The sequence below is a fragment of the Zea mays genome, chromosome 7 (assembly GCF_902167145.1).
Source record: "Zea mays cultivar B73 chromosome 7, Zm-B73-REFERENCE-NAM-5.0, whole genome shotgun sequence".
Lineage (NCBI taxonomy): Eukaryota > Viridiplantae > Streptophyta > Magnoliopsida > Poales > Poaceae > Zea > Zea mays.
Genome location: NC_050102.1, coordinates 167,176,112 through 167,245,682, shown reverse-complemented (window position 1 = coordinate 167,245,682; position 69,571 = coordinate 167,176,112). Strand labels below are relative to the sequence as shown.

The window sequence follows — 69,571 nt, the reverse complement described above, 5'->3', positions numbered from 1 at the left end:
CACCTGCCCCGTCGCATTAACTCCGCGGCAGGACAGGCGGCGTTTCTGGCAGGAGAAGCGGGCAACGCTTCGCCTTCGCCGAAATAACCGCGCCGAAAAAGGTACGCCGCGTCGTTTCGATTCCGTATCCCTTTTCGTTTTTTCCTCTTTCTCTATCTCTTGCAACAGGGACCGGGAAAGGGGGATACCCCGAAAAGGATCCTTCCCCATGAAGGAACCAGGCTCCGAGCCTCCTTACTGATCAGAGGTTCGAAGGCTGGCCCCCCGAAGGGTTCAACAGCCGCCTCAGATCGCGTGGGCCCTACACCCACTACTGGTCAGAGGTTCGAAGGCCGGCCCACCGAAGGGTTCCACGGCCGCCTCAGGCTACCCGGGCTCCGCGCCCATTACTGATCAGGGGTTCGAAGGCTGGCCCCCGAAGGGTTCACAGTCGCCTCAGACACCGAGCGAGGGATGACCAGGGGTACGTTCGATACATAACCGAGGCTCGGGCTGCGCTCCCGAGGTACCCTAGGACATTTCCGAGACCAGCGGGAGCGATCTTGTAACAGAATCCCATCGGAGGGAGGCATCGAGCCCTCGGACCCCGTCGCCAGGGGACCGGGTCCGGCAGATCACCCGCAGGTACTTTTGGGCGTGCCTCTGGGCCCCTAGCCGACCCCTAATGAACGGGGCACGGACGTCCACTCGGATTACCCGCTTGCAGCTCACCGGAGACACCATGTTCGGTGCCCATCGAGGGTAACATGGCGCTTTCCCCCCCCCCCCCCTCCTCCTTGCGGAAAGGCGACGTAGGGGCGTATGTAAAAAAGTCGAGTCTGTCCCTGATCGCCCTCTCGCCCTGTTGAGAGCACCTAGAGGGGGGGGGTGAATAAGTGATCCTGTAAAACTTAAACTTATAGCCACAAAAACTTGTTAAGTGTTAGCACAATAAATGCGAAGTGGCTAGAAAGGAGTCTCAACAAAACACAATACCACAAGAGATCAATCACAGAGATGACACAGTGGTTTATCCCGTGGTTCGGCCAAGACCAACGCTTGCCTACTCCACGTTGTGGCGTCCCAACGGACGAGGGTTGCAATCAACCCCTCTCAAGCGGTCCAAAGACCCACTTGAATACCACGGTGTTTTGCTTGCTTTTTCTCAATCCCGTTTGCGAGGAATATCCACAACTTGGAGCCTCTCGCCCTTACAATTGAAGTTCACAAAGAACACAGAGCAAAGGGGGAATGAGCAACGCACACAAGACTTCAAAAGATCAGAGCAACAACACGCACACAAGTCGCAACAAGAGCTCGCAACACAACTCAAAGAGTTCGCAACTCAACAAGAGCTCTAGATGCTATCACAATGAAACGAATGCGTGAGATCGATGTCTTGGTGCTTAGGAATGTTGTAGGAATGCTTGGTGTTCTCCTCCATGCGCCTAGGGGTCCCTTTTATAGCCCCAAGGCAGCTAGGAGCCGTTGAGAACAAATCTGGAAGGCCATCCTTGCCTTCTGTCATCGGGCGCACCGGACAGTCCGGTGCACACCGGACAGTGTCCGGTGCCCGATTCCTTTCTTTAAATGGCGAAGCCGACCGTTGCAGATCTGGGAGCCGTTGGCGCACCGGACATGTCCGGTGCACACCGGACAGTCCGGTGCCCCCTTCCGACCGTTGGCTCGGCCACGTGTCGCGCACGGATTCCGCGGCCGACCGTTGGCCCGGCCGACCGTTGGCTCACCGGACAGTCCGGTGCACACCGGACAGTCCGGTGAATTTTAGCCGTACGCCGTCAGCAAATTCCCGAGAGCGGCTTCTTCGGCCGAGGCAGCCTGGCGCACCGGACACTGTCCGGTGCACCACCGGACAGTCCGGTGCTCCAGACCGAAACAGCCTCTTGGCTGAACACAGCCAACTCCCCTCTTTTCTTCTTCTTCCTGTTTCTGATACTTAGACAAGTATATTAGTACACAAAACCAATGTACTAAGACATGGAAACATACCTTTGCTCCTGATTTGCACTTTGTCCATTCATGGGCATAGATTTACATTTAAGCACTTGTGTTGGCACTCAATCACCAAAATACTTAGAAATGGCCCAAGGGCACATTTCCCTTTCAATCTCCCCCTTTTTGGTGATTTATGCCAACACAACATAAAGCAACTAGAACAAGTGCAATATCACTTCAAATAAAAACTCAATTTTATTTTGATTCAGTTTTGGCATATATGGATCATCCTTTGCCACCACTTGGTTTGTTTTTGCAAATCAAACTCAAAATCCTATCTCTAAGTCAAATCCACTTGTAGAGACATAAAGAGAGGTTTTCCAAAGAAAATTGATTCAATATTCCAAAAACTCCCCCTATTTTCCCATAATCAATACTTCTCCCCACAAGAGGCCAACTTTTGACAAAAGAGACAACAAAAGAGATTTGACAAACCAAAAGCTCTATTCTACTGTTTTCAAAATCTCTCAAGTGGTAGCTGATCCATTTATCACTTTGGCCTTTATTTTCTCCCCCTTTGGCATCAAGCACCAAAACGGGATCAATCTTGGCCCTTTAATCCCATTGCCTCACCAAAATCTTCAATTAAGAGTACAAAGGCAATAAGATCATAGAGATGAACTTGGAATAAGTTACCCTCTCATCGGAGTGCAGTGGAAGTCTTGCATGGTCCAAGTTCACCTCACCTTCGAGACTAAATCAAGCAGACTCAAGCAAATGGTTAGTCTCAAAGGGTCAAGTTGTAACACATCTCCCCCTAAACATGTGCATCACTTTGCAACGGACTTGTGAGGTCCAGGGAGTGTTTGTACAACTTGAGCACCAATATTAAGCAACAAAATGCATAAGGAATATGATCAAAGGCATAAACACATGTATGCTACAAATCAATCCAAGTTCCGCGAATCTAAGACATTTAGCTCACTACGCAACCTGCAAAAGGTCTTCTCATCTAGAGGCTTAGTAAAGATATCGGCTAGCTGGTTCTCGGTGCTAACATGAAACACTTCGATATCTCCCTTTTGCTGGTGGTCTCTCAAAAAGTGATGCCGGATGTCTATGTGCTTTGTGCGGCTGTGTTCAACAGGATTTTCCGCCATGCGGATAACACTCTCATTGTCACATAGGAGTGGGACTTTGATCAGATTGTAGCCAATGTCCCGGAGGGTTTGCCTCATCCAAAGTAGTTGCGCGCAACACTGTCCTGCGGCAACATACTCGGCCTCAGCGGTGGATAGGGCAACGGAGGTTTGTTTCTTAGAGTTCCACGACACCAGGGACCTTCCTAAGAATTGGCACGTCCCCGATGTACTCTTCCTATCGACCTTACATCCAGCATAGTCGGAATCTGAGTATCCAACCAAGTCAAAGGTAGACCCTTTTGGATACCAGAGCCCGAAGCAAGGCGTAGCAACCAAATATCTTAGAATTCGCTTCACCGCTACTAAGTGATACTCCTTAGGATCGGATTGAAATCTAGCACACATGCATACGCTAAGCATAATATCCGGTCTACTAGCACATAAATAAAGTAAAGACCCTATCATTGACCGGTATGCTTTTTGATCAACGGACTTACCTCCTTTGTTGAGGTCGGTGTGTCCGTTGGTTCCCATCGGCGTCTTTGCGGGCTTGGCGTCCTTCATCCCAAACCTCTTTAGCAAATCTTGCGTGTACTTCGTTTGGGAGATGAAGGTGCCGTCCTTGAGTTGCTTCACTTGGAACCCAAGGAAGTAGTTCAACTCGCCCATCATCGACATCTCGAATTTCTGCGTCATCACCCTGCTAAACTCTTCACAAGACTTTTGGTTAGTAGAACCAAATATTATGTCATCGACATAAATTTGGCACACAAACAAATCACCATCACATGTCTTAGTAAAGAGAGTTGGATCGGCTTTCCCAATCTTGAAAGCATTAACAATTAGAAAGTCTCTAAGGCATTCATACCATGCTCTTGGGGCTTGCTTAAGTCCATAGAGCGCCTTAGAGAGCTTACACACGTGGTCGGGGTACCGTTCATCCTCGAAGCCAGGGGGTTGCTCCACGTACACCTCCTCCTTGATCGGCCCGTTGAGGAACGCGCTCTTCACATCCATTTGGTACAACCTGAAAGAATGGTGAGCGGCATATGCTAGCAAGATACGAATTGATTTTAGCCTAGCCACAGGAGCAAAAGTCTCCTCATAGTCCAAACCTGTGACTTGGGCATAACCTTTTGCCACAAGTCGAGCCTTGTTCCTCGTCACCACCCCGTGCTCGTCCTGTTTGTTGCGGAACACCCACTTGGTTCCCACAACATTTTGCTTAGGACGAGGCACCAATGTCCAAACTTCATTGCGCTTGAAATTGTTGAGTTCCTCCTGCATGGCCAACACCCAGTCCGGATCTAGCAAGGCCTCTTCTACCCTGAAAGGCTCAATAGAAGAGACAAAAGAGTAATGCTCACAAAAATTAACTAATCGAGATCGAGTAGTTACTCCCTTGCTAATATCACCCAGAATTTGATCGACGGGATGATCCCTTTGAATCATCGCTCGAACTTGGGTTGGAGGTGCCGGTTGCGCTTCTTCCTCCATCACGTGATCATCTTGTGCTCCCCCTTGATCACACGCCTCCTTTTGATGAACCTGTTCATCATCTTGAGTTGGGGGATGCACCGTTGTTGAGGAAGAAGGTCCATCTTGTTCCTGTGGCCGCACTTCTCCAATCGCCATGGTTCGTATAGCGGCCGTTGGAACATCTTCTTCATCTACATCATCACAATCAACAACTTGCTCTCTTGGAGAGCCATTAGTCTCATCAAATACAACGTCGCTAGAGACTTCAACCAAACCCGATGATTTGTTGAAGACTCTATACGCCTTTGTATTTGAGTCATAACCTAACAAAAACCCTTCTACAGCTTTGGGAGCAAACTTAGAATTTCTACCCTTCTTTACTAGAATGTAGCACTTGCTCCCAAATACACGAAAGTAAGATACATTGGGTTTGTTACCGGTTAGTAGCTCATACGAAGTCTTTTTGAGAAGGCGATGAAGGTAGACCCTGTTGATGGCGTGGCAAGCCGTGTTCACAGCTTCCGACCAAAAGCACTCGGGGGTCTTGAACTCTCCAAGCATCGTCCTCGCCATATCGATTAGCGTCCTGTTCTTCCTCTCTACCACACCATTTTGCTGAGGTGTGTAGGGAGCGGAGAACTCGTGCTTGATCCCTTCCTCCTCAAGGAACTCCTCTACTTGAAGGTTCTTGAACTCGGACCCGTTGTCGCTCCTTATCTTTTTCACCTTGAGCTCAAACTCATTTTGAGCTCTCCTGAGGAAGCGCTTGAGGGTCCCTTGGGTTTCAGACTTATCCTGCAAAAAGAACACCCAAGTGAAGCGGGAAAAGTCATCAACAATAACTAGACCATACTTACTTCCTCCTATGCTCAGATAGGCGACGGGTCCGAAGAGGTCCATATGCAGCAGCCCCAGGGGTCTTGAAGTGGTCATCACATTCTTGCTGTGATGCGCTCCTCCCACTTGTTTACCTGCTTGACAAGCTGCACAAGGTCTATCTTTTTCGAATTGCACATTAGTCAAACCTATCACGTGTTCTCCCTTTAGAAGCTTGTGAAGGTTCTTCATCCCCACATGTGCTAAGCGGCGATGCCACAGCCAGCCCATGCTAGTCTTAGCTATTAAGCATGCATCTAGACCGGCCTCTTCTTTTGCAAAATCAACTAAATAAAGTTTGTCGTCTAATACACCCTTAAAAGCTAGTGAACCATCACTTCTTCTAAAGACAGACACATCTACATTTGTAAATAGACAGTTATACCCCATGTTGCATAATTGACTAACAGATAGCAAATTATATCCGAGAGACTCTACTAAAAACACATTAGATATGGAGTGCTCATTAGAAATTGCAATTTTACCTAACCCTTTTACCTTGCCTTGATTCCCATCACCGAATATAATTGAATCTTGGGAATCCTTATTCTTGACGTAGGAGGTGAACATCTTCTTCTCCCCCGTCATATGGTTTGTGCATCCGCTATCAATAATCCAGCTTGAACCCCCGGATGCATAAACCTGTAAGACAAATTTAGGCTTGGGACTTAGGTACCCAACTCTTGTTGGGTCCTACAAGGTTAGTGCAAATATCCTTAGGGACCCAAATGCAGGTTTTGTCTCCCTTGCATTTTGCCCCTAACTTCCTAGCAACTATCTTCCTATCCTTTCTACAAATAGCAAAGGAAGAATTTAGGGCATGATAAATTGTAGAAGGTCCATGAACTTTCCTATGAGCATTAACAACATTTCTCCTAGGCATATTGTGAATAACATTTCTTCTACCAACCTTTCTATCATGCACAACATGAGAACTAGAAGCAGTCATAGCATAAGAATCATAAGCATGTGAATCAAAAGCATCATAACTTCTAGAAGCATTTCTAGAATTTTTTCTATCATGATACAAAAAGGCATGGTTCTTTTTAGCACTAGTAGCCATAGGGGCCTTCCCTTTCTCCTTAGCGGGAATGGGAGCCTTATGGCTTGTTAAGTTCTTGGCTTCCCTTTTGAAGCCAAGTCCATCCTTAATTGAGGGGTGTCTACCAATCGTGTAGGCATCCCTTGCAAATTTTAGCTTATCAAATTCGCTTTTGCTAGCCTTAAGTTGAGCATTAAGACTAGCCACTTCATCATTCAATTTAGAAATTGAAACTAGATGTTTACTACAAGCATCAACATTAAGATCTTTACACCTAGTGCATGTTTCAACAATTTCTACACAAGATGTTGATTTACTAGCTACTTCTAGTTTAGCATTTAAGTCATCATTAACACTCTTTAAAGTAGCAATGTTCTCATGACAAGAAGATAATTCACTAGAAAGCACTTAATTTCTTTTAACTTCTAAAGCATAGGATTTTTGTGCCTCTATAAACTTATCATGTTCATCATACAACAAATCCTCTTGCTTTTCTAAAAGTCTATCCTTTTCATTCAAGGCATCAATCAATTCATTGATTTTATCAATTTTATTTCTATCTAATCCCTTGAACAAACTAGAGTAATCTATTTCATCATCACTAGACTCATCGTCACTAGAAGAATCATAAGTGATATCATTACGAGTGATTACCTTCTTCTCTCTTGCCATGAGGCAAGTGTGACGCTCGTTGGGGAAGAGGGATGACTTGTTGAATGCAGTGGCGGCGAGTCCCTCATTGTCGGAGTCAGACGAGGAGCAGTCCGAATCCCACTCCTTGCCAAGATGAGCCTCGCCCTTTGCCTTCTTATAATTCTTCTTCTTCTCCCTCTTGTTCCCTTGGTCCTGATCACTATCATTGTCGGGACAGTTAGCAATAAAATGACCAAGCTTACCACATTTGAAGCACGAACGCTTCCCCTTGGCTTTGGTCTTGCTTGGCTGTCCCTTGCGACCTTTAAGCGTCGTCTTGAATCTTTTGATGATGAGGGCCATCTCTTCATCATTAAGTCCGGCCGCCTCAATTTGTGCCACCCTGCTAGGTAGCGCCTCCTTGCTTCTTGTTGCCTTGAGAGCAAGGGGTTGAGGCTCGTTGATCGGTCCATTCAAGGCGTCGTCCACGTATCTTGCCTCCTTGATCATCATCCGCCCGCTTACGAATTTTCCGAGTACCTCTTCGGGCGTCATCTTCGTGTACCTGGGATTCTCACGAATATTGTTCACGAGATGAGGATCAAGAACGGTAAATGACCTTAGCATTAGGCGGACGATGTCGTGATCCGTCCATCGCGTGCTTCCGTAGCTCCTTATTTTGTTGATAAGGATCTTGAGTCGGTTGTATGTTTGCGTCGGCTCCTCGCCCCTTATCATCGCGAATCGTCCGAGCTCGCCCTCCACCAACTCCATCTTGGTGAGTAAGGTGACATCATTCCCCTCATGAGAGATCTTGAGGGTGTCCCAAATTTGCTTGGCATTGTCCAAGCCGCTCACCTTGTGATACTCGTCCCTGCACAAAGAGGCTAGCAACACAGTAGTAGCTTGTGCATTTTTATGGATCTGTTCATTAATAAACGAAGGACTATCCGAGCTATCAAATTTCATTCCACTTTCCACAACCTCCCAAATGCTTGGATGGAGAGAAAATAGGTGTGTACGCATTTTGTGACTCCAAAATCCGTAGTCCTCTCCATCAAAGTGAGGAGGCTTGTCAAGTGGAACGGGGAGCAAATGAGCATTTGAGCTGTGCGGAATGCGCGAATAATCAAAAGAAAAGTTTGAGTTAACCGTCTTTTGTTTGTCGTAGTCGTCGTCCTTGTGGGAAGAAGTAGACTCATCGCTATCGTAGTAGACGATCTCCTTGATACGTCTTGTCTTCTTCTTCTTCCAATCTTTACGTCTGTGGCCCGAGCCAGAGTCGTTGGATTTGTCATCTTTTGGCTCATTGACGAAGGACTCCTTTTCCTTGTCGTTGATCACGATTCCCTTCCCCTTAGGATCCATCTCTTCGGGCGGTTAGTCCCTTTCTTGAAGAAAACGGCTCTGATACCAATTGAGAGCACCTAGAGGGGGGGTGAATAGGTGATCCTGTAAAACTTAAACTTATAGCCACAAAAACTTGTTAAGTGTTAGCACAATAAATGCGAAGTGGCTAGAAAGGAGTCTCAACAAAACACAATACCACAAGAGATCAATCACAGAGATGACACAGTGGTTTATCCCGTGGTTCGGCCAAGACCAACGCTTGCCTACTCCACGTTGTGGCGTCCCAACGGACGAGGGTTGCAATCAACCCCTCTCAAGCGGTCCAAAGACCCACTTGAATACCACGGTGTTTTGCTTGCTTTTTCTCAATCCCGTTTGCGAGGAATCTCCACAACTTGGAGCCTCTCGCCCTTACAATTGAAGTTCACAAAGAACACAGAGCAAAGGGGGAATGAGCAACGCACACAAGACTTCAAAAGATCAGAGCAACAACACGCACACAAGTCGCAACAAGAGCTCGCAACACAACTCAAAGAGTTCGCAACTCAACAAGAGCTCTAGATGCTATCATAATGAAACGAATGCGTGAGATCGATGTCTTGGTGCTTAGGAATGTTGTAGGAATGCTTGGTATTCTCCTCCATGCGCCTAGGGGTCCCTTTTATAGCCCGAAGGCAGCTAGGAGCCGTTGAGAACAAATCTGGAAGGCCATCCTTGCCTTTTGTCATCGGGCGCACCGAACAGTCCGGTGCACACCGGACAGTGTCCGTTGCCTGATTCCTTTCCTTAAATGGCGAAGCCGACCGTTGCAGATCTGGGAGCCGTTGGCGCACCAGACATATCCGGTGCACACCGGACAGTCCGGTGCCCCCTTCCGACCGTTGGCTCGGCCACGTGTCGCGCACGGATTCCGCGGCCGACCGTTGGCCCGGCCGACCGTTGGCTCACCGGACAGTCCGGTGCACACCGGACAGTCCGGTGAATTTTAGCCGTACGCCGTCAGCAAATTCCCGAGAGCGGCTTCTTCGGCCGAGGCAGCCTGGCGCACCGGACACTGTCCGGTGCACCACCGGACACTGTCCGGTACACCACCGGACAGTCCGGTGCTCCAGACCGAAACAGCCTCTTGGCTGAACACAGCCAACTCCCCTCTTTTCTTCTTCTTCCTGTTTCTGATACTTAGACAAGTATATTAGTACACAAAACCAATGTACTAAGACATGGAAACATACCTTTGCTCCTGATTTGCACTTTGTCCATTCATGGGCATAGATTTACATTTAAGCACTTGTGTTGGCACTCAATCACCAAAATACTTAGAAATGGCCCAAGGGCACATTTCCCTTTCACCTGTGCAGAGGCTCGGGGGCTGCTCTCGCTGATAGTCGCCTAGAGGGGGGTGAATAGGGCGAAACTGAAATTTACAAATATAAACACAACTACAAGCCGGGTTAGCGTTAGAAATATAATAGAGTCCGCGAGAGAGGGCGCAAAACAAATCGCAAGCGAATAATGAAGTGAGACACGCGGATTTGTTATACCGAGGTTCGGTTCTCTCAAACCTACTCCCCGTTGAGGAGGCCACAAAGGTCGGGTCTCTTTCAACCCTTCCCTCTCTCAAACGGTCCCTCGGACCGAGTGAGCTTCTCTTTCTCAAATCACTTGGGAATCAAACTTCCCACAAGGACCACCACACGATTGGTGTCTCTTGCCTCAATTACAAGTGAGTGTTTGATCACAAGAAAGAATGCCAAAGAAAAAGAAGCGATCCAAGCGCAAGAGCTCAAATGAACACTACAAATCACTCTCTCTAGTCACTAGGGCTTTGTATGGAGTTGGGAGAGGATTTGATCTCTTTTGGTGTGCTTTGCAATGAATGCTAGCTCTTGTATAGTGGTTGGAAGCTGGAAAACTTGGATACCATGAATGGTGGGGTGGTTGGGGTATTTATAGCCCCAACCACCAAGATGACCGTTGGTGGAGGCTGTCTGTTCGATGGCGCACCGGACAGTCCGGTGCACACCGGACATGTCCGGTGCCCCTGCCATGTCACTAGTGCCGTTGGAATCTGACCGTTGGAGTTCTGACTTCTGGGCCCGCCTTGATGTCCGGTGGCACACCGGACATGAACTGTTCACTGTCCGGTGCGCCAGCATGGGTGTCTCTGACTTCTGCGCGCAGTGGCGCGCATTGAATGCCGTCGCAGGTAGCCGTTGGCGCGAAGTAGCCGTTGCTCCGAGGATGCACCGGACAGTCCGGTGCACACCGGACATGTCCGGTGAATTATAGCGGAGCAGCCTTCGTGAATTTCCCGAGACTGGCGAGTTCTTGAGCCGCGCCTCTGTGGAGCACCGGACACTGTCCGGTGTACACCGGACAGTCCGGTGAATTATAGCGCGCCGGCTCTGGATTTTCCCGAAGGTGAAGAGTTGGAGTGGGAGTCCTCTGGTGCACCGGACACTGTCCGGTGGCACACCGGACAGTCCGGTGCGCCAGACCAGAGGAGCCTTCGGTTGCCTCTTTGCCCTTTGTTTGAACTCAACACTTGGTCTTTTTATTGGCTATGTGTGTACCTTTTACACCTGTATAACTTATACACTAGAACAAACTAGTTAGTCCAAAGATTTGTGTTGGGCAATTCAACCACCAAAATTATATAGGAACTAGGTGTAAGCCTAATTCCTTTTCAATCTCCCCCTTTTTGGTGATTGATGCCAACACAAACCAAAGCAAATATAAAAATGCATAATTGAACTAGTTTGCATAATATAAGTGCAAAGGTTGCTTGGAATTGAGCCAATATAAATACTTACAAGATATGCATGGATTGTTTCTTCATTTTCAACATTTTGGACCACGCTTGCACCACATGTTTTGTTTTTGCAAAATCTTTTGTAAATCTTTTCAAAGTTCTTTTGCAAATAGTCAAAGATAAATGAATAAGAGTTTGCAAAGCATTTTCAAGATTTGAAATTTTCTCCCCCTGTTTCAAATGCTTTTCCTTTGACTAAACAAAACTCCCCCTAAAAGAGATCCTCCTCTTAGTGTTCAAGAGGGTTTTGATATATCATTTTTGAAATACTACTTTCTCCCCCTTTTGAACACAATAGGATGCCAATTGATAAATACTCTTGGAAAACACTAAGTTTTTGAAGTTGGTTGTGGTGCGGTCCTTTTGCTTTGGGCTCTTACTTTCTCCCCCTTTGGCATGAATCGCCAAAAACGGAATCATTAGAGCCCTCGAAGTAATTTCTTCCCCTTTGGTCATAAACAAATGAGTTAAGATTATACCAAAGATGAAATCCTTTTGCTTTCTCCCCCAAAGATGGAGAGTGACTTGGAGTGACAGCGAAGGATGAGTTACGGAGTGGAAGCCTTTGTCTTCGCCGAAGACTCCAATTCCCTTTCAATATACCTATGACTTGGTTTGAAATAGACTTGAAAACATATTAGTCATAGCATATAAAAGAGATATGATCAAAAGTATATAACTGAGCTATGTGTGCAATCTAGCAAAAGAAGTTGCGTGAATCAAGAATATTGAGCTCATGCCTAAGTTTGGTAAAAGTTTGTTCATCAAGAGGCTTGGTAAAAATATCGGCTAGTTGATCTTTAGTGTTAATGTAAGAAATCTCGATATCCCCCTTTTGTTGGTGATCCCTAAGAAAATGATACCGGATGGCTATGTGCTTAGTGCGGCTATGCTCGACGGGATTGTCGGCCATTTTGATTGCACTCTCATTATCACATAGCAAAGGGACTTTGGTCAATTTGTAACCGTAGTCCCGCAGGGTTTGCCTCATCCAAAGCAATTGCGCGCAACAATGACCCGCGGCAATGTACTCGGCTTCGGCGGTTGAAAGAGCGACTGAATTTTGCTTCTTTGAAGCCCAAGACACCAAGGATCTTCCCAAGAACTGGCAAGTCCCCGATGTGCTCTTTCTATTAATCTTACACCCCGCCCAATCGGCATCCGAATAACCAATCAAATCAAATGTGGATCCCCGAGGGTACCAAAGCCCAAACTTAGGAGTATAAGCCAAATATCTCAAGATTCGTTTCACGGCCGTAAGGTGAACTTCCTTAGGGTCGGCTTGGAATCTTGCACACATGCATACGGAAAGCATAATATCCGGTCGAGATGCACATAAATAGAGTAAAGAACCTATCATCGACCGGTATACCTTTTGATCCACGGACTTACCTCCCGTGTCGAGGTCGAGATGCCCATTTGTTCTCATGGGAGTCTTGATGGGCTTGGCATCCTTCATTCCAAACTTGCTTAGAATATCTTGAGTGTATTTTGTTTGGCTGATGAAGGTGCCTTCTTGGAGTTGTTTGACTTGGAATCCTAGAAAATACTTCAACTCCCCCATCATCGACATCTCGAATTTCTGTGTCATGATCCTACTAAATTCCTCACAGGTAGATTCGTTAGTAGACCCAAATATGATATCATCAACATAAATTTGGCATACAAACAAATCATTGTCAAGAGTTTTAGTGAATAGAGTAGGATCGGCTTTTCCGACTTTGAAGCTATTAGCGATAAGGAAATCTCTAAGGCATTCATACCATGCTCTTGGGGCTTGCTTGAGCCCATAAAACGCCTTAGAGAGCTTATAGACATGGTTAGGGTACTCACTGTCTTCAAAGCCGGGAGGTTGCTCAACATAGACCTCTTCCTTGATTGGTCCATTGAGGAAGGCACTTTTCACGTCCATTTGATAAAGCTTAAAGCCATGATAAGTAGCATAGGCCAATAATATGCGAATTGACTCAAGCCTAGCTACGGGTGCATAGGTTTCACCGAAATCCAAACCTTCGACTTGGGAGTATCCCTTGGCCACAAGTCGGGCTTTGTTCCTTGTCACCACACCATGCTCATCTTGTTTGTTGCGGAAGACCCATTTGGTTCCTACAACATTTTGGTTAGGACGTGGAACTAAATGCCATACCTCATTCCTAGTGAAGTTGTTGAGCTCCTCTTGCATCGCCACCACCCAATCCGAATCTTGAAGTGCTTCCTCTATCCTGTGTGGCTCTATAGAGGAAACAAAAGAGTAATGTTCACAAAAATGTGCAACACGAGATCTAGTAGTTACCCCTTTATGAATGTCGCCGAGGATGGTGTCGACGGGGTGATCTCGTTGGATTGCTTGGTGGACTCTTGGGTGTGGCTGCTTTTGCTCTTCATCCTCCTTGTCTTGATCATTTGCATCTCCCCCTTGATCATTGCCGTCATCTTGAGGTGGCTCATTTGCTTGATCTTCTACTTCATCAACTTGAGCTTCATCCTCATTTTGAGTTGGTGGAGATGCTTGAGTGGAGGAGGATGGATGATCTTGCGCATTTGGAGGCTCTTCGGATTCCTTAGGACACACATCCCCAATGGACATGTTTCTTAGCGCGATGCGCGGAGCCTCTTCAATACCTATCTCATCAAGATCAACTTGCTCTACTTGAGAGCCGTTAGTTTCATCAAACACAGCGTCACATGAGACTTCAACTAGTCCAGTGGACTTGTTAAAGACCCTATATGCCCTTGTGTTTGAGTCATAACCAAGTAAAAAACCTTCTACAGTCTTAGGAGCAAATTTTGATTTTCTACCTCTTTTAACAAGAATAAAACATTTGCTACCAAAGACTCTAAAATAAGAAATATTGGGCTTTTTACCGGTTAGGAGTTCATATGATGTCTTCTTGAGGATTCGGTGAAGATATAACCGGTTGATGGCGTAGCAAGCGGTGTTGACTGCCTCGGCCCAAAACTGATTCGAAGTCTTGTACTCATCAAGCATGGTCCTTGCCATGTCCAATAGAGTTCGATTCTTCCTCTCCACTACACCATTTTGTTGAGGGGTGTAGGGAGAAGAGAACTCATGCTTGATGCCCTCCTCCTCAAGAAAGCCTTCAATTTGAGAGTTCTTGAACTCCGTTCCGTTGTCGCTTCTTATTTTCTTGATCCTTAAGCCGAACTCATTTTGAGCCCGTCTCAAGAATCCTTTTAAGGTCTCTTGGGTTTGAGATTTTTCCTGTAAAAAGAATACCCAAGTGAAGCGAGAATAATCATCCACTATTACAAGACAATACTTACTCCTGCCGATGCTTATGTAAGCAATCGGGCCGAATAGATCCATGTGGAGTAGCTCAAGCGGCCTATCGGTCGTCATGATGTTCTTGTGTGGATGGTGAGCTCCAACTTGCTTTCCTGCTTGGCATGCGCTACAAATCCTGTCTTTCTCAAAATGAACATTTGTTAGTCCTAAAATGTGTTCTCCCTTTAGAAGCTTATGAAGATTCTTCATCCCAACATGTGCTAGTCGGCGATGCCATAGCCAGCCCATGTTAGTCTTAGCAATTAAGCAAGTGTCGAGTTCAGCTCTATCAAAATCTACCAAGTATAGCTGACCCTCTAACACTCCCTTAAATGCTATTGAATCATCACTTCTTCTAAAGACAGTGACACCTATATCAGTGAAAAGACAGTTGTAGCCCATTTTGCATAATTGAGATATAGAAAGCAAATTGTAATCTAAAGAATCTACAAGAAAAACATTGGAAATAGAATGGTCAGGAGATATAGCTATTTTACCAAGACCTTTGACCAAACCTTGATTTCCATCCCCGAATGTGATAGCTTGTTGGGGATCTTGGTTTTTCTCGTAGGAGGAGAACATCTTCTTCTCCCCTGTCATGTGGTTTGTGCACCCGCTGTCGAGTATCCAACTTGAGCCCCCGGATGCATAAACCTACAAAACAAGTTTAGTTCTTGACTTTAGGTACCCAAATGGTTTTGGGTCCTTTGGCATTAGACACAAGAACTTTGGGTACCCAAACACAAGTCTTGGAGCCCTTGTGTTTGCCCCCAACAAACTTGGCAACTACCTTGCCGGATTTGTTAGTCAAAACATAAGATGCATCAAAAGTTTTGAATGAAATAGCATGATCATTTGATGCATTAGAAGTCTTCTTTCTAGGCAACTTGGCACGGGTTGGTTGCCTAGAGCTAGATGTCTCACCCTTATACATAAAAGCATGATTGGGGCCAGAGTGAGACTTCCTAGAATGAATTTTCCTAATTTTGCTCTCAGGATAACCGGCAGGGTATAAAATGTAACCCTCGTTATCTTGAGGCATGGGAGCCTTGCCCTTAACAAAGTTAGACAAGTTTTTAGGAGGGGCATTAAGTTTGACATTGTCTCCCCTTTGGAAGCCAATGCCATCCTTGATGCCAGGGCGTCTCCCATTATAGAGCATACTTCTAGCAAATTTAAACTTTTCATTCTCTAAGTTATGCTCGGAAATTTTAGCATCTAATTTTGCTATATGATCATTTTGTTGTTTAATCAAAGTCATGTGATCATGAATAGCATTAATATCAACATCTCTACATCTAGTACAAATGGAAACATGCTCAACACTAGATGTAGAGAGTTTGCATGAATTAAGTTCAACGATCTTAGCACGCAAGATATCATTATTATCTCTAAGATCGGAAATTGTAACATTGCAAACATCTAGTTCTTTAGCCTTAGCAATCAAATTTTCATTTTCTACTCTAAGGCTAGCAAGAGAATCATTTAATTCTTTAATCTTAGCAAGCAAATCATCATTATTATTTCTAAGATTGGGAATTGAAGCATTACAAACATGGGAATCAATCTTAGCTAACAAGTTAGCATTTTCATTTCTAAGGTTGTCTATTGTCTCATGGCAAGTGCTTAGCTCACTAGATAATTTTTCACATTTTTCTACCTCTAGAGCATAAGCATTTTTAACCTTAACATGCTTTTTATTTTCCTTGATTAGGAAGTTCTCTTGGGAGTCCAAGAGGTCATCCTTTTCATGGATGGCACTAATTAGCTCATTTAGTTTTTCCTTTTGTTCCATGTTAAGGTTGGCAAAAAGAACGCGCAAGTTATCCTCCTCATTGCTAGCATCATCCTCATCACTAGAGGTTTCATATTTAGTGGAGGATCTTGATTTTACCTTCTTCCTTTTGCCGTCCTTTGCCATGAGGCACTTGTGGCCGACGTTGGGGAAGAGAAGTCCCTTGGTGACGGCGATGTTGGCGGCGTCCTCGTCGGAGGAGGAGTCGCTTGAGCTTTCGTCGGAGTCCCACTCACGACAAACATGGGCATCGCCGCCCTTCTTCTTGTAGTACCTCTTCTTCTCCTTTCTTCTCCCCTTCTTGTCGTCGCCCCTGTCACTATCACTTGATAATGGACATTTAGCTATAAAGTGACCGGGTTTACCACATTTGTAGCAAACCTTCTTGGAGCGGGACTTGTAGTCTTTCCCTCTCCTTTGCTTGAGGATTTGGCGGAAGCTCTTGATGACTAGCGTCATTTCCTCATTGTCGAGCTTGGAGGCGTCGATTGGTTGCCAACTTGGTGTGGACTCCTCCTTCTTTTCCTCCGTCGCCTTGAATGCGACGGGTTGAGCTTCGGATGTGGAGGGATCATCAAGCTCGTTGATCTTCCTTGAGCCTTCGATCATGCACTCAAAACTTACAAAATTCCCGATTACTTCCTCGGGGGTCATTTGTGTATATCTTGGGTTGCCACGGATTAATTGAACTTGAGTAGGGTTAAGGAAAATGAGAGATCTTAGAATAACCTTAACCACCTCGTGGTCATCCCACTTTTTGCTCCCGAGGTTGCGCACTTGATTTACCAAGGTCTTGAGCCGGTTGTACATGTTTTGTGGCTCCTCCCCTTTGCAAAGTCGGAACCGACCGAGCTCCCCCTCGATCGTCTCCCGCTTGGTGATCTTTGTAAGCTCATCTCCCTCGTGAGCAGTTTTGAGCACATCCCAAACCTCCTTGGCGCTCTTCAACCCTTGCACTTTGTTATACTCCTCTCTACTTAAAGAGGCGAGGAGTATTGTTGTCGCTTGAGAGTTGAAGTGCTCGATTTGGGCCACCTCATCCTCATCATAATCTTTATCCCCTATGGATGGTACCTGTGCACCAAACTCAACAACATCCCATATACTTTTGTGGAGTGAGGTTAGATGAAATCGCATTAAATCACTCCACCTAGCATAATCTTCACCATCAAAAGTTGGTGGTTTGCCTAATGGGACGGAAAGCAAAGGTGCATGTTTAGAAATGCGAGGGTAGTGTAGGGGGATCTTACTATACTTCTTGCGCTCTTGGCGCTTAGAAGTGACGGATGCCGCGTCGGAGCCGGAGGTGGATGTTGATGAAGTGTCGGTCTCGTAATAGACGACTTTCCTCATTCTCTTGTGCTTGTCCCCACTCCGATGCGGCTTGTGAGAAGAAGATTTCTCCTTCTTCTCTTAGTGGTGAGAAGAAGATTTCTTCTCCTTCCCTTTGTTGGAGGAGCTCTTCTTCTTCTCCTTCCTCTTGGTGCGGGACTCTTCCGATGAAGTGCTCCCGTGGCTTGTAGTGGGCTTTTCGCCGGTCTCCATCTCCTTCTTGGCGTGGTCTCCCGACATCACTTCGAGCGGTTAGGCTCTAATGAAGAACCTGAGCTCCGATACCAATTGATAGTCGCCTAGAGGGGGGGTGAATAGGGCGAAACTGAAATTTACAAATATAAACACAACTACAAGCCGGGTTAGCGTTAGAAATATAATAGAGTCCGCGAGAGAGGGCGCAAAACAAATCGCAAGCGAATAATGAAGTGAGACACGCGGATTTGTTATACCGAGGTTCGGTTCTCTCAAACCTACTCCCCGTTGAGGAGGCCACAAAGGCCGGGTCTCTTTCAACCCTTCCCTCTCTCAAACGGTCCCTCGGACCGAGTGAGCTTCTCTTTCTCAAATCACTTGGGAATCAAACTTCCCACAAGGACCACCACACGATTGGTGTCTCTTGCCTCAATTACAAGTGAGTGTTTGATCACAAGAAAGAATGCCAAAGAAAAAGAAGCGATCCAAGCGCAAGAGCTCAAATGAACACTACAAATCACTCTCTCTAGTCACTAGGGCTTTGTATGGAGTTAGGAGAGGATTTGATCTCTTTTGGTGTGCTTTGCAATGAACGCTAGCTCTTGTATAGTGGTTGGAAGCTGGAAAACTTGGATACCATGAATGGTGGGGTGGTTGGGGTATTTATAGCCCCAACCACCAAGATGACCGTTGGTGGAGGCTGTCTGTTCGATGGCGCACCGGACAGTCCGGTGCACACTGGACATGTCCGGTGCCCCTGCCATGTCACCAGTGCCGTTGGAATCTGACCGTTGGAGTTCTGACTTCTGGGCCCGCCTTGATGTCCGGTGGCACACCGGACATGAACTGTTCACTGTCCGGTGCGCCAGCATGGGTGTCTCTGACTTCTGCGCGCACTGGCGCGCATTGAATGCCGTCGCAGGTAGCCGTTGGCGCGAAGTAGCCGTTGCTCCGAGGATGCACCGGACAGTCCGGTGCACACCGGACATGTCCGGTGAATTATAGCGGAGCAGCCTTCGTGAATTTCCCGAGACTGGCGAGTTCTTGAGCCGCGCCTCTGTGGAGCACCGGACACTGTCCGGTGTACACCGGACAGTCCGGTGAATTATAGCGCGCCGGCTCTGGATTTTCCCGAAGGTGAAGAGTTGGAGTGGGAGTCCTCTGGTGCACCGGACACTGTCCGGTGGCACACCGGACAGTCCGGTGCGCCAGACCAGAGGAGCCTTCGGTTGCCTCTTTGCCCTTTGTTTGAACTCAACACTTGGTCTTTTTATTGGCTATGTGTGTACCTTTTACACCTGTATAACTTATACACTAGAACAAACTAGTTAGTCCAAAGATTTATGTTGGGCAATTCAACCACCAAAATTATATAGGAACTAGGTGTAAGCCTAATTCCCTTTCACTCGCAAACCCGGCTCCGGCCAAACCGTTGACAGCGTCAACATACCAGCCCGAGAGCTTGGGCCCCGACCGTACACCCGGGCTACGGCCAGTTCGCATGAGGGAACAACCAGACCAGCCGAAGCGTTACGCAAGGCATTAAGACCTCGAAGGAGTGAAACCACTCCTCCGAGGCCTCGGGGGCTACACCCGGCGGGTGCACTCGCGCGCACCCACCGGAACAAAATGCAACCGAGAAAGGCTGGTCCCCTTGCAAAAAAGTGCGATGAAAGCCTCCAAGCGAGTGTTAACACTCCCTTCGAGGCTCGGGGGCTATTGTCGGGGACCATAATTAGGGGTACCCTCAAGACTCCTAATTCTCAGCTAGTAACCCCCATCAGCATAAAGCTGCAAAGGCCTGATGGGTGCGATTAAGTCATGGATCGGTCCATTCGAGCGACTCGATCACGCCTCGCCCGAGCCTAGCCTCGGACAAGGGCAGCCGACCCCAGAGGGTTTCCGTCTCGCCCGAGGCCCCCCTCCAACGGCAGACACATCTCCGGCTCGCCCGAGGCCCTGCCTTCGCTAAGAAGCAACCCTGACTAAATCGCCGCACCGACCGACCAAGTCGCAGGAGCATTTAATGCAAAGGTGGCCTGACATCTTTATCCTGACGCGCGCCCTCCGGCAGAGCCAAAGTGACCGCCGTCACTTCGCCGCTCCACTGACCGGTCTGACAGAAGGACAGCGCCGCCTGTGCCACTCCGACTACAGTGCCACTCGACAGAGTGAGACTGACAGGCAGTCAGGCCCTGCCGAAGGCACCATAGGAAGCTCCGCTCCGCCCGACCCAGAGCTCGGACTCGGGCTAAGGCCCGGAAGACGGTGAACTCTGCTCCGCCCGACCCAGGGCTCGGACTCGGGCTAAGACCCGGAAGACGGCGAACTCCGCTCCGCCCGACCCAGGGCTCGGACTCGGGCTAAGGCCCGGAAGACGGCGAACTCTGCTCCGCCCGACCCAGGGCTCGGACTCGGGCTCAGCCCCAGAAGACGACGAACTTCGCTCCGCCCGACCCTAGGGCTCGGACTCCGCCCTGGCCTCTGCCGACGACCTCCGCCTCGCCCGACCCAGGGGCTCGGACTCGGCCTCGGCCATGGGAGACAGCCTCGACCTCGGCTTCGGAGGAGCCTCCACATCGCCCAGCCTAGGGCGCAGGCCAGCCACGTCAACGGGAAGCGCCATCATCACCCTACCCCAAGCTGACTCGGGCCGCAGGGAACAAGACCGGTGTCCCATCTGGCCAGCTCCGCCAGACAGGCAATGATGGCGCCCCGCACGCTCTGTGACGACGGCGGCTCCCAGCTCTCTTACGGAAGCAGGTGGACGTCAGCAAGGACTCGACTGCTCCAACAGCTGTCCCTCCGCCAGGCACCGTCGCTCCTCCGACGGCCACGACATCACACCAGCAGGGTGCCAAGATCTCTCCGGCTGCCACATTGGCATGTACTTAGGGCGTCAGCTCTCCCCCGCTAGACACGTAGCACTCTGCTACACCCCCATTGTACACATGGATCCTCTCCTTACGCCTATAAAAGGAAGGACCAGGGCCCTCCTAGAGAGGGTTGGCCGCGCGGGGACGAGGACGGGACAGGCGCTCTCTTGGGGCCGCTCGCTTCCCTCTCCCGCGTGGACGCTTGTAACCCCCTACTGCAAGCGCACCCGACCTGGGCGCGGGACGAACACGAAGGCCGCGGGATTCCCACCTCTCTCGCGCCGGACTCCGGCCGCCTCGCTCTCTCCCCCCTTTGTGCTCGCCCATGCGCTCGACCCATCTGGGCTGGGGCACGCGGCACTCACTCGTCGGCCTGAGGGACCCCCGGTCTCGAAACGCCGACAGAAAGGGTTGAAAGAGACCCGGTCTTTGTGACCACCTCAACGGGGAGTAGGTTCGCAAGAACCGAACCTCGGTAAAACAAATCCGCGTGTCACACTCTTTATTCGCTTGCGATTTGTCTTACGCTCTCTCTCTCGGACTCGTTTCTATTTCTAACGCTAACCCGGCTTGTAGTTGTGATTAAGTTTGTAAATTTCAGATTCGCCCTATTCACCCCCCCTCTAGGCGACTTTCACCCACAACAGAAAGGCGATCAAGTCCGACTCGGCTGCGACTCCATCTCGGGTTCCAGGACCAGTCTGCACTAAAATGGACGCCCAAGATGCATCCGATCTCTGATTGCGACAGACTTGATATGGTTGGAATGATAAAGAGATTATCTAACCAACCCAACTGGTTCCACCCTAAAATTCATCCGGAGTCAACGAGAATCGTCGAAACAATTCAACGTTCAGATTCTGTTTTGGTGCTGCGACACCGTCTGTTGGGTCGTTGGGCCGTGTATTGCGTCTGAGCCCATTAGGGGCGAGTCCAGGGGTCACACACGCCCTAATACTCTATTTTTTCAGCAGCCGCCGCCACATTAGGTTTGTGTTTTGCTTAGATCAATTCTGTCATCGAACAGTGTCGCTGTCATCGGTTTGTGAGACCCCATCCCGTAATCAATACAATTTTGGTTGCATTTCTTTCCTGTTCTTGCTTGTGTTCTTGATTGCGCTTGCAGGGATAAGCCTTCGTGGTGAGGTCACTCGGGTGTCACGGGTGATAACCAACGGAGCTGTGGTGTAGTGATTACGAGGAACCGTTCGCTCGAAGCCTTAGATCATCAATGTCGAGATCTCGAGTGAATCAAGTTATCGTATCTCACGAAAGATCGGGTCGCGTCTTCTATCAGGCGCGACCCATCATTTAGCGCCCTACCAGAAGTTCGCGCACTCAGGTCAAGGGGCACGTGTGTCGTAAATGCATCGTAGTTCGTGGGGGCTCGTAGGTCATGAGTGTTATGCGACCCGAGGGGTCCGTAGGTCATGAGTGGAAAGTGACCGACATCCGCGTTGTGGCTCGGTGCGAGGCGTGGTTAAATGTGGTCGACTATTTATGGCGGGTCAGTCTGGGGCCGTACGCGAGATCCACTCGATTGGTTCTGTTTCGACACGCCTAACCCCCATCAGGTTGCGCCACGTCCGACCCTGGGCTCGGTGTCGCGAAGTTCGACCGGGGTGGGTTCTTTTAAGGTTAACGTATCCACCTCTTACAATTGACTATCGGGTCCCAGCGACCGGGACTCTTTCCCTTTCGCGCTCTCTAACCGGCAGGTCTCAAGGACACGTGATCATTTCCTAGGCAGTTGTAGTCAAATTCTATCATGTTCTACAAATTTTCATGAGATCCCTTCAGAAGCGACAAGGGGACATAATTGAGCGATTAACAGAAAAATGATGAAAAAGGTTATTAAAAAGAATGAGGTCATGAAAAATAGCTTTATGCTTCCAAGTATTCAAAAATATTCTTAAGGCCCTGTTCGGTTGTTCCAGATTGGAGCCCCGGATTAATTCCTAGCCGGATTACTTCTCTAATTTATATAAATTTTGATGAGCTGAAATGAATCCTGACTTATTCCGGTACAACCGAATGAGCCCTAAAGGGTCCGATAGATAAAAACAAAAGGTTAAATTCACACCATAAAATCACCCAAACACAGGTAGTTGCATCATTTTCACTTCAAGTAGGCTCAACGTAAGCTTGAGAGGAGCGTAAGCCGCCCGTTGTGCTCCTCCCCGCTCTGACCGCTGCCGCCACGTCCGCGCCCCGTCGCCCCTGCTCGCCGCTTGTTTATTCCTCGCAGTGCGTGACCCGGCAGCTGGTATATGTGCTGCTGCACAAGTAAACAAGTCACTCGTAGCCAACCGCACAATTAATCAATCCGGAGTCACAGTAATCCAGCAACGCCGACGACCGGTCAGCAGCATCAGCACCAGCGACAAGCAACGGCGGCACGGGCAGCGCGTCGAGCGCTGAGCCCCTCGCCTCCAACTCTTCCCAGTCCCACGCCCGCCGTCCCCGTCCCCGACTCCCCGAGAGCCGCTGTGCCTCTTCTTTCTCCGTGAATGGGAAAAGCTGTCTGACTCACCCTCACTGCCTCTGCGTGCGTGCGTCACTGCCGCGCCGCTCGCCCGATCACGCGATAAATAACTCGCCTCTCTCTCTCCTCCTCAAGCAGTCAGGCTCATCCAGGGATCAGGGGACCCGCCCGCCTTGACTTTTCACGTTGCGTTTGAGCGGTGCTGCTGATCTGCGATTCCTCCTCTCTCTCTCTCTCTCCACTCCACACCTGAGAGGGAATCCTGCTCCCTCTTGCTCCGCGCCCGCGGCGGCGGCGGCGGCTTTGGTATCCGTGCGGGTGTTTCTGTCCGGCGTTTACTTGCCGGGCCAGCGCGGCATTGGAGGAGGGAGATCGGAGGCGTGATCGATGGGGAACTGCGTGGCGAGCGGGGGCACGACGACGGTCACGGCGGCAGGTGCTGCAGGGGAGGACGGGAGGCGGCGGGGGAGGAGGTGGAAGGCGCCGCGGGAGGAGCAGCTCGGTTCGGTCCCCGGCCGGATCTTCTCCAACGACGGCCGCAGCCGCACCGCCGCCGTGTTCACGCAGCAGGGGCGGAAGGGGATCAATCAGGACGCCATGCTCGTCTGGGATGTAGGCCACCGAATCTCTCCCTCCCTCCCTCTCTCTCCCTCCCGTCCTTCCCGCCGCGTAAACGGCTGGGTTCTCGTTGTCAATTTGTTCCACCGAGGATGGTGGTAACGGTGCTGGAGTGTCTGTCGCCTTGGCAGGGGTTCGGCGGGGAGGAAGACGTCGTGCTTTGTGGGGTGTTCGACGGGCACGGCCCGCATGGCCACCTGGTGGCGCGCAGAGTCCGCGATGCGATGCCGCTGAAGCTCATGTCCGCGGTGCGCGCGTCCAAGGCTGGCTTGGATATGCCCGCCGCCGCGTGGAGGAAGGCCTTCGCGCGCGCCTACAAGACCATGGACAAGGACCTTCGCTCCCACGCCACCCTAGATTGCTTCTGCAGTGGCAGCACCGCCGTCACCGTACTCAAGCTCGTAAGTGCCACCGGACTTGACACGAGTTTGCTATCCATCGATTCCATCTTGCCTCGCAGAAACATATGTCAATTCTGTTGGATGTATGCGTTCAGCTGCGCACCGTCCACTGACGCGCGGTTTCTGCACGCAGGGCTCGGATCTCTACATGGCCAACATTGGTGACTCACGCGCCGTCCTTGGCTCGAGGGATGGTGGCGACGGCGGCATGGTGGCCTTGCAACTGACTATTGACCTCAAACCGGATGTTCCCAGTACGCAGCTATATTCTCCCTCCGCCATTATTTCTGATTTATGGATGCGGTGCCGTGTTAGGAATTTGAGTGTTAATGCTACCGTATGTCATTTCAGGCGAGGCAGAACGGATCAAGAAGTGCAGGGGCAGAGTATTTGCTCTGCAGGACGAACCGGAGGTGCCGCGGGTCTGGCTGCCGTTCGATGACGCGCCAGGCCTGGCAATGGCCCGGGCCTTTGGGGACTTCTGCCTCAAGGATTATGGTGTCATTTCGGTTCCAGAGTTCTTCCACTGGTCGCTCACAGAGAAGGATCAGTTTGTCATCCTTGCATCAGATGGGGTAATTTTCTCTACCAAGTGCTCCACTTTATTGTTCTCTGTTCATGGATATTTGCACTTGCAAAGATATGAAGTTGAGGGTATCTCTTCCCCCAGCAAATCTTGCCCTTATCTTTCATCATAACATGATTAGTTGCAATGTAATGTCAATCTGCGGCACTTTCGCAGTCGTGATCTAAGTAGCCGCACATGGTGGGCCTTCAGGGTCCAGGATGTCCCGTGTATTTCATAGAAGCTAAAAGAGAATCCGTGATCATACCTACAAGTGATCCAGTGTTTTGACTTCAAAATGTTTTAGCTTTTAGGGGTTGGTTGATAAACTGTCATCATGGCTGGTGCAAGGATAATAATTTCTGGCATAGGTCCCTTTCCTGCCTAGTGCACAGATAATGATTAGCCAGCTTAACACCCTTCCCTGTTGCACCGTCACCACCTGTTGTTATCTGCTGTCCTTCAGCTGTTAAATCTCCTCCATGCTCAACTCGAGAGGACCACTTGAGTTAGTGATTTATGAATTGTCATGAGATCAGGTGCACCTTCCTACTTGAACAATTTGGAGATTAAGCCTGTGGCTAGGGACTATTCGTTGCATTAGATAATTAAAATTATCAAGCGCTCCTCAACTAGGGAAAATTAAGATTCTCACTGTCTAGTAACTTGCTTCCCCATTGATTCCCTGTTTATGATATTTGCATCTGAACGATGTGGATTTCATAGTAAGGGCCGGTCCTCGCACAATTTGCTGTCATTGAAAGATTTATAATCTTCCTTTAGACAACTTATTTATTGCAGGTCATTATATATGTCACTGTTGTTAAAGTTCAGGGACCAATCAAAATAAGAGTGAAATTTAACCATACCAGTTGTCGTAGTGAAACTGATAATCACTTGCCAGTAATGTACTGGTTCAAAATTCCTACATCCTCGCTTGAACGCTCTTTAGATTAGTGCGCCCACACTACATTGGCCTAACTAATGTATACTATCGAAAGTAAGATTTTGTCCTGGTAGAACTTTGAAACCTTTGTTGAAATGATTGTGGTTGGTGAAGATAGTTTATTTTTTCATAAATGATGGACTTCTCTATCACGTTTGAAGCATTCGTTTAATGTAAGAGCAGTTGGGTCGATTCTTAAGTCACTGTCTGCGTTGTTGGTTTTAACTTTTGACGCTGTTTATTATTGCAATATTCAAAGCATGATACTTTAGCCCCTTTCAGCATCTATGTTTTTTAAAAAGAACAAAAAGGTAAAGAGCATTCGTGTGGGATCAGCAAGAGATCCGGTTTTTAATCTTATATTTGTCCTTCTGCCTTCTCTTGTTTGGCTGCCACTTGGCAGAATTATACTTCTATATATCTATTGCTAACGCAAATCATGCAGGTGTGGGATGTCCTCAGCAACCAGGAGGCCGTTGACATAGTGTCGTCGTCCCCAAGCCGATCAAAGGCCGCAAGATCCCTCGTCGAGGCCGCGACCCGTGAATGGAAAACCAAGTACCCGACATCGAAGATCGATGACTGCGCAGTGGTCTGCCTATATCTGGACGGCAAAATGGACCACGAACGTGACTCGACGGCCTCCATGGACAACATGAGCCTCGACGAAGGTTCAGCCGCGGACCCAAACGAAGCCCAGGAGCAGGAGCCAGCGCTGACCCGCAACTTCACGGTCAGGACGGTCGCCGGAAGCGCCCACGAGAAGGCGCTGTCGGGGGCGGTGGATGTGGTCGTTGCCGGCGCAGCCCACGACCAGAGTTGGTCAGGCCTCGACGGGGTGACGCGGGTGAACTCGCTCGTCCAGCTTCCGAGGTTCTCCGACGAGAAGGCGATCGGCTGACGAGCTGTGCAATTCTTTGGTTTTCAGTTAACTTATTATCTTTTCCTGCTTGAAAATTTAGTTTAGTTTGCCCGTTGTTTGAGAGCAAAGATGGAAACGGAATACTGTATGGTCTTTGTGATTTGCATCGGCGCGTAGGTATAGTGTGTTTTTTGAGCCACTGTGGTCTTAGGGTGTGAGCCGCGACTTTTAACACGGCGGAATTGTGCTTTGCTGGAGCACAAAGGGTTCGTCCTATGCTGTGTTCTATCTTCAGGTATGATAAGCATTCCTGAAAGGTGAAACAGCAAGGGGCGCCTTTTGTTCAGAGCTTGCGATTTTGCTGTGTTTAAACGAACAGCTCGTGCTCCTAAGCACACTGGGGCGCAAACGCATGCTAGGCGCCAGTCATCTGGGGGTGAGGTGATGACGCTGTCGGGTGGCCTGTAAATTCGAGCACCGTCCATCGGCACAGCACTTGGCTTTGTAAAAAGAGAAGCGTGTGTCTGGGCTTTTCCCGGGCGTAGCTTTTGTTGACAGGGCCCGGGACGCTTTGTGTTGTGTGTCGGCTTTACCGACCGACGTCTGATCGATCCGCATCTGCAGTTCTGCATGGTGCTTTGCCATGGCACCCTGACCTTGGTTCCTTGCCATAGTGCGGGTAGTGGTAGTACGCCTTGCATGCTGTATCTTGTCTGGAATGTATGTATGTAACCTGCCGAAATGTGCTGTAGAGCTGTACGGCAGCACAAGTTGTAAGGTAATCCGTGCGAGGCCTCATGGATCCAATCGCTTGCACGTGATTTGTCAGTTTCTTAGTACCATTTCTGCACTCTCCTACTGCTACTGTTTTAAATTAAACTATAGAGAGAATTATAAAGATCTGTGACAACAAATATGTGTAATCAAAAAATATAATTGATAATTTATTAAACTTCCATGGTGCCCACTGCCCAGGACCGGCACTCGTGAGGCACCGTACCGGTACCAACGGCTACCCGTCACATGATCTGGATCTCGCATCCGTTCTGTCGCTGACCAGCGACGTGGCAACACATTCACCGCAGCAGTCATCAGTACAATCTACAGGTATCGATACTGTGCATGTCGACCACTCCGGGACCAGGATGAAGAGAGAACGGCATACATACCTCCAAAGAATTTTAGCTAGCTAAAATCATGTTCCACAAAATAGCTCCAATTCACCAATGCAGCTTTGCCAGCAGCACTACTATGGATCTCAATCGAACAACAGTAGATCTCTTTCAGGACACGCCCTGTCCTGTTGCCTGCACGGTTGGACCACGGAGAAATGTCGCGTTCAGAGTTGCAGGCACGGGTACCCGTACAGGCGTGACCAGGACAGGAACGATCGGTCAATTCCCGAACCGATGCCGACGCTCAAGACACCGAGGAATGGTCAAAATCTGAAAAGGCACCACTCGCACCTGCCTCTGCCTCCTGCCTATTCCAAATTCCAATAGTTTGCACCCAGCTGTCTGCAGCTTGACGAGCGAACGCGACAGGCAGCGGCAGGCAGGTCCGCAGGTGCCTTCCAGCCAGCGCGCACTCGGCCGCCACTCCACGACGCGGCTCCAAGTCCTCGGGCCACTGCCCACTGGGGGGCTCATGCCTCTGGTGTCTGATCAGGACAGCGTCCGCTTGCGACCAGCCAATCGCCGATGCCAAAGGCCCGCGAAAGGGTCAGCAGAATCCGGGAAACGCGACTGGTCGGGCTCGCCTAGTTGTGTGTGGTCAAAAACACGATCGAGTCGTGGAGCACGCGCGAAAGCTGTAAAGCTTTCACATTCCCAGCTCGGCTCCGGCTCGCGGCTGCGGCACTAGCTAGCGCGTTCGTGTGCCTGTCCTGTCCGTGTGGGTGTGGCATATATATAAAGAGGAAACGGCGAGTCGACGACTAGGAGAACTGGGACGACAGCAGCGGCGGGCGACGGGGAACGGGGAACCCCTGTACTGTATTTCGTCGACCTTTGCCATGGCGTCGTCGATGATGAGTTCTCGCGCGGGCGCGGCGGCGGCCGGAGGAGGAGAACACCGCCGTCAGCACGTCACCGTGGCGTGCGGTGGGCTGACGCGGCCGAGTACCAGGCCCGTGCCGGGCGCAGCTGGCCCACGGCCCGGGACGCCGAGGCCGCGGGGACCTGCTGCAGCTGCGGGCGGCTCTTCGTCTTCGTCGCCGACGGGGCGCGCGGGGCCGGAGTGCAACTGGTGGGGCGCTGCCGCGCGGCAGCAGGCGACGCCGAGGCGGACGAGGAGCGCCAGGGCCGCGGGCGCGCGCGTGCCCACGGGCAAGGGGAACCGCGAGCTGGTGAGACGGGCGCTCACGCCGCCCGCCGCGCGCGGCCGTGGCCGTGGCCGCGCCGGAGGAGCCGTCCTCCTGAGGAGGTGGAGCTTCCGGCCCGCGCCCAGCCGCCTGCGCAACGCGTCGTCGCTCTCCTCGCAGTCCCCTGACTCGCCGCGGCCACGTCCGTCGTGATCGACCGTCGCGACCGGATTCTTTGATTCGTTGTTTTGTGGGAAAGAAATCTTTGGTCTGCACTGCAGTTTGTAAAATGTTTTGTTTAAACGCAGTTTAGAATTTTGACCAGCTGTACGTAGTGAAAATGGTCGATTGTATGACATGTAACAATCGCTTCATGCAAATGCTTCCATCCGGATCCGACCCACGTTTTGTGCCATTGTGGCATGTCATCGTGCAACTAGCGTGCCAGGTAGGCAGAATAACTAAAGCTATTGTGATCCAAATCTCACTTTGTAAGTTTAGTAATCAAAATGTTCATTTTAAAAGCTTCAAAAGCTAGTTGACACCCGAGCCAAATTCAAAAATTGAATACCTCCTCTCGTCGGAAAATAATAATCGTTATTCAAGTAGATCAAATTTTACTATGTTTATACAAAATATCAGTAACATTTGTATATTTAAATAAGTTTTTTTATAAAAAATATATTTAAAGAACTATTTAATAATTATAATTATGTATTATAAATGTTAATATTTATTTTATTATAATGGTGAAAATTATGTCATATGAAATGGGTTGTTGTCTCCTAAATGGATCGTAAAAAAACATTCAGGCTCATCACACTGATTTGCCACTGGGCCATCGCGGGTCGTACCGCTATACAATATACTATCAAATATGATTAGTATATCGTCGCAAAGTACGAATAGTGTACTAGTAAACAGTCTATATAGCTCTTCAAGGCTATTACAGCTCACAACTTTTTTCACAACGGACAACACTACTTTTGTGATGAAGTCAAATTTATCTAGCTTGATCAAGTGCTTAGACTAATATATAAAAAATAAATGCCCTATCAAGATATATTTAATGGAAAAATAAACTAATTAGAAGTTATAGAAGTTGATGCGTTTTCCCATGAACTTAACTAAAGTTTTAAACAAAGTTAAATTAATAATACAGGGCAACCCTACTATCCGCAACGATGCACGCTATTTGGTCCTCTACTACAGGGCAACCCTACTATCCGCAATGACGCACGCTATTTGGTCCTCTACGTGTAACGGTACAAGGGGCGTGGGCAGTAGTTCGCTAGATGTGGGGGGAACTGTGCAACCCGTTATTTGGTCCTCTACGCACAACAGTATAAGGCTATCCGCAAGCGTTCCCCCTAAATTTTTCCCCCTATATCACTTTTTTGGGTCACATCATCAACATTTCACCCTCTATTTTTTTATCTCCCGCAGCGGTTCCCCCTAAATAGTCCCCCTATATCCCACTACACTATAAAATATCATTTTCTATACATACTTTTCATCTATTATAAATTTTTTATCTACTAACAAATGGAATTGGGCCCACGTGAACAGTGTTTAGAGGGGGGAGAGAGACAAGGCCAGAACGAGGGGGAGAGAGAAGGTTACCTCTGCGTAGAGCGCTGGCTAGGGTGAGCCGCTGCCGCGTTGGGGGGCGCCCTGTAGCCGAGGGAGGGGGCGTCGCGCCGTCCGTTGCGGCCAGTCTAAACTGCGTGATCACTAGTTCGCTCGATGTGGGGAACTGTGCAGCCCCCTTGTTCCCTATCCGTGGAATGCAGGTGTTTTTTGTTGAGAAAAAGTAGGTAGTAAATGATGAATATAGTTAGAAAATAATATTTTATGGTTATAGTTTTGTACAGAGAGAATATAGAGAAAACCAATGCAAGAAAAAAATAGAGAATAGAACCTGAATAAGGTGGCTGTATAGTGCGCTATAGGAGGGAAATTTAGAGAGTTGCAGACAGTCTTATATATACAGGCATACAGCCACTTCTTGAGGCACAAACCATATGAAGGCAAGTCTAAATTTTGGTGCGAAAGAAGAAATTGGCAAATGCTGATCCATATGCCGTACTCATAATGTTCACAATACTGGTTTCCGACCTGGTAATGTTCACAGGAATCATAATGCAAACGGCCTCCAAAATTGAACGAAACAAAATAAAATTAGAGTGACCCAGGACTTTGGATCTGCAGTAACGCAGGGACAGGACTAACAACAAACTCATTTTTTTTTCTCTTTTGCACACAACTTCAGCTCACGTCTGAGTATGACGCTTTACACCGGGCACGCTGGTACTTCAAGTGTTGTACCTGCCTGGATCTGGCCCCATCCGATGAGGCGCCAATGCTTCTCAACGCGACGGCTCAGAGCAACCTTCTCTCCTCGGCTCGTGCAGACAGGCGCGGTGAGCTGTAGCTTGGCAAGATCGTTCTTAACAGCGAGCACACGGGCGCCTGTGGACATGGACCCTATGTTAAGCATGAGGATCTCACCCTTGGTGAGCTTCGACACCTTCCCTGCCTTCTCTGTACCTTTCGTCCTCACACCCAACAGCCTCCGGAGTAGGAAGAAATTGATCTGCAAAGCAAATGTTCAATGACATACTTAAGTTTAACAACTATTTCTGCCAATCTAAAATCATGAGCGAGCAAAGATTTTACAAACCTCAAGCTCTACGTAAACATCAGGTAGTGAACCTACTTCACCAAGAACCTGGCCAACCAGTCTGTCAGCACGTGTTAGAGTTGGGTCCATGGTTGTTCCCACACCAATAAGCCCTCCTGGGACAGCAAATTGGAGTTCATTCTGCTCAGCGTACAGTGAGACAATCCTTGAGTAGATTGGGGTGCACTTGATGTTTCCAGTCTCATCTTTCATGACAATGCCAGGGCGAACTTCAATCTTCTGGTTCACCCTCAGGACTCCCTGTAAAAAAATACCATTGATGTTTTGTTCACATTAAACACAGTGGAAAACAGATTGTAGCGCCATGCCATGACTAAGATGTACATACCCTGAGAATACTACCACCAGCTACACCACCCCTGATTTCATCGACCTCTGAACCAGGCTTGTTAACATCAAAGGAGCGAATAACAATCATGTTGGGAGGTGAGGTAAAGTTCCTTTCAGGGATGGGGATTTTCTTCACAAGGTATTCACAGATAACATCAATGTTGTATTTCAGCTGGGCGGATATAGGCACCACAGGTGCACCTTCAGCTATTGTTCCCTGGTCAAATGAGCATAAAAAGAATCAGACCATGAAAAAGAAGACAATATAACAAGAGAGATGCTGATAAGTATTGAATAGTGCCACGAAGGCACACTGAGTATTGACCTGGATGAATTTTTGGATTGCTTCATGCTGATTCATCGCTGCGCTTTCCTGGATAAGATCGATCTTGTTCTGCAGAATGATGATATGTTGAAGACGCATGATTTCAACAGCAGCAAGATGCTCTGATGTCTGGGGCTGTGGACAACTTTCATTTGCTGCGATCAAAAGAAGAGCTCCATCCATGATAGCAGCTCCATTAAGCATTGTAGCCATGAGAATGTCGTGTCCCTATTCAAGGAATAGGTATTGTTAAACATACAATTATTTCCTGTTAGACAAATTCATCTCTATTCAAGGAGATAGGTGTTGTTGAAACATACAATTATTCATGTTAGACAAAGGGTGTGGTAGCCCTTTGCAGGGTCTGCACGCCTCTATTTGGGCCTAGTGCCTATATGGCTAGGACAGATAGATTGATCTCTATTAGGAAAGGATCTCTGTTGAACGGTTTTGTTTCTATAAACCCTCGGCCATATTTGCCTATATATGTGTAATATCATATCTCCTATAATCAATCTACTATTCCTTGTGCTTAATCTTACATGGTATCATTCACCCGGGTTTCTTCCGGCCCTTCTTCCGCTGCCTAGGTGCGCCACCGAGCTGTGTTGTCTTCTCTCCTCCAGTCACCGCCATGCCGACCAACCCTACTCCCCCCTCCACTCCTCACTGGGAGCAAGCAATCCACACTGCTAAATGTGCGGCTGCAGCCGAGCACAAGCACAAGCGTGTGTTGACACCCTTGAGCACGCTGCCGCCGAACAAGAGGCCAAGGTCGCCGCTGCAGAGCGGCTCACGACTGAGAAACACGAGCGGGCCGTTTGCGGCCGCGCGAAGGCTGCACGCGCGCCCACCAACCTCAGCCCCTCCACACTTCCTCCACAACGTGGTCCTCATCAACCTCCACTCTCAAGCCGTCGACGTCCAGAACATCCACACTCTTGTGCCAATCAACCTCGAGCTCTCCAACCAGTGGACCAGGTGGTGCAAGTTGTTCCTCCTTCGCCTTGGGGAAGTTCACCCTCGAGGAGCATGTTCTCCAAGACGACCCTGACCCAACCTTCTCGGACTAGGTGCGCATGAGATACATGTAAAGTCTTGGATCTATGTGAAAGGGAAATGTGCCCTTGGGCCATTTCTAAGTATTTTGGTGATTAAGTGCAAACACAGGTGCCAAAATGTGAAAATATGCCCATGGATGGACAAAGTGCAAATCACAAGTTAAGGTATGTTTCTAAGCCTTAGTACATTGGTTTTGTGTACTAATATATTTGTCTAAGTGTTAGAAACAGATAGAAGAAGAGAAGAGAAGACTTGGCTGTGTACAGCCAAGGGGCTGCTTCGGTCTGGGGCACCGGACTGTCCGGTGGTGCACCGGACAGTGTCCGGTGGTGCACCGGACAGTGTCCGGTGCGCCAGGCTGCCTCGGCCGAAGAGGCCGCTCTCGGGTTTTTCTCCGGCGACTTCGGCTAAAATTCACCGGACTGTCCGGTGTGCACCGGACTGTCCGGTGAGCCAACGGTCGGCCGGGCCAACGGTCGGCCGCGCGATCGGCGCGCGACACGTGGCCGAGCCAACGGTCGGAAGGAAGCACCGGACTGTCCGGTGTGCACCGGACTGTCCGGTGCGCCAGATCTGCAACGGTCGGCAACGGTTGGCTTCGCTTTTTATGGAAACAAATCGGGCACCGGACAGTGTCCGGTGTGCACCGGACTGTCCGGTGCGCCACGAGACAGAAGGCAAAGATGGCCTTCCAGATTTGTTCCCAACGGCTCCTAGCTGCCTTGGGGCTATAAAAGGGACCCCTTGGCGCATGGAGGAGTACACCAAGCATTCCTTGAGCACTCTTGATCACTCACACATCAATCTCGCGCACTTGTTCGACATTCTAGTGATTTGAGCTCCGTTCTAGTGTGCTAGTCTTTTGAGCTCAAGTCTGGGTCTTGTGTGTGCGTATTCGCTGTGATCTTTGTGTCGTGTGTGAGTTGCTAATCCCTCCCTTGCTCCGTGATTCTCTGTGGACATCTTTTGTAAGGGCGAGAGGCTCCAAGTTGTGGAGATTCCTCGCAAACGGGATTGAGAAAAGAAAAGTAAGAACATCGTGGTATTCAAGTTGATCATTGGATCACTTGAGAGGAGTTGAGTGCAACTCTCGTCCGTTGGGACGCCACAACGTGGAGTAGGCAAGTTTTTGTACTTGGCCGAACCACGGGATAACCACCGTGTCTCCTCTGTGATTGATTTCTTGTGATTATTGTGTTTTGACTCCTCTCTAGCCACTTGGCCATAATTGTGCTAACACTTAACAAGTTTTTGTGGCTTAAGTTTTGAAGTTTTACAGGATCACCTATTCACCCCCCCCCCTCTAGGTGCTCTCAATTGGTATCGGAGCCGTTCTCTTCAAGAAAGGGACTAACCGCCCGAAGAGATGGATCCTAAGGGGAAGGGAATTGTGATCAACGACAAGGAGAAGGAGTCCTTCGTCAACGAGCCAAGGGATGACAAGTCCAATGACTCGGGCTCGGGCCACAAGCGAAGAGATGGGAAGAAGAAGAAGACAAGACGCATCAAAGAGATCGTCTACTACGACAGCGATGAGTCCTCTTCTTCCCAAAAGGACGACGACTACGACAAACAAAGGAAACCGGTTAATTCTAACTTTTCTTTTGACTACTCTCGTATTCCGCATAGTTCAAATTCACATTTGCTTTCCATTCCACTCGGCAAGCCCCCACACTTTGATGGGGAGGACTACGGATTTTGGAGCCACAAAATGCGTAGTCACCTATTCTCTCTCCATCCTAGCATATGGGAGATTGTAGATAGTGGAATGCACTTTAATAGTTCGGATAGTCCTATATTCATTAATGAGCAAATCCATAAGAATGCACAAGCTACTACTGTTCTTCTAGCCTCATTGTGCAGGGATGAATATAATAAAGTGAGTGGCTTGGATAACGCCAAGCAAATCTGGGATACCCTCAAGATCTCTCATGAGGGAAATGACGCTACCTTGCTCACCAAAATGGAGTTGGTGGAGGGCGAGCTTGGACGGTTCGCGATGATAAGGGGCGAGGAGCCAACTCAAACATACAACCGGCTCAAGACCCTTGTCAACAAAATAAGGAGCTACGGAAGCACGCGATGGACGGACCACGACGTCGTCCGACTAATGCTCAGGTCCTTTACCGTTCTTGATCCTCATTTGGTGAATAATATTCGTGAGAATCCCAGGTACACCAAGATGTCGCCCGAAGAAGTACTAGGAAAATTCGTCAGCGGGCGAATGATGATCAAGGAGGCAAGGTATGTGGACGACGCCTTGAATGGACCGATCAACGAGCCGCAACCTTTTGCTCTCAAAGCCACAGGGAACAAGGAGGCGCTATCCAGCAAGGTGGCGCAAATTGAGGCGGCCGGTCTTAATGAAGAAGAAATGGCCCTCATTATCAAGAGATTCAAGACGGTGCTAAAGGGTCGCAATGGACAGCCGAGCAAGACTAAGACCAAGGGGAAGCGATCATGCTTCAAATGCGGTAAGCTTGGTCATTTTATTGCTAACTGTCCTGATAATGATAGTGACCAGGAAAAGGGGAACAAGAGGGAAAAGAAGAAGCATTACAAGAAGGCAAAGGGCGAGGCGCATCTAGGCAAGGAGTGGGACTCGGATTGCTCCTCGTCCGACTCCGACAATGAAGGACTCGCCGCCACCGCCTTCAACAAATCAACCCTCTTCCCCAACGAGCGTCACACATGCCTTATGGCAAGAGAGAAGAAGGTATGTACTCGCAACTCTACCTATGCTTCTTCAAGTGAGGACGAATCTAGTGATGAGGATGAAGTAGATTATTCATGTTTGTTCAAGGGCTTAGATAGATCTAAGATAGACAAAATTAATGAATTAATTGATGCCTTGAATGAAAAGAATATACTTTTAGAAAAGCAAGAGGATTTGTTGTATGAAGAGCATGATAAATTTGTTGAGGCACAAAAATCCTATACTTTAGAAGTTAAAAGAAATGAAATGCTTTCTTTTGAACTATCTACTTGTCATGAAACCATTTCTACTTTGAAAGGTGTCAACAATGATTTAAATGCTAAATTAGAAGTAGCAAATAAATCCAATTCTTGTGTAGAACATGTTGAAATTTGTACTAGGTGTAAAGATTTTGACATTGATGCTTGTAGTGAACACCTAGTTTCAATTTCCAAGCTTAATGATGAACTGGCTAGTCTTAATGCTCAACTTAAGACTAGCAAGAATGATTTTGATAAGCTAAAATTTGCAAGGGATGCCTACACAATCGGTAGACACCCCTCAATTAAGGATGGACTTGGCTTCAAGAGAGAAGCTAAGAACTTAACAAGCCATAAGGCTCCCATTCCCGCCAAGGAGAAAGGGAAGGCCCCTATGGCTAGTAATGTGCAAAAGAACCATGCTTTTATGTACTATGATAGGAGATATTCTAGAAATGCTTTTAGAGGTCATGATGTGTTTGATTCACATGCTTATGACTCTTATGCTATGACTGCTTCTAGTTCTCATGTTATGCATGGTAGAAATATGTCTAGGAGAAATGCTATTCATCATGTGCCTAGAAAGAATGTTATTCATGCTCCTAGGAAAGTAGTGAATGAACCTTCTACAATTTATTGTGCTTTAAATGCTTCCTTTGCTATTTGTAGAAAGGATAAGAAAATTGTTGCTAGGAAGTTAGGGGCAAAATGCAAAGGTGATAAAACTTGCATTTGGGTCCCTAAGGATATATGTGCTAACCTTGTAGGACCCAACATGAGTTGGGTACCTAAGACCCAAGCCTAAATTTGCCTTGCAGGTTTATGCATCCGGGGGTTCAAGCTGGATTATCGACAGCGGATGCACAAACCATATGACGGGGGAGAAGAAGATGTTCACCTCCTACGTCAAAAATAAGGATTCCCAAGATTCAATTGTATTCGGTGATGGGAATCAAGGCAAGGTAAAAGGGTTAGGTAAAATTGCAATTTCTAATGAGCACTCTATCTCTAATGTGTTTTTAGTAGAGTCACTAGGATATAATTTACTATCTGTTAGTCAATTGTGCAATATGGGATATAACTGTCTGTTTACAAATGTAGATGTGTCTGTTTTTAGAAGAAGTGATGGTTCACTAGCTTTTAAGGGTGTATTAGACGGCAAACTTTATTTAGTTGATTTTGCAAAAGAAGAGGTCGGTCTAGATGCATGCTTAATGGCTAAGACTTGCATGGGCTGGCTGTGGCATCGCCGCTTAGCACATGTGGGGATGAAGAACCTCCACAAGCTTCTAAAGGGAGAACATGTGATAGGTCTAACCAATGTTCATTTCGAAAAAGATAGACCTTGTGCAGCTTGTCAAGCAGGGAAACAGGTGGGAGGAGCGCATCACAGCAAGAATGTGATGACCACTTCAAGACCCCTGGAGCTGCTGCATATGGATCTCTTCGGACCCGTCGCCTATCTAAGCATAGGGGGAAGTAAGTATGGTCTAGTTATTGTTGATGACTTTTCCCGCTTCACTTGGGTGTTCTTTTTGCAGGATAAGTCTGAAACCCAAAGGACCCTCAAGCGCTTCCTCAGGAGGGCTCAAAATGAGTTTGAGCTCAAAGTGAAAAAGATAAGAAGCGACAACGGGACCGAGTTCAAGAACCTTCAAGTGGAGGAGTTCCTTGAAGAGGAAGGGATCAAGCACGAGTTCTCCGCTCCCTACACACCACAGCAAAATGGTGTGGTAGAGAGGAAGAACAGGACGCTCATCGACATGGCGAGGACGATGCTAGGAGAATTCAAGACCCCCGAGTGCTTTTGGACGGAAGCCGTGAACACGGCGTGCCACGCCATCAACAGGGTCTACCTTCATCGCCTCCTCAAGAAGACGTCGTATGAGCTACTAACCGGTAACAAACCCAATGTATCGTACTTTCGTGTATTTGGGAGTAAATGCTACATTCTAGTGAAGAAGGGTAGAAATTCTAAGTTTGCTCCCAAAGCTGTAGAAGGGTTTTTGTTAGGTTATGACTCAAATACAAAGGCGTATAGAGTCTTCAACAAATCATCGGGTTTGGTTGAAGTCTCTAGCGACGTTGTATTTGATGAGACTAATGGCTCTCCAAGAGAGCAAGTTGTTGATTGTGATGATGTAGATGAAGAAGATGTTCCGACGGCCGCTATACGAACCATGGCGATTGGAGAAGTGCGGCCACAGGAACAAGATGAGCAAGATCAACCCTCTTCCTCAATTATGGTGCATCCCCCGACTCAAGACGATGAACAGGTTCATCATAAGGAGGCGTGTGATCAAGGGGGAGCACAAGATGATAACGTAATGGAGGAAGAAGTGCAACCGGCACCTCCAACCCAAGTTCGAGCGATGATTCAAAGGGATCATCCCGTCGACCAAATTCTGGGTGACATTAGCAAGGGAGTAACTACTCGATCTCGATTAGTTAATTTTTGTGAGCATTACTCTTTTGTCTCTTCTATTGAGCCTTTCAGGGTAGAAGAGGCCTTGCTAGATCCAGACTGGGTGTTGGCCATGCAAGAGGAGTTAAACAACTTCAAGCGCAATGAAGTTTGGACACTGGTGCCTCGTCCGAGGCAAAATGTTGTGGGAACCAAGTGGGTGTTCCGCAACAAACAGGACGAGCACGGGGTGGTGACGAGGAACAAGGCTCGACTTGTGGCAAAAGGTTATGCCCAAGTCGCAGGTTTGGATTTCGAGGAGACCTTTGCTCCTGTGGCTAGGCTAGAGTCAATTCGAATCTTGCTAGCATATGCCGCTCACCATTCTTTCAGGTTGTTTCAAATGGATGTGAAAAGCGCTTTCCTCAACGGGCCAATCAAGGAGGAGGTGTACGTGGAGCAACCCCCTGGCTTCGAGGATGAACGGTACCCCGACCATGTGTGTAAGCTCTCTAAGGCGCTCTATGGACTTAAGCAAGCCCCAAGAGCATGGTATGAATGCCTTAGAGACTTTTTACTTGCTAATGCTTTCAAGGTTGGGAAGGCCGATCCAACTCTTTTTACAAAGACATGTGATGGTGATTTGTTTGTGTGCCAAATTTATGTCGATGACATAATATTTGGTTCAACTAACCAAAAGTCTTGTGAAGAGTTTAGCAGGGTGATGACGCAGAAATTCGAGATGTCGATGATGGGCGAGTTGAACTACTTCCTTGGGTTCCAAGTGAAGCAACTCAAGGACGGCACCTTCATCTCCCAAACGAAGTACACGCAAGATCTACTAAAGCGGTTTGGGATGAAGGACGCCAAGCCCGCAAAGACACCGATGGGAACCGACGGACACACAGACCTCAACAAAGGAGGTAAGTCCGTTGATCAAAAAGCATACCGGTCAATGATAGGTTCTTTGCTTTATTTATGTGCTAGTAGACCGGACATTATGCTTAGCGTATGCATGTGTGCTAGATTTCAATCCAATCCTAAGGAATGTCACCTAGTGGCGGTGAAGCGAATTCTTAGATATTTGGTTGCTACGCCTTGCTTCGGGCTCTGGTATCCAAAGGGGTCTACCTTTGACTTAGTTGGATACTCAGATTCCGACTATGCTGGATGTAAGGTCGATAGGAAGAGCACATCGGGGACGTGCCAATTCTTAGGAAGGTCCCTGGTGTCGTGGAACTCTAAGAAACAAACTTCTGTTGCCCTATCCACCGCTGAGGCCGAGTATGTTGCCGCAGGACAGTGTTGCGCGCAACTACTTTGGATGAGGCAAACCCTCAGGGACTTTGGCTACAATCTGAGCAAAGTCCCACTCCTATGTGACAATGAGAGTGTTATCCGCATGGCGGAGAATCCTGTTGAGCACAGCCGCACAAAGCACATAGACATCCGGCATCACTTTTTGAGAGACCACCAGCAAAAGGGAGATATCGAAGTGTTTCATGTTAGCACCGAGAACCAGCTAGCCGATATCTTCACTAAGCCTCTAGATGAGAAGACCTTTTGCAGGTTGCGTAGTGAGCTAAATGTCTTAGATTCGCGGAACCTGGATTGAATTGTAGCATACATATAGTTATGCTTTTGATCATGTTCCTTTTTTGCATTATGTTGCTTATTATGGTGCTCAAGTTGTACAAACACTCCCTGGACCTCACAAGTCCGTTGCAAAGCAATGCACATGTTTAGGGGGAGATGTGTTACAACTTGACCCTTTGAGACTAACCATTTGCTTGAGTTTGGTAATTTAGTCTCGAAGGAGGATTGAAAGGGAAAAGGTGGACTTGGACCATGAAAGACTTCCACTGCACTCCGATGAGAGGGTAACTAATTCCAAGTTCATCTCATGGAATCTTATTGCCATTTGCTCTTAATTGAAGACTTTGGTGAGGCAATGGGGTTAAAAGGCCAAGATTGATTCCGTTTTGGTGCTTGATGCCAAAGGGGGAGAAAATAAAGGCCAAAGTGATAAATGGATCAGCTACCACTTGAGAGATTTTGAAAATAGTAGAATAGAGCCAAAGTGATAAATGGATCAGCTACCACTTGAGAGATTTTGAAAATAGTAGAATAGAGTTTTTGTTTTGTCAAAAGCTTTTATTGTCTCTTATTGTCTCTATTGTCAAAAGTTGGCTTCTTGTGGGGAGAAGTGTTGATTATGGGAAATAGGGGGAGTTTTTGAAATCTTTGATCAATCTCTTTTGAAATGACTCTCGTTATGCTTCAACATGTGTGTTTGACTTAGAAATAGAGATTTGAGTTTGATTTGCAAAAACAAACCAAGTGGTGGCAAAGGATGATCCATATATGCCAAAATTGAATCAAAACCAATTTGAGTTTTTATTTGAAGTGATTTTGCACTTAGTTGCTTTATGTTGTGTTGGCATAAATCACCAAAAAGGGGGAGATTGAAAGGGAAATGTGCCCTTGGGCCATTTCTAAGTATTTTGGTGATTAAGTGCAAACACAGGTGCCAAAATGTGAAAATATGCCCATGGATGGACAAAGTGCAAATCACAAGTTAAGGTATGTTTCTAAGCCTTAGTACATTGGTTTTGTGTACTAATATATTTGTCTAAGTGTTAGAAACAGATAGAAGAAGAGAAGAGAAGACTTGGCTGTGTACAGCCAAGGGGCTGCTTCGGTCTGGGGCACCGGACTGTCCGGTGGTGCACCGGACAGTGTCCGGTGGTGCACCGGACAGTGTCCGGTGGTGCACCGGACAGTGTCCGGTGCGCCAGGCTGCCTCGGCCGAAGAGGCCGCTCTCGGGTTTTTCTCCGGCGACTTCGGCTAAAATTCACCGGACTGTCCGGTGTGCACCGGACTGTCCGGTGAGCCAACGGTCGGCCGGGCCACCGGTCGGCCGCGCGATCGGCGCGCGACACGTGGCCGAGCCAACGGTCGGAAGGAAGCACCGGACTGTCCGGTGCGCCAGATCTGCAACGGTCGGCAACGGTTGGCTTCGCTTTTTATGGAAACAAATCGGGCACCGGACAGTGTCCGGTGTGCACCGGACTGTCCGGTGCGCCACGAGACAGAAGGCAAAGATGGCCTTCCAGATTTGTTCCCAACGGCTCCTAGCTGCCTTGGGGCTATAAAAGGGACCCCTTGGCGCATGGAGGAGTACACCAAGCATTCCTTGAGCACTCTTGATCACTCACACATCAATCTCGCGCACTTGTTCGACATTCTAGTGATTTGAGCTCCGTTCTAGTGTGCTAGTCTTTTGAGCTCAAGTCTGGGTCTTGTGTGTGCGTATTCGCTGTGATCTTTGTGTCGTGTGTGAGTTGCTAATCCCTCCCTTGCTCCGTGATTCTCTGTGGACATCTTTTGTAAGGGCGAGAGGCTCCAAGTTGTGGAGATTCCTCGCAAACGGGATTGAGAAAAGAAAAGTAAGAACACCGTGGTATTCAAGTTGATCATTGGATCACTTGAGAGGAGTTGAGTGCAACTCTCGTCCGTTGGGACGCCACAACGTGGAGTAGGCAAGTTTTTGTACTTGGCCGAACCACGGGATAACCACCGTGTCTCCTCTGTGATTGATTTCTTGTGATTATTGTGTTTTGACTCCTCTCTAGCCACTTGGCCATAATTGTGCTAACACTTAACAAGTTTTTGTGGCTTAAGTTTTGAAGTTTTACAGGATCACCTATTCACCCCCCCCCCCCCCTCTAGGTGCTCTCACTATGGCACCATCTCCACTCAGCTATCCGACATGGTGCCACGTTCCCGCTCCACAGCCCGTGTGATGTGGCTGGTCATGGAGTCATAGTTCATAGGAAACATGCACCCTCCACCTCGATTCCGAGTTTTGGACCTTGGCCCAGGGGGACATCTCAGTCACCGACTACTATCGGCACATCAAGGGCGTGGCCGACGCCCTGAGGACCTTGGTGAATATGTTCCTAACCGTACCCTCGTCCTCATCCTAATTCGCAGCCTCAACGACATGTTCGTCTCCATCGGCCTTCACATTAAATCTGGTCGTCCCTTCCCCCATGTTCCTGGAAGCCCAGAACAAACATGCTGCTGAAGGAACTGAACCATATGCAATGGTCATCCACACCCCCACTTCCATGGTGGTGGCTGCCAGCGCACCACGTGCTCCTCCTGCACCTGTCAGGAGAAGCCACCTCCACCATATCTCGTATAATCAATCTACTATTCATTGTGCCTAATCCTACATTTCCGATATTATAGTTGATCAATATCAAATGAAATGTCAAAGAAATTAATAACCCTTTTTTGTTACCATATTCCTTTTAGTTGTAACATAACATCATTAACAATTGAAAGCTTAGTGCCACTACAACTCCATGATCAAAATTGACATAATGAAAATCAGCATAATACAAAGTTTATCACTTCTTCACTGGACGCAGCGATGATAATAAGGATTTAGGTGGTAGGTACAATATAATTAGGCCCGGGATATTTAAACACTAATGCAACAGAATAATGCTACAAGAAAAGTGGTAAATACTTTATCATACCGGGCAATCAACAAAAGAAACATGTCTCAGGAGTTTCATTCTAGTGTTTTCAAATCCAGGCACATCACATAGAGGGCTATCTTCTTTTCCGCTTCCATAGGCCCTTAATTTGAATGAAACAAAGTCAACACATGGTGCACAAGGGTTACATGACACAACATATAATTCCTCGCCTTTGATCAGCAAATGCTAAATAATATATAATACATTTTTTGGACAATCAGTCATATGAGAGTTCGAGCATGGTCTTTGAAACATATAAACCAGTAAATGAATTGTATGAACAGAAAAGATTCAGCATAGACCAAAGGTTAGAACAATCATGCTAACTTCTTCATTATTAACAAGTGGCAGATTAGAAAGATACAATGTTAATAGAGAACTCTGACATTTAGTGTGTGATGAGCATACTTGTAGCACATTGGTCGCGGACATCTGTCATCCTCACATTTGTAGATTTTTGCATTAGCGTAACCCAGCTTTATAGTAATGTTACGTTCCAGCTCATTCTTGAACCGAACAGTCTACAAAGCCAAAATTAAGCCACCAAAATATTAGTATAAAACAAATTATATACCAAGCACAGACATGGTGAAAAAGGATTGAGGGTCGAAAAAATCAGTTGCTAACCAGTCTATGTCATTGTAACAGATGCTGGTAAACAAAAGCACAAAGCACAACAGTCCCTTAACTAAGGATAGTAAGGAATATAATCAATATGTTTGTCACAGTAATATTACTAATATCAAATAAATCCCCAGAAAGGTCACTGAGCCATATATTTAACAAAATTGCACATGTATTCCTAGCATGCATTTTAAACCTATGTACCAAATTCTAAAATGTGTGTCTAATCATCACATGTCGGAGTGACATGATGTACTGGGGTCTATTTTGGACCCTCTTTTCCTTCTACTTAATATAATGATGTGCAGCTCTCCTGCGCTTTCGAGAGAAAAAAAGATACAGAAAGATGACACATAAAATTGACACCAAATACAAAACTCGGATTCAATGTTTGAAACAAATATTACACTGGAATACATGAATCACACCTGAACACCAGATATAGCTTTAACAACAGTGGACTTTCCATGAGCCACATGGCCAATGGTACCTGAGATATTTGCAGAAAAAATATTATGGTACCACAGGAGGCCTCCTTTCGCATAAAATCTGAATACATATACAGGCCATTTCCGAATTCATAGGAAGCTAAAAAACCAAAGTAACATATTGTTCAAAAATCAAAGGTTTTTGTATTTGTATATGTTATACAATGCACCATGTACATCTTCATTAGGCACAAATCATCGTATACAAAGTAGACAGATATCTTACCAGTATAAATAGTGATGTGGGACAACAACAAACAGTAAATGTTTATCGCAAATTTAGGTGAACATGTGATTTCAGTCTGATAGAAGAGGATTAAGCAGATGCATCCAGAGGGAAGAGGATGGCTCCAACATCTTAAGTATCCGATGAAACTCAATAATTGTTATGCATGAAGTACAGTGCTGTAAGAAATGAAGGATGAAGAACCACTGTAGTTCATTGCATGGTGCCACAAACAAATAGCTCAATGCTAGTGATTGATGTCTGGATCACTGTTCTAGAAATCAGAATAGTTTTTTGTACGTAAGGAAACTTCAAAGAAACTAAACCAAACGATATATCAGGTATGCTGACACCAAATCAGAGAACGGCACAACCACAGTGAAGGGATTGCATTCATACCCATATTGATTGTTGCTTGGCGTGAGATAACTTCAGGTGACAGGGGGTGAAGCTTCGTCACATCCAGTTTGCTTAAGTCCTGTTCCATCAATCCACGACGAGCCATCTTTGGAACTGCACAATGGTAACTGGAAAGATGAACCTAGCGTCTTGTTCAGTGGTTACTGACCCAATACCAACTACATGAAAAACAGCATTAAGCGCTGTTCCTTTCTAGCATAGCATCACTCATGAGAACACATGGGCAGGCAGGACCAGCAATTAACACAAATTCCATAATGTAAGGACACAGATGCATCAAGTCCTAACCACTAATCGCTTCTCAGCCAGATGCGAACTTAGCGTTGGACGGGCGTTCAACTGAGCACCAAATCTATTGCCCGTTCTGGGAAATTTGAATCCGATAGCTCGCAGCACAGCTGGTAAGAACAAATTGCGTCCAAGCAGGTCAGGGTTCCTTACTAGTCAGGGGGCGTGAGGGGCGGGCCCAGTAAGGAACATGGGTGCACACCCAGTAATTTTTGCAATAGAACCGAAGCTAGTAAGCATAGTATATTATACTACGTAATGGCAGGAGCTCTGCCTCTCAATTAAGAAGAAAGGAATTGACCCAGTTTTAAGGGAAACCGGGCCCAAAACCTATACAGGACAAACAAACCAGACAACAACAACCCCACACACACAATACCCATCGTGAGTCATCGTTGCCGAGTTCAACACAAGTGACGAGCAGCTCCGACTCCCCAAGACAGGCAGCACAAGGTCGAAGGAAACACGACGATGACTACAAACACCGGCAGAAGAGAAGGAAGGAAGACTGTGGCGCGCCGTCGTTTGCCAAGCCACGAGATACCCCACTCGAGACAGCTCCGATTCTTCACCAGTGAGACTTCCAAAACCTTGATCCACCGCCCCGCCTCCGCCAAATGCCTCATCTTCGAAGCAAACAAGCCCACGAAGGAGGAGTCGCTCCACGTCATTGTTGCCAAGCCACATCCCCTGACGTAGCAGCTTCGATTTCACGATGCAAGCCTCCACCTCCACACGCAAACCGGGACCCAAAAGACGAAAGCAACCACCGAAGGCGACGACGTGGCCGAGACGAACTTCAGTAGCGACGCCTTCAGGAAGGGAGTGACGTCGGGGACGCCATCGTCGCCGGTCCGAGGTGGGCCGGGCTTTTGCCCACGGAAGACAAAGCTAGGGAACATGACGCCCTCAACAGGGGAAGCGGCGCCCAGGAGCGTCGCCGTCGCTAAGGCTTTCGCCCAAGAAAACCCCCAGCACAACGTCCGGCCAGGACCCCGGGACAAAGCACACCTCCACAGCCGCCGCCGCCCAACCAACCCACACAGACCCATCCAGAGGGCCAATGACGCGCCGGTTGCCACAACAGTCGCAAAGCAGCGCAGACCGCCACCACCTCTGGCTGGGCCCACGGTCCCGGCCAAGCAGCGGCAGCACCACACGGCGCACCTCCGTCGACCAACCCTGGCAGCAGCCGCTGCGACGCGCCAGATCCGATGGCATGCGCACCACCTCAAATACCGTCGGGGCTGCCGCTGCCCATATGCCGACACCCCACATCACCACTGAGGAGCCATATCCTCCGTTCCTCACCGTCGCACGACTGATGCCCCGCCCACAGCAGTAGACAAGGCCGTGAGGGGAGGGGAGGGGTGGCAAAGAAGAGAGCGCCGCACCACAGCGCCTGCCCGAGCCCCAAACCGCCATCGACGCAGCCGCCACCGGCCGCCAGCGCCAGCAGTTGAGGGCAGATCCGGCCCACACGCCACAAACCCAACACCACGAGGAGCACGCCCGCCAGCCAGCTCTAGACCCACCACGCCGTGCGTCCGCCGCCGAAACGGCGCAGCCCCGCCACCACCAGCAGATGCCGCCAATCCATTACCTGGCTGCACCTGCAGGAGTGCAGGACCAAATGTTGAACCGCCGAGCACAGCCCCCGACGACGCCAGGGACAAGGAAGACGACGGCGCGGGGGACTGCGCCCGCCCCAGTAACCCCGCGGCTGGAACTTGAGCCGCCCGACACAAAACCCGCTCAGATCTGAACACCGAGAGAGCAAACGAAGGAGAAATGCCGGAGAAACGCCCCGCCGCCGCCATCCTTCGCGCCGGCCTTCGGCAGTCTCCTCCGGCGACGGCGAGGGGGAATAGAGGAGGAGAGAGTGGCGGCGCTAGGGCTGGGGGGCCTCCCGTGTCGCCCGAGCGGAGGACGACGCGGGGGCTGGCTCTCCTGTTCCTGACGGGTTCTCGTCGCCGGATAGCTTAAGTTAGGGTTCGGGTGCTCGGTTTCGTGCAGCACGAAGGGAATAGAAAGGGTGGTCATACCTGACGGGTTCTCATCGCCGGCAAGGGCCCGACGCAGACCTGGGTACATGGAGTAGGGTTTAGTGCGGCGGCGGAGGACGCGCGGTCGTTGCTACTTGGGAGAAAGAGAGCAAGTGGGGTGAACTGTGAACGGGAGAAGAAAGGCTGGGATCAAGCCGAGGGCCGGGCCTGCCTGATATGGGTGATAAGGCTGGCAGCTGTTAGCGTCCGAAGTCCACCCCCGACCACCCTGGCGCCTGACGCATTTCAATGTGGGCTACATACGCGGCCCATGTTGAGACCCCACTCGAAGGGGGGGGAAGAGGCCCAACTGAACGACACGCTGGGTCGGATCAGTTAGTTGCACAGGGGTTGAACTCGGCCCCATAAATTAGTTGAAATAGAAGATCGGTTCATTCTCTTCTGTTTTCTTTTGCTCGGTTTTCCACACAATGCCAACTCAAGCCTCAGTGTTATGGTGGATCCAATATTTTTAAAGTCAAACAGTTTAAAAACTCAGTGTTATGGTCGGATCAGTTAACATGTAAGTCAAACAGTTTAAAAATTCTGGATCTGTTTAGTTCAGCTTTTTTCTAAACGTTTTGGTAGTCTACAGCAGCTTCTGGTGGCTAGAAACTAAAAAAACTGAATACAACAATAATAACATCACCAATACGAGCATATCGCTGATTACCGGTGGCTCCTATGACTCGAATACACATCAATTTTCTAGCTCCACTGTTATCTGCTACATTTAAAAGGGTCTGAGATTGAATCATATTATTTTGATTTCCATTTGTTATTTCAATGCAAAAGGATGAAAGAAATTTTGTCTTTACAGAAAGAAAAATCAGGGTTTTTTTATCTTCAATATTTCTTTTGGAGTTCTATATCTCTAATCGAAGAAATTGACTTCGTATCAGCATTTTACTGGCAGCTATAGAGATAGCTGCTCTAGCTACATTTTTCGGATACTCCGCTCATTTCATAAAGTATTCGATCTGGTTTAACAACGGCTACCCAATATTCGGGGGATCTCTTTCCCGAGCCCATACGTGTTTCTGTGGGTATTATATTATTGTAACCAGTTTATCGAGAAATATACGTACCCATATTTTCCACTACAGCGTGCATATCGTGTTATTGCTCTTCGTCCAAACAGTCTATAAACTCTACGATGGGATGGAATTGATGGAGTAGAGCTAAAAAGAACGGAGTGTAACAGTCTCGAACATCCCTTATTCAGATTATATATATATATATATATATATATATATATATATATATATATATATATATATATATATATATATATATATATATATATATATATATATATATACTAGTTGTATGCCCGTACGTTGTTACGGCGGCAACACGTTATGATAAAATACATACATATGCAGAAACATTAATCGTCATTCTACATATGTACTCCCCAATGAACAAATAGATGTCAAGAAAACAAAACATGTTGTGACAGCTGCTCCCCTCCCCAACGGTCGTGGCTGTTGCGCGGGGCAGGGGGACTGCGGACTGCGGAGGGAGCAGGGGCGGAGGGAGCGGACACTGTGCGAGAAGGGGATGGACTGGGTTGGTGGTCGTGCGGAGGGAGCAGCTAGGGATTAAGTTCATCCAAGCAATTGCAATTTAGGGGGTGTTTGGTTTGCCCCTGCTAAAATTTAGCCCCTAACACATCGAATGTTTGAACCTCTGTTCGAGGTATTAAATGTAGTCGGATTATAAAACTAATTTCTCAGCCGAAGATTAAAAAGTGAGACGAATCTAGTACAGTTGGTTGGGTCTATATTTCATACTCCTATTTGAAAGTCAAACGCTTGATGTGACCCGGGCTAAACTTTAGTCCACAGAACCAAACACCCCCTTAGTTTTTCCAACAAACACGACAGGGCCTGTCAATTACCATGTTTGAGTATCTTTTTCTAAAAAAAAGAATCTCATATTTTAGGTCCTGCTTATATCATATAGTAAGTTAGTCCTGGCTAATCAGAAGAAGTGGGTATTTGGATTCAGCTGATAATAGTTCGTTGGAAGGGTCTATAAACTACTTGACATTGATTAATGAACTACTTCATTCCTCATAAAAAACAAAGTATCTGAGTCTCTTAGAGTTCATTTGTCACAAACTATTTCAGATTTTAGGTGAGATACTAACTCAGTTTGAAAAGACCACATTCACATCATTTATTTATATTACTAACCCAAACATGATAAAAAAAGGCATGCGGTATTTGGTTTATCGCAAAATATATGCCCTAGAATTCTACGATACCTCAAATTCTACTGTCTGCATCCTAAAAAAACCTTGATGTTTTCTGATTTTTAAAATAGAAGCGATCAATCAAAACTATCCGTATACGCTTATTTACTGAAAGGTGATCAACAGTAATTAAGAAATAAATCGCTAACTAAAACGAAAGAAAGTAGACACGCTAAAACATTAAAAATGCAACAAAATTGCTTGCGTCATCGGAGCCGGTGTGTGTCTACGTGGTGCTGACTCCGACAGTCCGACGCACTAATCATCAGTGGGGGGAACGAGGGCGCTGCGACTGGCGATCGGAACGAAGAACTTGCGGTTGCCTCGGTAGTCGGCAACTTCGCAGCCGGCGGAAGTGGTGAGTCAAGGTGCTCGTCGCCACCAACAGACACACTTACGATATGGCTAAAACACCCAGAGACTGTAAGAAGAATATAAACCTGGCGGACAAGAGTTACCGATGGCTTGTTCAAAGATGGCAACCGTCTTTCGACAACGATCTTCCATTAGTATACTACTATACTCCACCAAGGTTGACTCTTCCTCGCCCATTTCTAAATATAGGCCCCTACTTTTTTGTTAAGATTGTCTTGCTTGTTGGTAGATTGAGCTTCAAAAAAAAACATCTGTAAAAAGGGCATATATGCTATTTGTATCTGTAGCGACGAGAAGTTGACATCAACAATCTGAAAGCGTGTCAGCGCATTAAGCAGGGAGAGAACTTTCTGCCTCAGGATTCGTCAGAGCAGGGTTCAACACTCCTCGAGCTTTAAAGGGTCCAAAGAGGCAAAGACTCCGAAAACTCAAATACTGCTGCATATAAGGAACTCAAATCATATACTCCACCAATGATGTACAAAGGTCTCATTTCGACAAAGTACTGTACAAAGGGTGTGAAAATACTGAACAAAGGATGCACAGTGTACCAAATTAAAACAAAGAGGAGCTAAAGCTACTAATAAACTGTCTGTGGCTTCCTGTTCTTTATTTGTGATACAATCGCCATATGCCAGAGGCTATTTCCTTCCTGATACGTTTTTAGTAGGACCACCAAGTCTGATAAGACGACTGATCTTCAGCGACTCAAGGTAGCCAGGTAGCTAAAGAGAAAGCCATGCACCTTTCAAACCTTCGAATCAACAACGACGCGAGCATCCGTCATGGACATGGCGTTGGCCTCCCCGCCGTTAGCATCTTCTTCCGTCGCGGGCCGCGGTTGCTGGGCTGGGGCACCCCTTTCCCTGACCATGGACAGGTAGACTCCCCAAACTCCTGCCAAGAACACGAGGAAGAGGAGAAAACCTCTGACCGTGCCCCGCGGCGCCTCCTCAGCGGCCCCGTGGAGTACGCGCTCCGAGCCATCTTGCTGGGCGGCTACGTAGGCTTCCCCGACGACGACCCGGAGTCCGGGTTCGCGCCCGACGACCCCGACCTCCTCCGCAACCGCCCCGTCCCGGACCGCCTGCTCGTCGTCTCCGCCGGTGTCGCCGCCAACCTCGCCTTCGCCTTCGCCTTCCTCGTCGTCTACGAGCAGACGCTCACCGTCGTCCCGCGGCGGTGGCTTGGCCATGGATGCGGAGGACACGGAGGCAGGCGGGCGAGTGATGAGGATGTGACGTGGGCGTGGGAAGTTGCATCGCGTGAGCGGTGCGTGAGGTGCGGGAGGCCGTTTGCTGCGCGTGAGGGTAGGGAGCGGGGGCAGTCTACACTGCCCCCTTAATAGTTAGTAGAGATATAAAGCTATCACTGTGCTCAAAATTTGAGAAAAAAAAGTCTACTTAACCTCTTCGCCTAACGACGGTTGTCTTCTTCGCCTCTAGTATATAAAAAACAGCTTTTAAGACAGTTTTAAACGTAGTTTTGCAAACTGACATGTTAAAAAAATCTATATAACCCCAACATATGAAGAGTTGATTGTACGTCATACTCAACTATGAAATAGGTCCAGGCTTGTCGTCCTTCCTCAGTCCTCTATTCCTCCATCTAGATTGCTCTGCTAGCTCCAGAGTCCAGACCTCCCTCGCCTCTCAAGTCGTGTAATCTAATTTGTATCCGAACCAAGTTGTTCTGTGGTCTAATCGAGAAGAGTGTGCTCTAACAGAGCGTAGGCAAGAGATTAGAATCGTTGTCTGTCTCTGGCCTGTGATTTGCGAGCATGTCAGTACCTAGTTTGTATCCCTTTTAAAATTCTGACGACTGAAGAGGGTTTAGGGTTTAGTGGCAGTAGGCACGTAAACGTAAGGATCGACAGGCACCAGGCGGCTATACCTATACCAGAGCGCGAGGACGTTTCCAGGGCGCTAGCTGTGCTCTAATTAAGGAAAAAAATTCTCTGGATACGGCCTCCAAAAAGCCTACCGTGGAGCCCCTCACACACCGGCAACGCGCAGGCCCACCTAGCAGGAAAAAAAGATTTTTCTCCTTGCAGCTCGTTCCGTCGTTCGGCTCGAAGGTCGGCTTGTGACCGATGGACTTCCAGATATACTCATCGCGTCGCTGAATACAGAAGGCATCGCCGCCTTTCCCTAGTGCTGATCAGATCAGTGATCTACACAGCCATCTTTGGCGGTACAATCTACACAGCCATCTTTGGCGGTACAATCTACACAGCCATCTTTGCCGTCGCCGATCGTTCGACAATCTTCCTCCTCCTTCTGTCCTTGCTGCTTCCTCTCTTCGCGACAATGGAGGAAACAGGGAATATAAACTCCATAGCAACCGACGGGCAGCAAATTGCACAGGTAATAAAATTCTCTTTTATACGTATTATAATTACAATCAATCTGTATTATACTTATTATTGATTTGATTCACCGCATATGTTAGATGACACAGAACGAGTCCATCACCATTGGACCAGTGATTCCGCACACATCATCCTTATCTGACGGCGCAAACGCCGAAGGCGATGCCAACATGGTACTATAATAAAATAAATTATATTATGACATTGTGTGTTTTATTCTAAAACATATTTTTACAACAGGTTGTTGATAAAGATGGACCAGTTGTGATCGTTCCTAAAGTTGGGATGTCTTTTGCTTCGGAGAATGATGCTTATGAGATGTACAACACCTATGCTGGCATTGTCGGGTTCAGCATTAGAAAGAGCGTTATAAAGCGTCGTGCAGATAAAACTATATACAACAGAGTTATAGTTTGTAGCAGCCAAGGACATGCAAAAATGGGATCGTCAAATGCCACTACAAGGACAGGTTGCAAAGCTCTGGTAAAGTTTAATGTCAGCAGAGAGGGAATTTGGACATTGCAAAAGGTTGAACTTGATCACAATCATATTTTAGCGACACCAAAAAAGAAGCACATGCTGAGGTCACAACGACATGTTATAGATGCAGACAGACATCTGATTGCTCAGATACGAGAAGCCGGAATGAAGCCGACTCAAGTGTATGAGTTCATGAAGCAGTTTTACGGCGGGGCTGACAAAGTTCCCTTCTTGCGAATGGATTGCAATAATGAGATTGGACGCGAGCGGAAGAAGTACCTAGAATCCAATGATGCACAAACGTTGTTGGAATACTTGAAGAACAAGCAGATAGAGGATCCTGCATTTTTTTTATGCCATGGAAATTGATAGGCAAGATGGAAGGATAGCTAATTTTTTTGGGCTGATAGTCAGTCTATCATGGATTATGCATGCTTCGGTGATGCAATACCGTTTGACACCACATTTCAGACAAATAAGTTTGAAATGCCTTTTGCTCCACTCCTTGGAACCAACCATCACAAGCAAACAATAATTTTTGGGGCAGCATTGTTGTTTAATGAAACCATTGAATCATTTGTTTGGCTGTTTCAAACTTTTTTAAAAGCAATGTCAGGCAAGCATCCAAGCACAATTTTCACTGACCAAGATGCAGCCATGGCAGGAGCAATTGCTTATGTATTCCCAAATACATGTCATCGCCTTTGTTTGTGGCACATCTACCTTAATGCTGCTAAACATCTTGGTCATGTAATTCATAAGTATCCTGAGTTTTTATATGCTTTTAAAAGATGTGTTTATGAAGATAGATCAGAGGAGTATTTCACAAAGAAGTGGAATGAATTGTTGACTAAATATGGTCTAGAAGAGAACTCATGGATGGATCAGCTATATGGTTTGAGAAGAAAGTGGGCAGCTGTTTATCGTAACTCTTTTACAGCTGATATGACTACAACCCAAAGGAGTGAAGGTATGAATAATGCCTTTAAGAAAAGATTTCGTAGGAAACTTGGTCTTTCTGAACTCCTTGTAGAGTGTGACAAGGTTTCTGCTTCCCTACGTGAGAATGAGTTGGATGAAGATTTTAAATCACTTTCAAAGGTGCCAGTTATTTATGTCCCAGAATTACCATTGTTGAAGTCCGCCTTAGAATCATATACTAGGAGGATGTATACAGAGTTCGAAACAGAATTTAAAAAACAGTTCGAGTATTCTTGTAAACTGTTACAGAATGAGGGGTCAATATCAACATTTACGGTTACACATATGCATTCAGATTATGGAGCAACAACTATATTGAACATTGCATATATGACCATTACATGCTCTTGCAGAAAGTTTGAATCCATAGGTATGTATATTCATCAAATTATAATTTTGGTTGTACTACATTATATTGTTGACCACTATCTTCAATTTCTTTCAGGTATATTGTGCAAGCATGCATTCAAAGTATTCAATATGAATGATGTTTTTATTTTACCATCTCAATATATACTTAACAGATGGACAAAATATGCAAAAAGAGGGCATTATGTTCAGAAAAAAGGAAGGCCAAATGAAAATTTGAAGGCACGTGCTGCTCGTATCTCTCGAATAGCAACATCCCTTGCATTGAAGTGTGCAACATCAGAACCACTTCTAGATGACGATTTGGAGAGGGCATTGGAAAATTTGGAATCGATGGCTGATGATTCACTAAACAAGATGCGAAAAAATGAAGATTCTTTCGTTGGTTTGAATGACCATGATATATGTACAGAGAATAGTGTGATATCATTTAGAGTTCCTCATGTAGTAAAAGGACCGAAAAGTAAACGAGCAAAAAATGTTGTTGAAAAGAATACAAGGAAGAAAAAGAAAAGTCATCAAGAAAAAGGTATTGATTTATTGTTGCAATGATTGAATTTTTTATTAGCATCATGTCTTTTAATAGCTGCTATTTCAGATGCTGTTGGAGAAGAAACAAGGAACATTGGGGACAATAGTGGTGGCAATGTGGCATTACCAAACATTTCTACCAATAATGCGATCAACTTTCCAATCATTGTGCAAGGAGAATATACAAGTCTTTTGCTTGGTCTTGATCAAGATGCTTCAGCTGCTCGAAAATTACAATTTGACACCGGAGCAAATGATACAACCATGTAGTAGCATTTTTCTTTTACTCAAATAAATTCAATACATTGTGTATCGTACAATATACAATTGGTTGCATACTGCTGCGCCAAATTTTATATGTTGCTGAACCTGCACATCAAGGGATTTCTGTATGTGCCAAATTATGTATGTCTGAGTCTCCTGGTTCATGTCTTCTATTTTTAGCGACGGGGCAAGTAAATTTGGAAGTCTATCGGCTTAGCCGATGATTTGTTTGATATTTGAGACGGAGCAGCTAGCCAAACGCCGGGACGAGCCGCAAGAAGAAAAGTCTTCCGATTCCTGCTAGGTGGGCGTGCGCGTTGCCGGGCTCCACGGTTGGTTGTTTGGAGGCGGTATCCAGAGATTTTTTTTCCCTAATTAACAACAACAGCCACAATTAACTCGCCGTCCGCGGGAGATGGGTCCCCATGCCGTCGGCGCGACGGAACGACTACGAAGCAGTGGTTCCATCCATTGGAAGCTTCCAATTTTAACATGCAGAGCCGGCGGTCCCACGCCAGCTACGGCTCACTGAACAAACTGTGAGATGTACTGGTGTGGTAGTGGTTAGTAGTATACTCACCACTCCGAAGTCCGATCTCCGAAGTACGCTGCCATTAATCTCCGCGTCTGCGTGCAGGAGCATCAATCCACCTGTTCTGTGGTTTTTGACCTTCGCATGGTAGCTGAAGATGCATGCAACGATTTCATTGGACATGGAAAAGCCTGCATCACACACAGCACCAAGCCACCAGCTGCCAACCTGCCCACGGGTAGAGGCAACACAACACGTAGTAGGGACCATCATGGTTTTTTTTTTTATAACAGGCGGCATGGATGGATCCCACGAGCCACACCACACGAGCTAACACCTAAACAGTAGTACTGCTAGCTAATAGCTATATCCAGAATGAGCATGTAATTGCTTTTTTTCCTTGGGAACCCATCAGCTCGAGTTATCGAGCGCGGCTGTTTACTCATCGGTTAGGAACTGATGGTACATTGACCGGTAAGAACTCTGAGCAAGATATACCTGAGGTTCTTGTGCGCAAGCCGTTCGTTTGAGCTAGAGAAACGGCTGCGGCTGCGGGTGCGGCTGCGAACTCTCTCACAGAGCACTATAGCAACAGTAGCAGCCGAACAGCTTTGACTAGGTAGTTGCTAAAAGGTCAGACACTGAGTGCCCGGGTGTTGGTCATTATCAGCGGAGCTACGCACGCTAATCAGCGTAGCTGCAACTGCTAGCATGCCGGGCCGAATCGTCAGTCCTGGGCATCAGGCCGAAATAAGTAGCCACCCCTTGGTCGCCGTCGCGGTCGCCGCCTCAACAATAAAGAGCAGCGTAGAGTGGTTGGGAACTAGGCCGCGCGAGCGTGACTGCCACATCCCAATCAATAGCCACGGAAGCGGAAGGGGGGCGGGGGCGGGACCGGGGCTCGGTCGATGCGGATCCGTCGCCGTCCAACAACAACGCGCCGACGCCGACTCCGACTCGCCTACATGTCCACCAACACGCACGGGATCATCCAACGCCGGTCCGACCGACCCAGCTCGAGCGCACGCACGCACGGCCAACGAACGCCGCTGGGCGCTGGCAAACTGTGGCGACGTAACGAACGCATGGCGCCTAGCCGCCTAGCCCGGGAGAGAGCGAGGCGTGCCAAGAGGAGGCCGGAGGCGGCGGCCGGGCACGAATTAAACGCACCGCCTTTTCCCGCCTCGACCGCCCGCTCGATCGCTCTCGCTCCACGCCTCCTCCACTCCACGGCTCCACCGGTCGTCGCGGCATCGACCGTCCTCCTGCTCGCGGTCGCTGGGCCTATATATATGCGAGCCCAGGCGCGGCGTTCGTCACCCGGCAGTCACACCTCGAAAGCAACAGCAAGTCAGCAACCTACCTAGCTAGAGCTATCACTATCAGTATCAGGTACCTAGAGCTAGCAGCAGCCACACCCACACCGTACGTCGGCATGGCTAGGTGGTCGTCGTCAGCTCTGGTCGCCGTCCTCGTGGTCCTGGCCGCGGCGGTGGCGTGCTCCGCGGCGCGCCCCGTCCCCGCGCAGCAGCAGCAGCAGGCGGGAGAGGACGTGAAGCGGCCGGACACGCTGCACGAGGGGACGGTGCTGATCCCGGGGATGGGGCGCTACGAGATCGGCAGCCACTACATCCCGGACATCGGCGGGCTGGACCACAGCATCCCCGCCGCCACCCACGGCCAGTTCCTCCCCGGCGCCGACGACACCTGGGTGCCCAACCCCGGCTTCGAGGTCCCCAACCCCTTCATGCCCGGCGCGGCCACTCCCTGAACACGTACCCGCGCTGGCGAAGGTGGCTCTCGGTCGATCTGATCGTCGCGCGCCGCCGCCCGCCCTGAACGAATAATACTACTAGCTACTACTCGCTCTGCTACGTATTAGCTAGCCGTGCTTGCCTGCTGCATGTACGCATGTCTTCGTGTGGCCTGTCCCACGTCTCTCTTCTAGTCTCTGTGCACTTTACGCTCCAGTGAAGTTACTGAAGTGTGCGCGCGCGATGCGTAGCAGATCTTTTGGGCCGGTAGTTGTTGCTGGAAGTGTACGTAGTATGTAGCCGCTTGTTTCTTGGCCACTATATATTATTACAAATAAAGTTTGATGGATGTAGTTATGGGCACAAACTTGCTACAGTTCATATTTTACATTAAAATTGTAGTTTTGTTATACTTTACATAGTCATAATCTGTATTTTTTTATTTTTTTCAAGAATAAAAAACAGATTATTTGATCCGTGCTGGTATAAAGACCATTCACACAATTTATAATTATTTTTACAGCGGACAATAAAAAATGACATGTCATGATATAGCGACAAACAACAAATCATAAAAAATAACAGTCTACTTATGCTGGTTAGCAATAGTGTTTTTCCATCACGTGCCAATTATCGTTAACTATCGCTGTCAACTGTCCATTGCCATCACTGCACTGCACCTTCAAAACTTGTCGTACGTCCTCCTCCTTCCCATGCGTCCTCCACACAATTTAGCGAAATATAAAAAAGTACCTACTAAGATTTGAATTACCTCTAGACACTACAGATCATGTTGATTTATATTATATACTACTTTCGTTTTTTATATTTATTGTTGTGCAGTTTAAGTTTGAACTAAACAGCGTTAAATAAAAAAATTCCAGAAAGTACAAATAAAATGTTTATAATATAGAAACTGTAGCGCTACACGCAACTAAGGGGTTGTTTGGTTTCTAGGGACTAATTTTTAGTCCCTCAATTTTATTCCATTTTAGTCCCTAATTTACTAAATATAGAAACTAAAACTCTATTTTAGTTTCCTTATTTAACAATTTATAAACTAAAATAGAATAAAGTGGAGGGACTAATGTTTAGTCCCTATAAACCAAACACCCACTAACTACCATTTCTTTAACGTGAAACAGTAAAGCGCGGTGCACCAAAACCACGGGCAGCACCAGCACCCATGAAGTTCAGGTAACGAGCACTGTACTTACTCCTTTTAATCTAGGGCGAAGTACGTGTGCTGTACTCATCTCCGTCCTGTTCTGGCCTTCTGGTGACCTTAATTCTCTTCGGCTTTAATTTGTGTGTGTGAAAAAGGGGTTGGATGAATAAAGAGCTAACTAGGCCCCATGAACGGAGGGGGTTTGATCACATACGAGAGGTAGATGTGCCAGCCGATCCACCGGACCACTTGTGTCTATAGATGTCACGGCCCGATGGGTAGTACCGTGTCTGGGCCAAGCACCGGGCACGCTGGGTCGGCATGGACACGACCCGATTAGCCCCTAGGCACGGTTAGGCACGACTATGCATAATTAGATCCAAGCACGACTAGTTAGCTATGTGCTGTTGTGAATCATTTAGACCCTTTTGGTGATGTTTTGGTAATTAATGACAACTGCTTGTGGGCTAACGATTCTTGGAGAAATAAGAATGCAGGGTTGGACCACATAGAACAGAAAATATTGGAGAATCATAAGCATTGGTTGTGGATCAAATGAAGGCAAAGGTATAATATAGGTTTCGTTTTTGCCGGTCTTGAGGAGTTTAGAGAAGATACTTGACCGGATTAGTAGGCTAGATAGCCGTACTATTAAGAGGGGTCAATAACTTTGATCTGTGTAAAACTTAGTGGCTCATAGAGCATCTAGTGGTTCTAGTGGTTGCATTTGCATGAGGACTAACAGTGCTTCAAATTTCTTGAGTTAAAAATTCTTTCAAAAGCGCGTTTGAAAAATGCAAAGTCTTGGATGCGCGGACCGTCCGGGCCTTGAGGGCGGACCGTCAGCGATCCACCAGAGGGGTCCGAAGTCTGATCACTTCGGAGCTATCTTGTTCCTTTGCACTGCGAACCGTCCGGGCCTTAGGGCCGGACCGTCCGCAGTCCTGACCAGAGAAGACTGGTTTCGGGTCAGTCCCTGAATTATAGTGCGGACCGTCCGGCTGTGTCGGGCGGACAGTCCGCAGGTGTCAAATATGGTTTGGACAGGGACTATGTGATTTTTTAGATTTGTACTACGGACTGTCCGGGGGACAAGTCCGGACAGTACTGTCTCAGGTCTCAGACCGTCCGGCCTTATAGGCGGACAGTCCGCCCGTGTTAACAATTCTTGGTCCGAAGTCCAGGTGCTTCTTGCTGTCAGGTCGCGGACGGTCCGGCCTTGATGGGCGGACTGTCCGGACCTAACTTTTCTGACAACTCTGACAGATTTCAAACGGGAATTATAGCCGTTATGTGTACGGCGGACCGTTCGGCCCTAGGGCGCGGACCGTCTGCGTGTGCGCAGAACTGGTGCTTTTTGCTCATAACGGTTGGAATTTGGTGGGGGCTATAAATAGAAGGGTAGCTCGTGTGAGAGAGCTCTCTTGGCCATTCTTTGCACACATTGAGCTCATATGTGATCCTCCAACTCACTCTCTCACTCTTTGCTTGAGATTGCATTCTAGTGGGAGATTGAGGGTTCCTAGTGCATTTGCATCCTTCGGTGATTCTTGAGGCACTAGGTGGTACACCGAGCAAGCGTCATCGGCTTGTTACTCTTGGAGGTTGCTGCCTCCTACACGGCTCGGGTGATTGTCTCCGTCGAGCTCTCCAAGAAGATTGTGGAGAATCCGCGGTGTTGATTGTGAGGGGTTCGCGCCTACCTCGCCGGAGCGGCAAAGGTGACATTAGTGGAATCGAGGTATTGAGTGATTTCTTGTCCACTTGGCTCAAAGATCAAGCCGTGTCTTGATAGAGGAGCAAGTGAGAGCTTGAAGTCCACCTCAACGTGGATTAGGGGTGATCGGTAAATCACCGATACCACGGGATAAAATTCGGTGTCTTTACTTTCTTGCATTACTTATTGCCTTGCAAGTGATTAGTGTTTTGCATATTGTTCCTCAAGTATTCAATCTCCGTAGTTGATTCTCATACATTGTTTACTTGTTGTCACTAGAGAATTTATTCCTCTTGTTATATTGATTAAATTTACCTAGTGTTTTTGATTTTAGTCAAAACCGTCTATTCACCCCCCCTCCAGCCGGTGTCCTAGATCCTACAGATGTTCTCTTTTTTCTTATCTAGGGTTTTCTCACAAGGGTGAGTTTTTACCTAGATAGGTTTTTAATGAGTCAGCCATTGCACTAAACAACTCAATATTAACTATTTTAGTATGTTTTAACTGTGTTGGTGAATGTCTGACTAAAATTCTGTGGTGTAGTGCTAAATAGGCTAAATAGGCTAAATGGGCTAAACGGGCCTACCGTGCCGGCACGTCACGTCTAAGCAGTCTTAGTGCCGTGCTTGGGCCTAGTCTTAGGCACTAGTGCCGTGCCGGCACGACACGACTATTAAACGGGCCAAACGGGTCGTGCCCTAACCGTGCCGTGCCTGGTCGTGCCCGGGCCGTGCCGTGCCGGGCCACCCATTTGGCCATGTATACTTGTGTCTAGCGAGCCAACAAGATGGGTGTGCCGCTGTGTAGAGATGGTAACGGGGAATTCCCTCCATTAGACTGTTTCCAGCAATAGACGCTAAAGCGTCCAGTACGGTAAATCTAGAGGATGAAGTTCTACCCAATGCATGCAGCAATGTCCTCTAAAGGAGACGCTAAATATTAACGGACTCCTTTCATCTGGTAAATATGGCGCACAGGCGACTGCTCGCTATCCACTGTTCCCTCCCGTGTCGTCATCTCTCGTTCGCTCCTGCGCTAGCTCGGAAGTTTCCCATCACGCGTAGCATCTCCTTTCTGGTGTCGGCTTCGATGATGGCGAGGTTGTGTGTGTTATAAATGAATACGACACAAAGGGGATCAATCACAGAGAAGACACGGATTTAACGTGGAAAACCCCCTCTAAAGCGGAGGGGAAAAAACCACGGGCGTCAGCCAGCAACTTCTCACTATTTTCGGATGGTTACAGATCGCAGGAGATTTACAATTGAGATAATTATCTCCTGCGGCTTACAAAGATATTTATAGAGGTGAAACCCTAAAACGAGTAGGGAATTTGGATCACAGACTCAACAAACTCCACCTTGAGACAAATTCCTTGTAGCATCATAATAACAAACTCCACCTTAAACAAATGCATCATCATCTTGCCGGCGCCAGCAGCCACTAAGGGCTAATTTATAATACCAATTAAGTTTGAGCATAACTCAAACTTAGCAACAGAAACATGCTTTGTCAGCATATCAGCAAGATTATTATGAGTACTAATCTTGCATACCTTCACCAACCCTTTTTCAATGATACCACGAACGAAGTGACAACGAATATCAATATGTTTGGATTTCTCAGTAATCATCTGATCTTTGGTGAGATGAATAGCACTCAGACTATCACAATAGATGGTAATGCAAGACTTATCCACATAGCTCTGAATATATACCTTTCAACCATAAGGCTTCATGAGTAACTTCTGCAATTGCCATATACTCAGCTTCTGTGGTAGACAAAGCAACAGTAACCTGTAAACGAGCTTTCCAACTCACAACACAATCTCCAACAGTAAAGACATAACCTGAAAGAGATCTCCTCCTGTCTAAATCACCACCATAATCTGAATCAACATAGCCAACCAGACCATCTCCAGATTTACCAAAAAAACAAGCACTATAAGAACCACGTAGATATCTGAAAATTCACTGAACTGGTTTCTAATGCTCTTTACCAGGATTAGACATGTATCTAGCAACAACGCTCATAGCATGAGACAAATCAGGACGAGAACAAACCATATCATACATGAGTGACCCAACAGCACTAGAGTATGGAACTTTTGACATATATTCAAGCTCAGCATCAGTTTCAGCACACTGTTTAGCAGACAGTTTAAAATGAGGAGCCAACAGAGTACTCACAGGTTTACTTTTGACATATATCGCTGCGCTCCGGCCCAAGCCTTCCGGCGACGGGCCTCCGCTTCGCTCGCCAACTTGGCCACCTTCTTCAGAATTTGGATCACAAACTCAACAGTGTGGAGGAGCCAAGGCCAGACGCCGCCGCTCCACGTTGTCGTCTTGTTGCTCGTGATGTTGTCGTCGTGTTGCCCGTGGTGGCCGCTCCACGTCCTCGCCGTCGTCGTGTTGCCATGAGCGCTCGCGTGGTCGCCGGTGGTGTGCACCCATTTGCCGTGCCATCCTTCGGCTTTCCTCTTGGCTAGTCTCTGGAAAGACGCAGGCGGTGTACACACTTACCTCTCGACTGCAGCTGACAGTGGGTGGAAAGACACAGTTAAGGTACTCGACGTAAGTTCTTTGAAGAACGACCTTCGGTCAGACTTCCGCCTCGCCTGAGCACAACTTTGACCTCGATATCCACAACGGAGGACGACCGACATCATCAGACACTACAGAGCTGACACACTACTTAGAGAAGCTTTTCCCATACTTAGCATTGTGTCAACCACTATGATATGGGCAACCTCTCGCTAGGGGCTCGGGTACGTGACCGAGCCATCGGCCTCGGCTCTCAGCAGAAACCAAGCAGGCGTAAGTAAACAACAAATACCAGACTATTCCTCAAGCCATACCATCTATAGGGTTACGGTGACAACTCCTCACAGTGTGTGGCCGACTCCCGTCCTCCAGGCAGCTCCCCTTGGGGCTATAAATAGGATAGACCACAGCTTCTGAAGGACGGCAGACGAACACTCCACAAGTTTTCTTCTCCACATGGTATTGGTACTTGCCTCAATCAACCCCAGGGACTTGGGATCCTTCTCACTCACACTATGCTTGTATTCCCTACTACAAGCACTTAGGTGCGAGTAATACAAGTCTCATCCCCCGTTTGCTAGGAGTAGGGCATATACTTGCCCGAACCAGGATAAAAGACTTATGTCAACTCGCATCACCATCTAGGTCTGGGGCACGCGGTATTATATCACTAGTTGGTTAGGTCCTCGGTCCAAAGAGCATGAGTCTCGTTTGTACGCTTGGACATAAAGCCTCTCGCTTTGCTGCGCAGCGCCGCGACGGAAAAGGAATGCTTCGTGTTAATGAATAAGGTTGTCCACAACAAATTAAAATAGGGGATTTATAGTCCATATTCAAAGTGAAGTTAATGATAACATTAGCTAAAGGCATCCAAATAATCTAGCTAAAAGTTTAATTATTAGATATTTTTAGCAAATTAGATGATAGTTAGTTAGCTATTTATTAGCTAGCTAATTTCATTAATAATTTTTAGCCTACTAAATATTAAATCTAATGTATTCAAACATCCTAATACCTTATTTGGATACTCTCGTATTCATCTCAATGTACAAATGAGTATGAAAGTATCTAAAGTTCCAAACAACAAGGTCTAAGGTCATTTATAAGTTGTCGTATAAAGGGTCGTACAAAGTGATGTTTTGCAATGTATATTATTTATTTGGAGAGTGTATTTTAAAACATAGATAACATAAGCGACGTGCCTGATTCCCTTTCCTCCTCGCAGGTCGCGGTCCCCAGTCCCCTCCCTCCTCTCCCATGCTCCCGGCTGACTCACGCGACGCGCGCGACGACGCGGCAGAGAAAGCCAGGAACTCCAAAGGTCCGAGTTTGGGTTCGGAAGCCAACCCACACCACTCCACCACACCCTACTCGAGCGAAGCGAGCCAGCAATGGTGCATCGCAGCCGTGGGCCGTGACCGGCGTCGCCGGAGACTGGAACAACAATGGCTGTCGTGGCGCGCGCCGGTCTTGCGATGCCCCCAGCAGTTGTGCCGGCGGCGGCGGCCGCGGCCGCGGCGGAGGAGGAGATGCGGTGGCGGCAGCTAGACAGCGGCGTGAGCGCGGTGTCGTTCGGGTTCGTGGCCACCGCCATCCTCGTGTCCATGTTCCTCGCCATGGCCATCCTCGAGCACTTCCTTCGCCCCCCGGCCCACACGCTCGGGCACGCGCCGCCCCGGGGGATCCGCCGCCGACTCCGCTTCTTCCTCGGCCGCGGCGGTGAGCGTGGCGACGCCCCCGGCTCGGATCTCGAGGCGGCGAGGAAGCTCCAAGGCCACGCGCCCCTCGAGGTACGGCTACGGCATACTGTTCCCGCACGCTCTCCTCGCCTCCCGCCCATCCATGGCGCCACACTTTAATGATTCCGTCGCCTAACCTTTTTTTCCCCTCAGCTTTCTGTTCTCGCGTGGTTTGCTTTTCGCTACTCTGTGTGTCTGCCCATCTGATGGACCTGGTTGCGAATCTTGTCGTTCTGTATTCTCTGCTCCGCTTGAACATAATGCAGCGATGGAGCGAAGGCGTCTACTCCTAGCGAGGAAGATAAAACTGCAATGATGTCTTACCATTACCTCTAGCTGTTAAATAATTACCAGGTGTTTTGTCTGTGTACAGGGAAAGATCATGCATTGCATATAAAAAGTAGGCAAAGGAAACTACTTTTATCTGATACTAACATTTTACTATGCGTTTTGGTGTTGTCAGAACTCAGAACATAGATGCTGTTGTTCAAATATGCACTTGAGTTATACTAGGACTGATGTAACATTGTTCAGAGAGACCATATCGTATAATTATTTTAGTGGGCATGCCAATGTTGATTACTCCAATTTCACATATGCCCATCATGTACGTACTCTGCTTTTGCATCAATATTTTTTTAGAAATTTTGTTTTTATTATTTTCCTTTGGTAGCACCGCCCATTTATACTTGTCTCTGGAAAGTGGGGGAGAAGTACTTGTTCTGTGCTGTGTGAGGTTAGAGTAGATAATAATGGCACCAAGAATGTTCGATTTAGCATCTATCCTTGAATGCCATTCCCCTTCTATCTTCTCCAACTTTTATCCTACGGCTAAGTTCAGTAATGCATTTGTATACTTCAACACGAGAATCTTCATATTTCTCGTGAACCATAAATGATTGGGGCCTATAATCCATCAGAAAGGAGAACATGGGTTATGGAATTGAGAGGGAAATTTGGTGGACAACAGCAAACGGACAAGGGCCCATCCTTGTCTGCAGCCACACCAAAATGTTGTCCCTGTGTAGTTTAGGAATTGCAACCTTGGTTGTCCACATGAGTAAGGACCACAGCTACACAAGGTCCCAGTGCAGTCATCATTTTTGCTGCCACATTATTCGCTAATAATGCGGTAATGTGGAGCATCTTCTTATTAAGATGGCTCACCAGTTTTGTTTGCTTGTTTGTTTGACGAAAAGATGGATCAGCAGTCGAACTTAGTTACTGTTGGAGTAGCGGGGTTATACCATGGAGATATAAAAAAACATTTACTCACGTGAGAGGTGTATCAGACCACAAAGATAAATTATGTTCCTCAAACAGTATTGAAATTAGGACTATTTCAATCCAACTGCTGAAACATCGATTTCAGTTTACAGTAGAAGCTGGCTAGCGGATAGATCCATTGCCCTTATTTTCAGTTGCATGTCTATTGCTTTGCTATGAGAGTTCAGACAGTGTAATGTACAAATATGCGCTATGCAGTTCACATGGTAACTCGTATGAAACTTTTGCACTAACTGCTTGCTAACACTGTCTTGTGTTCTGGTATATTCCAGTGGTGGGAAATAACAGTAATTGTAGTTTGTAAGCAAACTAGCACACTCAATTGGCAAGCTGTACCCAAAAGTGGACAGTACTACCTGTGTTCAACTCATGTTCAGCATTAGTCCCTGCTTACCATTGCACAGGATCGACTGTTAGTGTTAACTGGGGGAGGTGTGCTAAACTATGTTGCAGGAGACTATAGGATCTGGCCTGAATATGTTTGCCTAATTAACTAGAGCGACTACAAGTAGGACACTGGTAGCCTCTTCTAGTTCTAGACCGGGTTTTCTCCTGACATGGCGAAATCACTAAGTGCACAAAACCCGTATCTATTTTGCAACTGTAGAACTCATCTGTGTGAAAATACTGCTCTTTACGGCTATACATAGATCTTGTGGACCACTTGAGGCATTCTCATTGACCAGTTGTTCATGATGCTTGCAGATACCTGTCTATCCCAAAGGCGTCTCGGTTCTGATGCCAGGGCAAGACATGCCAACGTTCATCGCGCATCCCGCCCCTGCACCCTGTCCCCCGGAGAGGATCCGATGGCCATCACACCAGCCCCCTCCTTTCGCTGGTTCCTCATCGAACCCTAGCTAGGCCAGGGTTGCTGTTGTCAGCCAACCACCAAAAGTCTGTTATCTGTAGAGGAGGAGGCCGGAGCAGCCGTGTGCCGATGATCCACCCACTCCGTCTCTCCGAGACAGGCTCTCCCCTCCTCTCTGTCTGTATCTGTACTGTACAGGTTTAGGTCTTGTTCTGAAGCAAGTTCTACACTGCTGCCCTGCCCCCCCTGCTGCATTGTGGCGGGCGAGCGGCGGCTGGTGGATCCGTGGAGCTGATCCCACTTGCTGCGTGTGTTATTAGTAGTAGATGCCTGATGGAGCATGAAATGTACTGGAAAACTCGCTTGGCAAATGTGGACCTACAGATGTTTCATTTCAGCAAGTCCTTTCTTCTGATATTGTTCGGTGATCGCTTCTCTAGTGCCACATTGTTTTATATGAGGCTGAAACCATTCACCGCGGGCAAAGGCGCCAGGCAGCGTGTGTGGCCGAGCAGCGCCCACGGCCCACCTGGTTTTGTTTTCCTTTCGGTGACTGATCGCTTTCGCTCCCGTGATATAAGGCTGTACTGTAGTGATTGGTAAAATAAAAAAAAATCAGAACGGTATGACTGCAACCTTTCTGATTGGACTACGCGCTGGACCTTGATACGCCCGGTGGTGAAGGGGCGGCCCGGCACGTCAGTCAGACAAGAGGCTCTGGAGGCAGGCAGTTCGACAGTCCAAACTCCGAAGCGGTCATTAGCGGCAAGAGCCCAGGGTGTCATTCGGTAGTTTGTCAGCGTGGGGATTTCGTTTGGATTTGCACTGACTGGGTTAATAAAAATCCACCATGGTTTGTGTTAAGAAACCAATTTGGGCCCCGAAGGCCCATGTGACCCATCTAGCCGAAACCTTAACTGTGCACTATATATAGAGGAGGACACTACCATTTGTTGTAACCAGTGAACAAAATAGATGAATAAGAATAACAGTGTCCCATATATCTTTGTGTCTCCTGTGTTTATGAGTTAAGGAGCCTTTGGACTACACTCCGTAGCAAAGGGTTCTTAACACGTTATCAGCACGATTGCTCTTGTGATATAGGAGTTCACAAAGGTAAGATGCAACGTACAGAGATATGTAGCAGGCATGTATTTTTTTCTCATTCCTTTGTTCTTGATTCCAAGTTTGCAACACGCAAGGCAGCAGCCGCCCATCGGCTCAAGTGCCGCTCGAGCACGCGGCCACAACAGCCACCGCACCGCCCTGCGCGCAGGCGAGCATGCGGGCACAACGGCCATGGCACCGCCACGCAGGCGAGCGAGCAGGCCGCGCTGCCGTACGCAGGGCACCGCCACGCAGGCGAGCGAGCAGGTCGCGCTGCCGTACGCAGGCGCGCGAGCACGGGCCCAGCCGCTACTACTGCAGGCGAAACCAGACATCGCCGCTCCGGCAAGTGGGCGCGCAGCCGTCGCAGCACCACCTCTACGGCACGAGGGCGTCGCGCCGCTGTTGCTTCAAAGGTGTGCTGACGAGCAGACGCGACCCCATCGTGACCGAGCACAGGCCATCGCTGTTGCGTACGAAGCTCATGCTATTGCTGCGCAGGCCAGCTCCCATGCGCCGCCGCCGTCCCGCGGCAAGCGCGCAAGCCAAGCCACTGCGCCACGAGCACGAACACACAGGTTAAGCCACCTGCGCCGTTGCAAGTGAATATGTAGGCGCGGCTGATTCCGCGGGCGGCGTTCCGACTGCCGCCGCTGCCACTCCATGGGCACACGAGCCTGCAGGCACCGACCGCCACCGGCGACACGACCTCGAAGATACGCAGGCTGGCGCGGGCACCACCGCCCCGAAGGCTGGCAGGCGCGCCAGCCGGCGCCGCAGCCTCGGAGGTAGGTAGGCACGACCGCCGCCGCCCCAAGTTTGCACGAACCGAAAATAGGAAGGAAAGAAAAAAAGGGTAACAGGATGGGAAACCCTAAAAACACCCTAGAATGGTTAAATGGCCCCTTTTTTTGACCGAAAATTGGATGTCTAATCCACTGTTAATTATTTGATTTTTCTTCTACCTCTTGAATTATATAAAATTCAAGAACAACCATGAAAATAATGAGAAATAGTTTCATGAAATAATTAGGATAAAATTATTCCTTGTTTATGCATTTATATATTATTTAGCATGTTATTATAATTCTTCACTTTAAGCTTTAAGCATTTGAATCGTCAATTTATATCACCTTTGCACATTTGCTATATTTTCTCTATAGTGCAAAAGAAAATTACAAGAAGTAATTTCCTTATACTATATCCGTATATGTATTTGAAAAGTAATTTTTAAAGAAGGCCTATAATACTTTAAAATTTACAAGAAGTAAATTTACAAGAAGTAATTTTCGGTCTATGCTTTTGGGCTAAACTACAATTAGAGGAAGCATTGATGATGGCATAAAAGGATCATGGATTGAAGGTAATTGTACAGTATTATTTATTACCTTTATGCAATACATTTACAAAATTACTAGTGCAATTATATTTCATGGCTATTGATTTTCATGAGAAGCATATACCACTTATAGGATTGCAAAGGTTTTGTATATACCACTTATAGGATTGCAAAGGTTTTGTATATATTTCAAATACAAAAATATGGACAATTTTAAGTATTGTACTCACATGAGAAATACACCATTGTTGTTGACTGCAGTCGCCGACAAGAAGTCGATTGAGGTGTGGCATATAATTGTTGCTGATTTGAAATCGCCGACTTCTACGTCGATCAATTAATATGCACAAGTCACATGCGTGAACGTATGGTCGATAAATCTCTCGACCTAGTTGAAAATATTTAACAAGAAGTCTAAAACTAGCATATAAACAACAATAATCATCCATAATAACCATAGAAGGTCATCTTGTTGTTTCTAATATGCACAACCGCTTACCTCATGCATATCCAAATTTAGTCTTATGAATCGCCAAATGAAAGCACACTAACTTGGTGTATACCAAAGTAAGTTTATGGTTGA

At 47.7% G+C, this 69,571-nt stretch overlaps 7 protein-coding genes across 9 annotated transcripts; 6 read left to right on the top strand and 1 right to left on the bottom strand.

The window, feature by feature from the left end:
- Positions 1-23,287: 23,287 nt before the first annotated feature.
- Positions 23,288-27,186, top strand: LOC100191414 (putative protein phosphatase 2C 1). Its single transcript, NM_001136848.1, has 5 exons — positions 23,288-23,850; positions 23,988-24,257; positions 24,391-24,511; positions 24,609-24,832; positions 26,214-27,186. Exons 1-5 carry the CDS (start codon positions 23,626-23,628, stop codon positions 26,667-26,669), a joined length of 1,296 nt encoding a protein of 431 aa, NP_001130320.1. The 5' UTR covers positions 23,288-23,625; the 3' UTR covers positions 26,670-27,186.
- Positions 27,187-28,566: 1,380 nt separating this feature from the next.
- Positions 28,567-29,326, top strand: LOC100278922 (uncharacterized). The gene has a single exon (NM_001152042.2). It carries the CDS (start codon positions 28,645-28,647, stop codon positions 29,143-29,145), a length of 501 nt encoding a protein of 166 aa, NP_001145514.2. The 5' UTR covers positions 28,567-28,644; the 3' UTR covers positions 29,146-29,326.
- Positions 29,327-30,892: 1,566 nt separating this feature from the next.
- On the bottom strand, positions 30,893-47,527 carry LOC100217157 (uncharacterized). 2 transcript variants are annotated; one of them, XM_020540341.3, is made up of 9 exons: positions 46,916-47,348; positions 45,004-45,117; positions 44,319-44,380; positions 43,675-43,787; positions 43,264-43,366; positions 32,292-32,519; positions 31,965-32,183; positions 31,616-31,876; positions 30,893-31,528 (listed from the first exon to the last, which is right to left on the bottom strand). In XM_020540341.3, exons 1-9 carry the CDS (start codon positions 47,130-47,132, stop codon positions 31,226-31,228), a joined length of 1,620 nt encoding a protein of 539 aa, XP_020395930.1. In that variant the 5' UTR covers positions 47,133-47,348; the 3' UTR covers positions 30,893-31,225. The 2 variants fall into 2 exon arrangements, with proteins under 2 accessions (XP_020395930.1, NP_001136994.2); NM_001143522.2 differs by lacking the exon at positions 46,916-47,348 and adding an exon at positions 47,358-47,527 and having other exon boundaries at positions 31,013-31,528.
- A 4,407-nt stretch (positions 47,528-51,934) lies between these two features.
- Positions 51,935-55,339, top strand: LOC103633307 (protein FAR1-RELATED SEQUENCE 5). Of its 2 annotated transcripts, none has more exons than XM_035961138.1 (4): positions 51,935-52,358; positions 52,444-52,536; positions 52,604-54,194; positions 54,270-55,339. In XM_035961138.1, exons 3-4 carry the CDS (start codon positions 53,264-53,266, stop codon positions 54,743-54,745), a joined length of 1,407 nt encoding a protein of 468 aa, XP_035817031.1. In that variant the 5' UTR covers positions 51,935-52,358; positions 52,444-52,536; positions 52,604-53,263; the 3' UTR covers positions 54,746-55,339. The 2 variants fall into 2 exon arrangements, with proteins under 2 accessions (XP_035817031.1, XP_023156393.1); XM_023300625.2 differs by having other exon boundaries at positions 51,941-52,358; positions 54,270-55,336.
- A 1,511-nt stretch (positions 55,340-56,850) lies between these two features.
- LOC100191708 (uncharacterized) lies at positions 56,851-57,636 on the top strand. Its single transcript, NM_001137137.1, has one exon. It carries the CDS (start codon positions 56,956-56,958, stop codon positions 57,289-57,291), a length of 336 nt encoding a protein of 111 aa, NP_001130609.1. The 5' UTR covers positions 56,851-56,955; the 3' UTR covers positions 57,292-57,636.
- A 6,371-nt stretch (positions 57,637-64,007) lies between these two features.
- Positions 64,008-66,957, top strand: LOC100275238 (uncharacterized). Its single transcript, NM_001149373.3, has 2 exons — positions 64,008-64,495; positions 66,437-66,957. The coding sequence occupies exons 1-2, from the start codon at positions 64,151-64,153 to the stop codon at positions 66,593-66,595; spliced, it is 504 nt and encodes a 167-aa protein (NP_001142845.1). The 5' UTR covers positions 64,008-64,150; the 3' UTR covers positions 66,596-66,957.
- Positions 66,958-67,684: 727 nt separating this feature from the next.
- On the top strand, positions 67,685-68,504 carry LOC100501362 (uncharacterized). Its single transcript, NM_001196105.1, has one exon. It carries the CDS (start codon positions 67,692-67,694, stop codon positions 68,253-68,255), a length of 564 nt encoding a protein of 187 aa, NP_001183034.1. The 5' UTR covers positions 67,685-67,691; the 3' UTR covers positions 68,256-68,504.
- The last annotated feature ends 1,067 nt before the right edge of the window (positions 68,505-69,571 follow it).

Bases quoted from the DNA above. Each gene is read 5' to 3' on its own strand.
- LOC100501362 (NM_001196105.1), top strand. From the start codon at position 67,692: ATGTATTTTTTTCTCATTCCTTTGTTCTTGATTCCAAGTTTGCAACAC.
- LOC100278922 (NM_001152042.2), top strand. From the start codon at position 28,645: ATGGCGTCGTCGATGATGAGTTCTCGCGCGGGCGCGGCGGCGGCCGGA.
- LOC100275238 (NM_001149373.3), top strand. From the start codon at position 64,151: ATGGCTGTCGTGGCGCGCGCCGGTCTTGCGATGCCCCCAGCAGTTGTG. The intron at 64,496-66,436 runs GTACGGCTACGG...TGATGCTTGCAG, and splicing joins AAGGCCACGCGCCCCTCGAG to ATACCTGTCTATCCCAAAGG.
- LOC100191708 (NM_001137137.1), top strand. From the start codon at position 56,956: ATGGCTAGGTGGTCGTCGTCAGCTCTGGTCGCCGTCCTCGTGGTCCTG.
- LOC103633307 (XM_035961138.1), top strand. From the start codon at position 53,264: ATGGATTATGCATGCTTCGGTGATGCAATACCGTTTGACACCACATTT. The intron at 54,195-54,269 runs GTATGTATATTC...AATTTCTTTCAG, and splicing joins CAGAAAGTTTGAATCCATAG to GTATATTGTGCAAGCATGCA.
- LOC100191414 (NM_001136848.1), top strand. From the start codon at position 23,626: ATGGGGAACTGCGTGGCGAGCGGGGGCACGACGACGGTCACGGCGGCA. The intron at 24,258-24,390 runs GTAAGTGCCACC...TTCTGCACGCAG, and splicing joins CCGTCACCGTACTCAAGCTC to GGCTCGGATCTCTACATGGC. The intron at 24,512-24,608 runs GTACGCAGCTAT...ATGTCATTTCAG, and splicing joins CCTCAAACCGGATGTTCCCA to GCGAGGCAGAACGGATCAAG.
- LOC100217157 (XM_020540341.3), bottom strand. From the start codon at position 47,132: ATGGCGGCGGCGGGGCGTTTCTCCGGCATTTCTCCTTCGTTTGCTCTC. The intron at 43,367-43,674 runs GTATGCTCATCA...ATTCAAATTAAG, and splicing joins CCGCGACCAATGTGCTACAA to GGCCTATGGAAGCGGAAAAG. The intron at 31,529-31,615 runs GTTTGTAAAATC...TTTGCTTTGCAG, and splicing joins ATGTTTACGTAGAGCTTGAG to ATCAATTTCTTCCTACTCCG.